Source organism: Gymnoscopelus braueri (genome assembly GCF_963280865.1).
Source record: "Gymnoscopelus braueri genome assembly, chromosome: 3".
In the NCBI taxonomy this organism is placed as follows: Eukaryota; Metazoa; Chordata; class Actinopteri; order Myctophiformes; family Myctophidae; genus Gymnoscopelus; species Gymnoscopelus braueri.
This window is the reverse complement of record NC_137612.1, coordinates 16,403,154-16,475,032: the sequence shown is the minus strand read 5'-3', so window position 1 is coordinate 16,475,032 and position 71,879 is coordinate 16,403,154. Positions and strand designations below refer to the sequence as shown.

Here is a 71,879-nt window from a genome sequence, read left to right as displayed (position 1 = left end):
GTTGATCAATGTGCATTGTCCCTGTTAAATAAATAAATAAAATAAATAAATATTTAAACAATATATTTAAACATATTTGTTCTATATACCATATTAAATATAAATGTATAAGGTCTCTTAAAATCATATGTTCTAGATCGATTAAACTTGTTTATAATTGTTCCAGGTTTATTCAACTTATTTGTTCTACATCTATTAATATTCTTTCTATATCTATGACCTATATTTGTGCAGATCAATTCAACTTCTATTTGTTGTAGATCTATTAAACCTATAATTGCTCTAAATGTATTCAACTTATATTTGTTGTAGATCTATTAAACCTATAATTGCTCTAAATGTATTCAATTTATATTTGTTGTACACCTATTAAACCTGTAATTGTTCTAGATTTTGTAACAGCAGAAGCTGTTAAGAATAGACATACTGTAAGTGATGTCTGTGATGATAGTAGTGATAGACTTTTAAGTAGAGACAAAGAAAGCCAGAGTAAAGTTAAAGGGAAAGAGGAGAAGAATAGAGGAGAGAGGATAAGGAGAAAGGCTGATTTGGTTTGGCATTATCACTGTACTGTCTTATTGATCAGAAAGGTCTTATTGATCAGCTTATAGATCAGCTAAGATGAAAAGTCAGTGGACAATGACAGACCCAGGACCTGTTCGTGCCAAAGTTGATAGTTTCCATTAAGCTGTCTTTTGACTGGCCTTAGAGAAACCAGCTGTGTGTGAGTGTGAGAGAGTGTGAGTGTGAGTGTGAGTGTGTGTGTGTGTGTGTGTGTGTGTGTGTGTGTGTGTGTGTGTGTGTGTGTGTGAGTGAGTGAGAGAGAAAGGGTATCATTTATTTTACGCAAAATTGGGAGATAAATGATAAATCATGTAGAAACAAATAGCACTGTTTTGTTCAGAAAGAAACCTCCAAGCGCTCTTCTTCTCCCATCCTCTAAACTAAACTCCCTCCCTCAGTCCATCCATCCATCTGTTGTCATCTGTCACTCAAACCCTGATGGATGGATAGCTCCAGAGAGGACGAGATAAACTGCAGAGTACACACACTTTAAACATCTTACATCAGAGAGAGAGAGATCGAGAGAGAGAGAGAGAGTGTTTGTGTGTGTGTGTCTTACATTAGTCTTGTCCTGTAGTATCTTCAGGCTGTGTTGACATTGTTGTAGTTCATGGTGAATGTTGTGTTTCTCCTGCTCTGTTTTCTCATAGCGTTGACGCAGGTCTGACAGCTGCACCTGTGTGTCCTCATACTGACACACAAACATGCACAAATGTGTGTTGGACTTTGTCATTTCACCGTATTATTTACCTTATTGTGTGTGTGTGTGTGTGTGTGTGTGTGTGTGTGTGTGTGTGTGTGTGTGTGTGTGTGTGTGTGTGTGTGTGTGTGTGTGTGTGTGTACCTCTCTCTGCAGGCTGTGTGTTCGTTGTGTAGCCTGGTCTAGTTGTGTCCTCAGGTTGGTGGCATCCTGCTGGTGTTTGTTCTCCAGAGAACCCAGTCTGTCCTGCAGAACCCCCTCCCTCTTCTCCAGAACCTCCAGGCTGCTGCTCAGAACCTGACTCTGTTCCCTGGTACTGGAACAACAACACAACAACACTGTTAAGAACGATAACACCACACCATTACAATTACAACAACAAAACAGAACAGGAACAGGTTTAGTACATGCGTTGTTTCTCTATAGAAGAGTGTATAGCAGCTAGTTAGGTATACCACCTAACAATCTTCTATACACACATTCTCTACTGTATATAAAATGTTGCTCCGCATCCTGTGAATGATCCAAGCACCACCAAAGAAGAGTACACCCAGAAATCACGTGATCACAACAAAAAAAAGATCACCTCCTTCCATGTGCATTCACAAAAAAAGTATATTTTTCTCGGATTTCTGTTGTTTTCTAAGTGTTTTTCAAAAAACAAGCCACATTCAAACGGCCCTAGCTCTGGAATGGAGGATCGCGGCCAGCCAATTCTTTTCCCCGACGCTACCCGACCCCCATGCGTGTAACGAGCCGATGTCCGTGAGTAAGGAGGTCACGGAGAATGTTCCATGATTTTTTTGATCTGTGTGTTAATGCAGCAATGTGTAGATAATTGTAAATGGAAAATGTCCATATTTTTCAGCAGTGTATCATTGGGTTATCTAGAGACATCTTCTTGGTCTTTCTGGGCACCCACAGCCTGCGTACTCGAAACAGAAAGGGAAGGAAGGTGATGAATGGAGGCTTTAAGACCAAACCCACAAATATAATCTCTGAGAAATAGTTGAAAAATTACACTTGACACACACACACACACACACACCCCTCCAACAACAATCCTTTCATCAGCTTCTCTCTCCGTCAGCTCTTCTGTCCACCCACTGCTCCCTCTCTTTCATTATTCAATTTGTGTCTGTCTCTCACCCTGTCAGCGGTTTACCTTCATCTGTCTGTCCAACTCTCTACCTCTCTTCTATCTCTCCCTCACCCCGTCAGCTCTTCACCTCTCTTCTATCTCTCCCTCACCCCGTCAGCTCTTCACCTCTCTGCCTCTCTCAGAGTGGTCTGTCCATATGGTATTCTTTATAGAGCAGAACAGCTGAGAGGGATGCAGTGTAGGAGTCTTAGTGTATAGTGTGGTGTTGTGGTCTAACTTCAATACAATACCTTGAAATACACTCATTTCATTATATATAACTGGCGACATCTGTCTGCTAACAACTGAAACGACGGACCGAAATCCAGGGTTACGTTTTAAATCCCTTTTCCACCTTTTTCAAAGGGAGAGAGAGTTCGTTGACGCTTGCCGCCGGCTGTGAGTGTGCGTACCTGTCTAGCTCCGTCTCCAGGGTTTGGAGTCTGTCCAGCAGAGTTCTCCTCTCAACTCTCAGACCTTCACAGTCATGCTGCAAACACGCACACTGCTTGTGTAGAGACTCACACTCCACTGCACACAGAGGAAAGAAATAAGGAGAGTTATTTTATTTTTTAAATTTAACATTTAGTTATAATTGTGATTAATATGATTATTTATTTTCAATATTATTTCAATAACGCACTCATACCTTCAAGGGAGACAGATAGAAAGATGGGTCTAAAATGTAATGTCAATTTCAATAAACTCTGAAGTGAGAGGGAGGTAACTGTTCATTTATATATCTGCTTGGGGGATTAGAATGTTCTCAGTTTGAAATAAATGACCAACAGATGTGCAACACTGTCCCACACATTTGTACTTCCTGTTGTTCTATAAATTGTGTCACTTTTTAGCCCTGCCAAGGAGGAGCCAAAGGCAAATTTCTACATGTGGACAAGAGAGTGGTCCAGTGATAATGTATTTCTCTAGTCAGAGACAGAAGTTAGCGCCTTCCTGGTTTTCTTGAAAAATGCCAATGGGATTTTTAGATTTGATTTTTTATTATTGCCCAAAATAAGCTCTGCAAATAAAAGTTCATGATACCGTACTTATATATTTTGTTCCACAAGATAATCTCCACCTATTTAGGATTTTGAGAATTAACCAATTAAGAGCTGAGGCCGATTCTCAAACCTGTCCGTGTCAAGGACCCATTTGGCCGCGGACCCCCCATCAAAAAATCTAAATTAAAGATTTTCAAACACTTTTCTTAAAAAAAAATCGGAAAGAGCAGATCTACAAGCTCGCAGTGCGGCACGAAGTGACGTGCTGTGAGGTTGTAGATCTGCTATCTTTGAGAACGACTGTTCTAAATCCTAAGAGTTTTCTGAAAAGACATATACAAAGTATAACTCTGCTGTCCGGCAGCAACTAGCTAACTCCAAAATCTTCATTTTTCAGGAAAGTGGAGTTAGGAGGTTTTGTTCATCATTGATAAAAACAGCTGAATGGACCTCCAAGCTCACAATGAGGTTGGAGGTCAAAAGGGGTCAAAACTCCACCCCTCTTTGCTGGACTTAGGTTTAGCAGAAAGTTTGAGGATCCAATGGAGTTAGCTGGTTTTGTCAGAAGCACTTTTTAAATACTTTTCATTGGTTCAATATTTTTTTAATCAACACACAGACGTAAAGGGTGTTCAATAGCACTGATATATGGAAAGAAAATGCAAAAGCGGAAAAATGGAGTTAGTTGGTTTCTGACAGACGGCAACGATATTATCTAAAATTACACAGATGCTTTCCCGGTTTTAATGGGTTAAATGCAATCACCAGAAGGGAAAATCTAAAATTATGCTATGAACAAACAACACAATGGTCATATATATATATATATATATATATATATATATATATATATATATATATATATATATATATATATATATATATATTTTGAATGTCACCACCATGTGTTCGGCATGATGGCGTGTAATGTCACGACAATGTCTGTGGTTTCATTTAGCCACTTAATTAGCAACTGCTTTTTAAGACCAATAAAAGCTTTCATATGCACGAGTAGGGTATTTACTTAACATTTTATGTTGTAAAAAGCCCATGTAAACCACAGAACTTAGTTCAGGCATTTAACCAAAAACCCAATAAAACAAACCCATCGACTTTGAGAGAGAGATCCAGGAAGTGCAAAAAGCCAATTTGTTTCTGGGTTTTGGGACTACAAACTCAGGCGCTATTGAGATTCACCATTCTACATGGTGAGTAAATATTGTGACCTTTACCTGTACTGTGCATTTCTATAATTATTATTAATATGAAATCTAATTTAATTAACACAAACACACACACTTTCTTACCCTGTAGCTGGCTGGCTTTTTGATGGTGTTGCGTGTGTTGTGTGAGTGTGTGTTGCAGTGCGTTGATCTCCTGTTCATATTTATCTGCCGTGCTGTGCCAGTGCTCCAGCTCAGAACGAACTGTTCCCAGGTCAGCATGCAAGGTGGCCATCTCCCTCTCTCTTTCTGTTGTGGCAGATTCCATGGCATGACGCAGAACAAGAACCTAGATTACGCACATTAACACAGTGTCATCATCAACATTAAAACAGTGACATCGTTATTAAATAATCCACTGTTTTTCCAATCTTATATCCCTGTCTTAATCTCTATAGCAGTGGTTCTCAAACCTTTTAATTTCAAGGGCCCCCATAACTCTGAGTATACCAATGGAACCAAATTTGGAAGCCCTTCAAGGACCCCTGAGGGTCCCTGGAACCCACTTTGAGAAAACACTGCTCTATAGTACACATCGCCAAAAATAGCCGTTGTACATGCTCATACGGCTTGTCGATCTTCTACTTATTTTTAGAAATTCTTTGCCTATAATGACATGACCAAAATAAAGACGCCTGGTTGAAAGTGGTTATGTCTATATGTACGTTTTGAAAATGAAAACATGAAACGTATTAAGAGCTTGTGACTAGACAATAACGGCAATGGATCCATTGGAACACATGTTATGTTTTCCACTTCCTGGAAAGTAACAGTTTTGGACATACAAGGTTTCTATTCATTACAATATATATATATATATATATATATATACAGTATATGTGTGGTGTGCGTATGGTCTATGTGTGTACCTCTTCCTGTGCAGAGTACAGCTCCTCTCTGGTGTAACTGATGGAGTTCTCTCTCTGCTCTCTGAGAGCCTCCATATCCGCCTGCAGCTTACCAAGCTGGGCTGGAATGAACAAACACAATCACATGAAAATACATCCTCTGTTCTTCACTTTGGAACACATTTGTTTTAGTTTTCTTCCTCTGTAAACTTGTTTATGTGAATATGTGTGTATGCAAACTCTAAAGCTATTGCCTTTAGCTGTGTGTGTGTGTGTGTGTGTATGTGTATGTGTATGTGTATGTGTATGTGTGTGTGTGTGTGTGTGTGTGTGTGTGTGTGTGTGTGTGTGTGCGTGCGCTCGCGTGTACTAACTCTGTAGATAGTTGATCTGTTTAGCTGACTCTTCAGTCTGGTGTCTGTTAGATCTTCTCTCTTCCTCCAGCAGAGCTACAAACAAACAGGTGCAACAATTGACTCATAATTAACATTTAATTCATACAGGAAGCTCACCAACACTCTCTCTCTTAACACATTGAGTGCCAATCGCGTAGATCTACGCAAACCTAAATAATTGCGCAGCGTGCCAGTCGCGTAGATCTAAGTCTTTTTTCTTTTCTTTTTCTCGCAGGTTCACATTTCATTGTAGGCCTCGTTCGCAGTGACACATTTCATTGTAGCACACCCGGATATGGAAATATCCGTATCCGGAGATTTTCGTTCCCACCCGCACTCGCTCTAAATCTTCCCCTAATCCTCCATTATCTCTGAGTTTTTTTTCTCCTCGCTGATCGCTGTTTAACATAAACCGCGACAACTTCAAAATGGACGATCGCCGATTGAAACGGTCTTCTCTGGGCCACTCACACAGCTACCCTGTGTGTCTACAAACAGTTTAACGCGCAATCTTAAGGTATTTAGCGAGGTCTGTGGCGACGTGAAAAAAACAAAAAAACAACAATAAATCGCTGGCACTGGTGAGTACGTGGAATGTGTTAATGAAAGTTTAGGCGAGTTATGAAAACGTTATTCAACTTTTTTCGAAAGGGAAACATTTCTTCACTCTTCAATATATAGACTGCATTTATATTTCATATTTGATTGATTCAAACCTATATGACCCTCACCTGGACTCAAATAAAAAAAAACTGTATACACTAAAAAAGCTTGTTCTCTTCCTTTGGCCCCCTCCCATAAATATTGAACAGAACCCTTATTAGTAGTAATCTTACCTTGTAGCTCCAGACATTTCTGCTTGCCGGTGTTGGCTAATTCCTGTGCTTCCAGTAGTTCTCTGTGGAGATGGTTGATGACCTGCTCCGTGTCTCCAAGCTCGAGACCGGCCCGACGTAACTCATCTATACAGCAACAGGAGGAGAGTAAACAAATCATCTACCGAGACTGAGGAAGGAATTATGGTGTGTGTGTGTGTGTGTGTGTTCAACACACTGCCGCACACTGTATGAATTAAGTGAATTTGTTGAACACACTGTGGCAGAATAGAGGAGCAGAAGAGGGCAGTAAAAAACAGAGTGAAGTACAAAATAAATGTGTACTATAAGGAGTTGCCATTGTTACCTTTGAGTAAAGAGACTCTGTTCTGAGGCTCGATGAGCTCCTGATCGTCCATGTTGCCATCTGGAACACATAAACACTTGACTACATTAGCTACAGTATGGCATCCAATTTTAGGCATGTCATTATAGGCAAAGATTTAAACTGCATCCTTTTACTGAAACATTTTTAAAGTATAAAACAGAGTTTAACTGGTTAACCTGTCACCTAATAAAGCAAAATTCAACAAAATGAATGCCATTATAATTATCACAACATACTGTAATAATAATAATAAAAATAGTAATAACTTAATATATATAAGCTTGTAACTGGTTTCATACCCGAGGTGTCGTCACTGCTGCGGTCTTTACTGGGACTCAGAGTGTCTGACATGTCTGACTCTTTAGACTCCATTAGATTCTCTATATAGATACACACACACACACACGTTAAAAAAAAGAAAAACAGGAATGTGCACAAGCATACACACAGGAGAGGGAGATACCATTATCAGTGAACGGAGGGGATTTTGGAATAGGACAATGGTATTGTCATCCGTTTATGGTCCCCTGAACACACAGAAACAAACACGCACACACAAAGGCTACCCTACAAAAGCAGACAGCAGCATCAGCTACTTTCTGTATGCATTAAAGTTCAAGTGTAATATCTCGGGTAGAGTTTTATATATTTAATATACATTTGAGTTGTCAGACTGTTAATGCTGGGTGGTTCTGTAAGGTAGGCTTGTTTTGAATGCCGTTAGCAAAGACCTCTATACTACCATGCCTTGAAAATGCCTTTCAACTTTGTAACAGCTCCCCATGTATGCATTGTGTGGTGTGTATGGAAGCACGTGGACTGTGTGTGTGTGTGTGTGTGCAAGCGCGCTTGTGTAATTTGAAGAGGGCATTGTTACTTTTAAAGCTGAAGCCAGATTAAAAGGTTCTTCCTTACAGACTCAACTTCTCTCTGGTTTCCAAACAGTCTTTAGCCTGATTGCGCAGCGAGTATTGTTTGAGCATAATACTTGATAATAATAGCCAACCTACAAGCTATTGGCACATAGCAACGCATTGTGAGCTTGCAGATTACACAATGCAGATTACCTAGAAGCTGTCAACATTGTTAACCACAACTTGACGTCACAGCGTTTTGGTAATGAGCCCTGGAGTATGGCTTCACTTGAGCACACACCATTGGACCAAAGAAGAAAATGCCACGGCAAGTGGCAATATTTTCATTAGAGCACCATCGTAAAGATGTAGCGACAACAATGCAAATGGATAAAGATACTTTAGTTTCAAACTAATTAGTTACATTGTTGGCTTTAGTGTTGACTAAACACCACGACTTACAATTAGCTGGTGCTAAAGGTATATACAACTTATTTCAGCAATGACGCATCATTATTGATTAGTCAAAAAAAGTTCGGAAGGGCTCGGACCTCGGGACAAATTACACGGGCCCATTAGGGTTCAGGTAAGTTCTTTTAGACCTGTGAAGAGCTCTCGTCTGGACACACAGTTTGTGCACAACTGGTATAGACACATAATGAAACGCATTATTTCATTATGAGTTTTGCATCAGTGATTGTTTATCTTTACATTTTTGTATGTGAATATAAATAAAAGTGGTAAAGTGTACCTCTGAGTCTGTCAGGACTGGCCAAACTGTTGTCTTCAGCTGTCTGGTTGTTCTGAAGGTGAGCATCAATAACTTCTACATACACACAAACACACAGATTATTTAATAATTATATACATACATGGGTCATCTCTCTTTTCAACACAGATTCCAAAATTACAATTCAGTCCATAAGCATGCACACAACCTAGCACACTCAATGTGCATGTATATACCCACACACACTACTGAGTTCACCTCAGATCAGCTCTTACCGTCAAAGTTGGTCAGTTTGTGGATTGAAGCTCCTACAGCTGCTTTTAGCTGTTTGACCGCTGGAAGGAGAGATTTCATGTTAATAAAGTATTATACAAAAATCAGCCATGACCTATGACCTTTAGAATGCACAGAAAGGTCATCCGACATTTGTCTGGCTGTAGATTAAACACAACCAGAAGAACAGTGCATGAATGATGATGAGTTATTTATTTTATCAAGCTTGACATTACATCCAAACAAGGAATAAAAGACAAGCTAATGAAAGAGATGACTAGAGAAATGTATGCCGAGTTACTATAAGTGTAAGAGAGGAGAAAAAACTAAACAAAGACCAAGTGAAAGACAAACAGAGGACACGACAGCCTCGTTGAGGTGGAGCCAGGATCCAGCCATCTGAACATTAAAAAATGTTTACACTTTAAAAAAAAGAATTAATGGCACCATATGGAATAGACAGAGTTTTGCGACGTTGCAGTTTTTTAATATTGTACTTTTAATTGTTACTTTTTTAGCTGCACCAACACATATGATAGAGAAACATAACAGAGACAAAAACAAGCAAGTCTCTGTGAAGAAAAGGGAAGCAGGGTTGAGTTCCGTTTCGGCTGAGACAGAACTCAGCCGAAAACCCACTCTAGTACCCGCCATTCTACTGGCAAATGTACAATCCCGGCCGGGACAATTATACAAAGTATCGATGCATATCTAATTCCACCACGAAACCAGGGACAACTGCATAATTGTGTTTTGACTGAGACATTGGGCAAGAAAGCTCACTCTGCCTGCCATTCTACAGGCAAATGTACAGTCCCGCGATAATTATGCGAAAGTATGGGCGCATATCTAATCTCATCAGGAAACCAGGGACAACTGCATAATTTGCATCATGCAAACATGGATGCCTGAGGGATCCCAGATTCATCAATCACAGAATGGAGGAACAGAAATGACCCGCCACCAAGAATAGAAATAAAGGTCCTTATTGTGTGTGTACTCACGTTGACAGTCTATAAGTTGTTGTATTCTAGTAGAGTCTCCATCACTGATTACATGACAGTTATCTAACAGAAACACAACTAGATATTACTGACGGACACATCCATTTGTCAACAGACAGACACATCTGTCAAGAGACAGACCACAACTTCACAAACACACACACACACACACACACACACACACACACACACACACACACACACACACACGCAAACACAGAACAATCAATGCCATCATGAACATCAAGCTCATGCTCACAACTGTATGGAAGGACAGGAGATGGGAACCTAATATAAAACATGCAGAAATTTGAATAGGCAGGCAGGCAGAAAGGCAGGCGGGCGGGCAGACATTACAGTCATAGCAGCAGTGAATGTTTGACAGTCCTCTTTGTGTCCTCCAGATTCAGTACAATTACGGAGTCAATGGTATTATTAATAATAAATACATAAATATGGAGCACGTTATTGATCAGATTTTAGCGGAAGTCCATCAACACTAGACAGACAAGCTGCCATCATCTTTACAGCTATTATTATTAGGACAAGTCTGACACAAAAAGAGAGGTAGACCGACATTCCAGTTGTTAAATTACTGTCATTATCATCATCATCATCATTATGAGATGACCACCAGCAGCCGAGTGATCTCATCTAATCTGATTGGATGATCAGAAAAAGGTCCCAGATAATAACCAAACAACCATTTTATCTCCAGATTATGATCAAACTACCATCATCAATCCAGATTAGGTCCCAATAACCATCATCAGTATTTCAGTCTCCTTTAAAAGGAGTAGTTCACCCAAAGATGTACTTATTTTCTATCAATTACACACCCCATGAAGCATTGAATTCATGGAGATTTTTTTGGCGCATTCCTAAGCCAATAATTTGATTACCGGTGGAAAGATGCTTATGTATCCGGTAGGAGACTCAAAGGAGTCTCTTTGAGTCTCCTACCGGAAATATGCTCGGTCATCAAATTATTGGCTCAGGAATGCATCAAAAGCTATAAATAAAATCTCCATGAATTCAAGGCTTCATGGGGTGTGTAATTGATAGAAAAGTCATTTTTTGGGTGAACTATTCCTTTAAAAGAAATTGAGGAATACTCCCACAAGATTTGTATATGTGATTGATTAGATATCATCTCATCCCAATTCCTAAGCAAACTACCATCATCACACCATTAGCAGAACACCACCTCAGGAGAAACAAGACCCTCGTCCCAGGTGATATCACTCTTAAAACTATCTACCATCATCATCATCATCATCATCATCTTCATCACCAGGCCCTTCATCTGTGTCTGAATCTTCTTCCTCTTCCTCCTGGTGTTTGATCTGGTTCTCTTTGTCCTCTACAGACTGCATTACTACACATGCACACACACAGACACAAACAGCTGGCTTGTGATGCTCTCATCCAGAGAGACTTACAGAAGGATCATAATTATGTTCACAAATCACATCCCTATTTTTTTCACATAATATTCCATTTGTTTATTAATTTAGTAATTAGACTGACTGATTTCTGCCCTTATTTAATAGAGTAGAGAGAGACAGACAGCGAAGTGAGAGGGATTAAAACCCACAAGACTCATGTGGTCAGCACCACACCAGTTGAGCCACTAGGGGGCTCTAACCTCTTCTTCTGAATACATTTGTTTCTAATCAATATACATGTAATGACGTAATCATCTACAACCACAAAAGAGAATACCAAGAGATAGACGTGCAACCACACAACCCAGGGCCAATTAAATTCAATTTCAAAACCAAGTCAGTGATATCAATCTGATTAATGATTGTTAGAGTAACATATTTACTTGATTACCGCCTCAACTGCAAAATACACCTCAGATATTCACTGCCTACAGTTAGACCTAACTATTATTGTTAGACCTAACTCTAACCAATCAATATAGAAAATTGTAAAAGATGATTATTGTTATTATTATTATTATTATCATTGACCTCAACACCAGAGGACATGTTAGGACTGTAGTTTAAATAAAGACACAAGAAAAGAAAAAGGACATAAGATGGAGAGACCAAGAACAATCACATTTTCAACAGAGCTGGAAGGACGGACGGTCAAAAAATATAATTAACCAACGTATTTTTTTTAAAGCGGGGAGAAAAACCCAACAACCTCAGAGCCAGCGATAGGAAGTAGGAAGTAGTCATGCAGGAAGTGGTCATGCGTAGTTAGTGTGTTAAGAGGAGGAAGTGTCACCCAGATAGATGGTTATGGTTGTGGTTATGGTTATGGCAGTAGGTCACGGTGTTAACTCACCCAGACTGTTGTTTTCTTTGATACTTTTCTCCTGAATTTGTTCCAACCGAACTGGAAACAATAGCAGTTTCATAAGAGAAGGCCAGTATCGTAAGGAGGTTCATATACACTGACCAAACATACTAGAAACAAATCTACCTGAGCAGGACATCTAAACAATGTCAGGTTAGCTGTGAGAGTGGCATCCGATTCCAAAGCGAGTTGAGCTCCGATGCCCTGTGAAAGGCTGAGATACGTGCAGGGAGCGCTTGTTTTGGTTCACTCAAGATCCTACCTGCTTATGTACAAATGCGTGATTGTTTTAATCCCTTGACAAGACAAGGGCAGGCGCAGCGACAACGAGGCCTTGAGGCGTGGCGAGCAGCCAGCGTCATACGAGTCTGCAAGCCGTGATGGACAGATTAAGTGAACCAAAAGGAGCACTCCATCTCAGCCAATCACAGTGGGGCGGGGTTTTGAGCTCAACTTGCTTGGGAATCACTCACATGCATCAGCGCGATTCAACGTGATTCAACTGATTTACAATTATTTCACCTGGTTGTATGTTTCCCTTTGTGTTTTAATGTTTTAGTCCAAGTGTTATTAAGCCCTGCTTTATGACACAATGTCCTCCCAGGATTTAAACATGTTACCTTTTAGTAGTTTGTGAGGAAGGTGCACAAATATGCAAACATAATCACCTGTCTCTGTGTGCATTTGTGTATCTTTCAAGTGTGTGTCAGTGTGTGTGTGTGTGTGTGTGTGTGTGTGTGTGTATGTGTGTGTGTGTGTGTGTGTGTGTGTGTGTGTGCATATGTGTTACCCTGTAAAGCGGTCAGTCTCTCATTAGTGAAGTCGTTATCAGCCTGCAGGGCTTCGATACGCGCCTGCAGAGCTTGTTCCTTGTCCTCCATCTCTCCTATCCTCAGTTCCAACTCCTTCTTCTCCCTCTCTCCACTCTGAGTCAACTCCTCCTGACAGCCCTCTGACACCTGAAGACAGACAGAAGGGCAGAGGGAGACAAACGGAGAGACAAAGTCAGAAAAATGACTTATACTGGTCCCTAGGACACTACAGTCAACATCCTCTAAGGATTTCATTGCTGTTGATCTGAAATACAAACCGTAATACTGACACACACACACACAGGCTTGTAGGTTTGAACTATACGTGGAGCATCAGGTTACAGTAAAAAAGTTTCCACATAGTTTCTGTGTACTGTACCTTGAGTTTGTCGGTGAGTTCTTTGATCTGGTTGATGGCAGCGTTGTATTTATTGGCCAGTTCTCTGAGCTCTTCCTGAGAACGCTCCGACATCTCTTTCAGATGAGTACATTCATCCTCTGTATTACTGAGAGACCGCTGCGGACAGAAAGAGAGGGAGAAGACAGAGATGCAGAGATAGAGAGCGACAGGAGAAGTTAGATATCTTTGGATGTGGGCACTCTTCCCCATTTGTGGATACTGCATATTGTTTTATGTAATGAAATGTTCTGTAATGTCAAAATGTTCATGTCCTCCTCAAAATAGAATGATATGATTTAAGTTTAGAAAGTGTCTAAGTTGTTAATGTAATAATAATACTATAGTATACGTAGAGGTAGTGGTAGTAGTAGTATGTAAATGGTACTAGCAGTACAACAGTATATAGTATAGTAGTACCTCTACTTCAGAGAGTTTCCGAACCACCTCTATCTTCTCCTGTAGAACTCTTCTCAGTGACTCCTTTGCAGTTGTTTCATAGTTATGTTTGTCTTCCTGTAGAGCCAGCAACTCCTTACGAATACCCTCCTCTGTCTGGGACTGAGAGAGGAGGAAAACTTTAACAATCTTTATACATTACATGTGTCTTGGTCTCTGTGCCCTGGACACATCTTAAGATTTTACCAATCGTAAGCAACACTGAAAACATTCTCACACACACACACACACACACACACACACACACACACAGGGTTTGTGTTTATTGTGATATTGCGGATATTGAGAGTGAGTTCCATTTTGTTTTTTATTGCCCTTTGTATCATGACCTGCGTCAAAAATTATTTAAGAGGTGTAGAAACCCGGATTTAATTTGGTTGGATGACGCACAGAGACTTATATGGATTTTTGAGCACAGGATATTTGCACTTGCGGAGTATCTGGAAGGGGCCTGGGACAGACGGGCAAAAAGAACATACCTGTGAAGTGTAATTTATTTTATTTTATTTTTGTTTTGTTTTGGGTGTTTGCCAAACGTTTTCCTTTGTGCAGTGTTCTATGAAGAGAACTTGATATTGTTTATTTATGTTTTGGTGTCTAATAATCCCGTAAGGGATGGGTCTTTTTGACAAGACACGAAAATAAAAATTCATTCATTCACTCACTCACACACTCACACACACACACACACACACACACACACACACACACACACACACACACACACACACGCTGTCTTTAACACATTGATTGCCTGAGTTATTTCAGATTTTTTGCAGTTTATTGCCAGAGATTTTTCATTGAAAAAAAAAAAGCACTCAGGAGCTGAGATAAAAAAAATTAAAGTTTTAAGTTAACAAGGAAGTGGATAGGAGTCTAGATCTTCGACTAATCATATCTCCTTGGTCTTTGGGTCAAATTAAAAAATTTTTTTTTTGAAATTTCTTTTTTTTCCTTAAAAACGAGTTAACTCGATCTAGGCAATCAAGTGATGGATTTTAAAAACGAGTAAAAACGAGTTAACTCGTTCTAGGCAGTCAATGTGTTAAGGAGCACAAATGTAACATTGGAGAATACAGTGGAGAGTGCACTTGGCAGAATAATTTGAACAGTTATATAATATACAGTACTATGTATTATACACTCCTCCGTTGAAGCACTTCGAAGTACACACATTCTCACCTTCTAAACCTTTTGGCGATATCCCTGTGAGTTTTATAGGTGATAACAGTTCATGCATGAAATATCAGTCTGTTGATATTGCAGTGCTTACTTAGGAGTGTTGCTATAAGAAGTTTCAAATGCTTAAATTTAAAACTCAGCTTTTTCTTTTCTTTTGTGATATCTCTGTCTGCGCTATCTGGTGTTTTTCAATTCAGCTGCACAAAATGTTCTCCCTGTTTCACAAGCTATTTAGAATTTCATCAGTTTGAGCTGCCCTGGAATGAGCTTAATAGAATCACAGTTGTAGCTGTGCCAGAGCCAGATAGAATTCAACTGAAGTTGAAGGTGAAATTGAAGTTCCTAGTGCGTTCACACCGTCGAGGAAAGCTTGGAGTACAAGAATTTGGGACTGTCTGCAGTGTTGCTACCAGCTGTATTGTGTGCATGAGACAATAAACCACTTGAACTCGAGTTAACATAAAATGTTCAGTATATTAGTCAATGAAAGATGTATTGTTCCTGGCTGCCAGGCTGCCAACAGTCACTGCATAGCCTCTAAATAGAGAAGACTGAAAAATGCGTAGGATCTCTTTGGGTAATGTTTCTCATCCTCTCCTAAGTCTGCATGTTCGGTGCCGGAGTATACAGTACATTTCACACCACAATGCATTAAAAAACAGTGACTACTCAATGTTGTTGCGTCAAAACAAATTTAGAAAAAAAGGGATCCATACCAATGGACCTTGCTGCAAGTATGTAATCAGTAAATAACATCGCAATTATTTGATCTTACGTAATTGTTACAAGCTTGTTACAAGTAGGTGGTGCTATGATGACTGTAACTTACTCAATATTGCCATACACTGCAGATGTCGTTAGGACAGGCCTATTATCAAACATGTGAAGTTTGGGGCAGATTTGACAATGTTATGCAGCCCAGTTGCAAACCACTTCCTGTTTGGTGGCAAAACATGGAAACTTCACCATGGCCATGCCGTTTCATGAAAACTCACAAGTTTGATCATTTCCCATTGTTACGGCTTTTATACTGTATATGCTGAGCAAGTTTCATGCGCATCCGTTTAACCTCCTCGGAGGAGTTTGTTTGGTGCGACGTAGGTGTGAGGGCCACGTAGCTTCCCGAACTCTAGATGGGAGGGCTGTGTAGCAGCCGGGACCTCTAGTAATTACAATAGGGCCTGTTATCAGTTGGTGCTAGGGCCCTGAAAATGTTACAAAGTGATTTACATAAAACTAAAGAAATACAAATATTAAGGGAATACAAAATATATATACTGTATATATAATTTCTAATGTTAAAATTCGATAAATAAAATTTGAAACTGATGATTAAAAAAAAGTTTAAAAAAAAGTTTTTATAATAAGACATTGAATTAGCAAGCCTGAGCTCCTCAGCCAGATTGCTCCAGAGTCGAGGGGCCATTACAGCAATTAACTCAGGAACAACCAGCAGGTTCTTGCCCGAGGATCACAGGCTGCACAGAGGCTTGTAACTGCAAGGGGTTAATAGCTCACAATTGTAATTAGGGGCCAGGCCATGAAGTGCCATAAAGTAATCAGTAAAATCTTAAAATCAGTCCTAAAGCAGACAGGAAACCTGTATAGGGAAGTGAAGATAGGAGTAAGCATGTAAGCAGTTGACTGTGCATCTCACCTTAGAGTAAGCCTGTAGTTGACTACCCATCACCTCCAGCCTGGATAGCAGACGGTCCTCATCGATCAGAGCCTGACAGACACAGACAGAGGGGTCAGAGTTCATCTGGAGAGGTGTAGTGTATAATAGTATGATACTATATACTACCTATGTGCTTTACATGCACTAGCTTAGCATGTAGGATTTAGTAAATAATACTATAGTAGTATGTAAGTACTAACTCTTAGCTCTACTGTGGCTAATCTACTAAAGAGCATATACATGGGTGGTTGCAAATGTAATAGTATAGTAGTGTGCAATACCTGCCAGCTGCTTTCTGAAGCCTCCTGTGTTGTAGCTAAGAGGCGCTGTAGAGTCGCTAACTTCTGCTCCAACATCTGCTCTCTGTGTAAGGCTTCCTAGAGAGAGAAAAACAATGTACAGGTGCAAAAGATCAGAAACGTTTTAGACACACATTGGGCCTCATTCACAAAGCTGTTTGTAAATTATCTACTATATTTTAGTGTAGTTTTGTGACTAAGTAAAGACTGACGTGCAATGAAAAGGCGTATAAAGCCTTTATTTGTGCAGATCACAGGTGTATCAGATGATGAATCCCACCTGTTCGTAAATTAAATGAGCATTTACGTACGCCCCATTTGCATTGTTCCAAGTCCCATTTAACACCATAAAAGGAAATATACAATGTGAGACCTCCATAGCACAAGTTCAACTGCGTCGCTCGTCAAAAAGAACAGATCTGCCAGCTTCCAACGCTTCGCAACGCCTTGACAGCTTGTAGATCTGTTAATTTGGCAAGAGAGTCCCTCACGCGATGGATCCACTGAACGTGAACCTTTATTCTGTATGTATGAAATTCAGTACGAATATGGTTTTAAAATAATGCAGGCCATGAACAGATATTCTATACACATTTTATATGCAAACAAACATGCACTGCCCCAACATTCTAAGCATATGGGATCATTGTAAGCACTGAGAACTAGAGAGTAGGCACTAGACAGTGTGAACAGTCACCCCACTGCCAGTGTTTGTTAGCCTGGTAAACCCTCCCTCCGGAAATCTCATTTCTATTTGATTCCAGGAGTGAGTCTGGCCTGATAGCCCATTCTGCAATATTGGCTGTGGGCTGGAGTTGGGCGGGAGTAATAACGTTGACTGACAACCCCTTCAGCCAATGATAATTTTTCCCCTTCAGCCAATCAGCAGTTCACCAGTCTAATGTGACGCAACAGGACTTTTGAAACGGCGATGCCCAAAATGGGTTGCCTTATTCGGATACATGGGTGTCACTACCCGCCCCTACCGGTTCTCTAAATTTTTATTTTTAAATAGGCTTTGTCATGATTAATTGACCACATATATGAAGTTAAACAACTAAATTCTATCCAAACGATTTATTATAAGTAAATTCCGTGCCTCAAAATAGAAGTTAGAGAGCTTTTTGAAGTCAAAAAATAGCGGAGAATATAGCGCACAAGAAAAAGATGGCTGCCGTTCGTGTTTTGGGCTCACTCGAACTCGCCACCTGATTGGCCAACGTAAGCTGTCAATCACAGAACAATGAGCGACGACGCTGATAGGCTCGGCCGTTTGGCATACAATTGGCATACACAGCCAATATTGCAGAAAGGCGGTTCATGCCAGACTCACTCCTGGAATCAAATAGAAATGAGATTTCCGGAGGGAGGGTTTAGCAGGCTAAGTGTTTGTCTCTGTAGGTTAGACAGCAGTAGTAAATATAGTGCAGTTGCAGTGAATGACCAGTAGGTGTCAGTGTGTTACCTGTAGGTACTGGGAGAGCTGGAATAGTTCCTGAGAATACATACTGGGAGTATTGGCAGCAACCTGGAAGGCACGCGCGCACACACACACACACACGGGCAGATGGTCAGCGCTCGCACACTGAATACTGGCGCTAAATACACATTCATAAACCCACATTCATAAACACAACACTAATGATGTGTGAGTATGTGTGTGTGTGTGTGTGTGTGTGTGTGTGTGTGTGTGCGTGTGCGTGTGCAATGCATGTGCATGTGACAGTGGAGGTACAGTCAGTGTTCTTTAGAACAGTTAACTACATTAGAGAACTGGTTCAAATCTAATCACACATCTACACCCTCTTTCTCTCTCTCTCTCCTGGTCTACATTCCTCATAGTAGATCTAGCTGAGACACAGACACATGACTGATCTGAGACTGGCTCTCATTTCATCTGAGAAAAATCTCACCAGTCAGACAGTCATTAAACAATTCAGACCAACAGACAGACAATTAGTAATCCAGTCAGACAGTCAGTAAACCATGCAGTCAGACACAGACATGTAGTCAGTCAGTCAGATAAAAAAGTCAGCAAACCACCAGTCAGTTAATGAATCAGTAAGTGTGTGTGTGCGCATGTGTATGAATGTAGCAATTACATACATACACACACACTGTACCGTCTTACCTTGTCTACAGGTAGTGGTAAAGGAGCCTGGATTACACTGTGAGAGAGAGAGACAGACAGAGAGAGAGAGAGAGGCTCGGTTACCATGGGAACAGCTGCAGCGACAACAATGATGACAACATTTTTACAGTCAGCACACAACAAATCAAAGTGGAGTCAGATTGGCTTAATATAAAGTACATACTGTATATACTACAAGCAGTTATCAGCTTTCCCAGCAACACCGGGATTATTGCACGGACAGCATGCTTCTTAGCGACGCATCGATCAGCGTGTTCAGGTTTCGGCACCCAGCATTGGCCAGGTTATATTGCATGATGGGTGAAACAGCCCTCCCCACCCACTACTCTCCCTCTCTGATCGAGCTCTGGACTGAAGTCACACACAACCTCCCCAACGCTCTCCCTCCCCCTCTACCTATCTCTCAATGATCGAGCTCTGGTCTCACACACACACACACACACACGGAGATGACACAAGGAATGACAATGGAATGGCAATGACACAAGGCAATGACACAAGGAATCAATGCCTAAACATTGTGATTTGCGCTGACAAGCTGACAGACACTGTTGACTAACAGCGATTTGTGCTGACGTTGGGCTCGGGCATGTCAATACTATAAGTTACATAAACTAGAGTGCCATAATTAAACAGCTACAGGGTGCATTTAAAACTGAAAACAAGTGGAGCTTCTGGCATAAGGGACGTGCTAGCGGAAAGGCCTTGGGATCACAAAATCAGTAGTGTTAATCCCGCAATCTGCCCATTACATCACAAGATATCTCGTGGGTAAAACTGACATTTTGGCCTGTGGGTGGGGTTAAACAAAAGCTCAAATTAATATTTTGGTCATTAAATGATTTTACATTTACAAGTTCAGATCTGATTAAACAACAACTAAACCTCGTCTTTGGAGTTTGATCCCAGTAAATAAACCCATAAAAGCATGGTGCTAAATTGCTTAATTGTGTCATTAAAAAATTATATAGAGACATGTTGAATATTTATGATCTTTTGGAAGTAAAGGGTTAATGCAATGTTTTGCTGCTGCTGACATTGGAATTAAGAAACTTTCCTCTGTTAATCTGTAACTAGAAAGAGAGAGAGAGAGAACCATCAAACTGCCATGAGTAGAAGAGCAGGGAGAACAGAGGTAGGGGAGAAGAGACGAGAGAAGAAGCAAATGAAGAGTAAAGTAGAAAGAAGAACTTGGATATAAAGAGAGGCAAGTACTTGATATGTATTTCTACAGTATATGAAGCACATCAACCTTCCCTGAAGATGATAAGTTGCATAGAAATAAAAACGAATGGATACTGTCATACTGCACAGAGAGAATACATCAATACATAATGTTATCGTTTTGTAAATCTAAAACAACACAGATCAGCATATACATGGACATGCACGATTGCCATGCGTAAACACACAAATAAAATATGAGCACACACCCGTCCCACACCCAAACACAGAAGGTCATTTAGCTGACACCGTCTGTTAACAAAACTTACATTTTACCTGTCAGCTGCCACTGTAGTGTCTTTATCACAGGTTTGAGTCCAGACCTTCTCTACATGACTCAACTCTCTAGAACAAACACCCTTTTATTTGGTTCCTTCTTTTCCTCCTCTCTCTCGTTCAGGGTACAACAGCTGATTTCTCTCTCCTTCACTTCCGCAGACTCTCTTAAACCCCACCCCTCCTCCTGGCGTACTTAATGATAAGGAACAAGCCCCTCCTTCCTCAACTCTCTGCCGTGGAAGACATAAATGTTTGTTGGATTAGTAGCCTGGCGTGGAGCGATTGGGTGGAATTTGTTTTTACATCGTAACTGCCTTTAGCAGGCCAAAAGGTAAAATGCCCCTCCCACCTGGGGCTAACAGGGTTTGGAAACACATAACTGCATGACCGTGTGACTCTGCAATGGTTAAACTAGTTTGTGTGTGTGTGTGTGTGTGTGTGTGTGTGTGTGTGTGTGTGTGTGTGTGTGTGTGTGTGTGTGTGTGTGTGTGTGTGTGTCAGGTGATAACAGATATGGAGAATACCAGCCTGTTGTAAACAGACACACACACACTCTCTATTAAAACTGAAACCACGTGTGTGCCTGTGTGCTCACGCACATATGGCCACAACCGCAGATGAGCGCACACACACAGCGGAAGAGGAGTTCTATGCCGTCACCATGTTTCTAAAGTTAGGTACCAGTCTCAGGAAAGTCTACATCAGGGGTTCCCAAACTTTTCAATGCCAAGGACCCCCAAACAGACATAGCCTCTCGCTGTGGCCATACGTTTGTCTGATTCAAGTAGTAATTACCAAAAAATAACCCCAAATCATAACTATCAATATCAATAATTTTATTGCGAAACACAGCCTTATTCTGTGAAAATACATTGTTTTGAAATGAAAGTCCCATGGATTTAACTTCCTGAAGTGCGTAAGGTTCTTTATTTTCCCCCGTGTTTACTTTTGCACCATAGGCAGCAATCACAAAGCGGTTGTAGTTTTGTAATGTGGCGGCTGCTTCCAAGAATGTGCTTTGCACCAACAAAATTAAAGTAATAGTAATAAATTAACTGTTTAACCGTTAGTAATAACCGGTTACCAATTTCTTAATTGGTACCGGTTAAACAACTAACCATTAACATCCCTAATTTGTATGGATGAAAACCCAGAATGAAGACAGCATGGCAGCAGATGGTGCAGAAACACAAGTCAATGGACACACACACACACACACACACACACACACACACTAGAGTAGCTGACCATAAACATACAGTATTACAGATGGAAACCACCAGTACAGTAACGACTCCATACTGGGTCAACTGATGGTCTGATATTGCCCATTAAACTGTCCACAGACCGCAATGCCTATGTGTTTCCCTCTTACACAAACACCTATTATCACCCATACACAAGCACATTACAGGCGCTTTCCCGCAGTCAAACAACAGCCTGGGTGACCTCACCATCCAAGTAGACTGACAAGGATGTCACAATTGGACAAAAATGGTTGAATATCCTTTTATTATTTTTTACACATTCTCCAACAATTCAAACCTATCGAATTCCGAACCCAACTATTGACTATATACAATTTTGCATGCCGTAAAACTTTATTGTGGGGTCGATTATAATTTTCACATTCAACATTCATTTATTTTTAATATTCAACTGGAATATTCTCCGTCAGCCCTGGGTTTAAACACACACACTCTCCCACACACCTATTATCACTTTCCTCAAGTCTAATCACAGACAGGGTGACTTCGACATCAAGTAGAGAGACACTAATCACATCGCTATACAAGCAATGCGTGTGTTTACGAGCGTGGGTGCTTGCAATCATGCTGCCAGCATGCAGAGCTATACTTTAGTAGTCTGATGAATGATCCCCCCACGGGATCAATAAATGTCTATATATATGTCTACTAAGCTACACTTTAGCAATCATAAAACTGAACTTAACATCTGTTAACAGCGAGCCACTGAGAATGTTGTATTCTCAGTACTAAACCATAAGTATTCTCAGTACTAAACAATAAGAATCTATATCACTACTAAACTCAACAGCAATGAAAATTCTAAAAAAGATTAACAAACCAAATCATGCTGCCTCCCCAATCAGAGACAGCATTAGAGGATATTGGGCACTTTTAGGTAATCAAACGTCTCTTGCACACTTGGATAAAATCTTAGTGACAGGTGCATTGGTGCATATATACACAATTAAAAGACGCACGCTTGCTCAAAGAAAAAAGTTTCATCTTAATGCACCTGTTAATGCAGGTTTCAGTCAAGGACCTTCTTCAGAATGGATAATTTTGGAACACTTAAGATGATGGTACCGACAGCGTAAGATGATATCTAACTGACCAATTGATGCACCTTTGTCTGTATATCTTGAATAAAACCTATCAATCATAGACCGTGAATAATTACCCCATGGTCATTTTTCACATCACCCCAAAAAGAGCTGCCAGACAGCTAACTCATTCAGAACATAGGACCCACAATGGTCCTTTTTGTTTTATCCTTTTAGCATTATTGTATAACTGTACTTTTTGCAAACTGTTGACACACGAACACATGACACCAATTAAACCGTGTCCTTTGGGACATATTTTAAAACTCCATGTTGCTTACAATTTAACAGCACCTAAATATGAAATGTAAATGATGTGTCAGAACTTAAGACACAGATGTCTCCCCAATCAAGACAGGAGTCTTGACTTGTTAGTCACAAACGTACTTACCAAGATGGTGCCTGAGGGAATTGAATGGTTTCTTTTGAGAGTTCTCACCAATTCAACAGTCTCAGGTAGCACTAGCCAATAGCAATGATTCATCTTTTTAGCATAAGACAATGGGAATAATAATTAACTAATTAGAATTGGCCCATATGAGATCACAGTACTTACTCAGCTCGTCTGCGTGCCTCCATTCCATCTGGTAGAAAGAGTTTGATAGTCGACACGATACAGCCATGAGTCACTGGATGGAATAAAACATTATTATGATTATCATTATTATTATTGTCATTAGTGTCAGCAATCTAAAGCTGTGTGTATTACCATTATTACTATTTGGTCTCAGTTTATCGCCTCTTGTTAGCATGTTTGCGTGTGCTAGTGTGTTGTGTATCAGCATGAGATAGCATGTGTTAATATATGTCATGTGTCTGACCTTTGCGTGTGTTCTCCGTGACATCAACTCCAAACTGGATGATGTCGCCAGAGAGAACCTCGCACGGCGGGCTCTCCTCCGATCCGCGACTCAAGCGCTGGCTGTTTATAAACGTTCCATTACTGCTCTTTGTGTCCTGCAGGTAGAACTACAGAATAGACACACAACACAGACAGAACACATCAGAATGTCCCAGAACAATCAGCATAGAACATAGCTGAACGCAGTCCTGATAGAATAAGGTATGACCATTTCAAATCAAAGACTCACAACAGGATGAAACCATTTCAGAAGTATAATTGCAGCGGTGTAAACTAGATCGCCACAGAACATCACTAAGTGGTCAGAGATTCTCCATGCTGAATCAAAACAACTACATTTGTGCTCGTTGCTTTGACACGTTTACATTTAGTCTCGTTGTGAATCTCAGATCTGAACACAGCACGTTTTACAATAAACACATTTTGATTCTTTTGTAAGGAGTCTCATCTCAATATCATAAAACAATTTAATACAATACAATCTCTCCCCTCATTTCTCTCAAATCATTCTATGCCCTCCTGTCAGCTCTCTCATAATCTCTCCCTTCATCCCATCTCTCCTCACCTCATCTCTGCCCTCATCACATCCCTCTGCCATCTCTCTCATCTCATCCCTCACCTCCCCTGATCTTTCTTATATCATCTCTCTCCTCATCTCATCTTTCTCTTTCCTCTCATTCAGATTTGATTTAATCCACAGTGACAACCCACAAAGCAAAGCTGATTGGCTGAATGAATGATGAAACACACACACACACACACACACACACACACACACAAGCATATACTGTACGGTCACCCAGATCCACGCACACAGAGTGAAGACCGGGAACGCATCTGTGTCATCTTTTTTTTTTGTCGTCAAGATTTCTTTAGGCTATTTTAAAATAGCAGATATACAAGCTCATAGCGCGGCACCGAGTGCCGTGCTATGAGCTTGTAGATCTGCTATTTTTTGAAAAATCCTGAAAATGAGTGCAAATCTTTGAATATATATATATTTTAAAGCGAACATTTTTAACATTTTTAACTTTACAACTTCTGGGGGTCCCTGGAACAAAATATTTTTAGATGGTGGTCCAGGGCCAAATACGAAAAAAAAAAAAGAACTGTTAGGATTTAGAAGACATTTGTAGAATCCCACAGAAGCAAAGATTTTAGTGACAAATGTTGGCTTTAAAAAACAAAATATATATATATATATATATATATATATATATATATATATATATTCAAAGATTTACACACATTTTAACGTTTTTTTGATTTTTGAATAGCCAAAGAAATCTAAAATGACACAGATGCGTTCCCGGTCTTGAAGGGTTAAAACACATAAACACACATGGACGGTTCACTCCTGTCCCCATGGTAACTCAGAGGCAGGGACCTAACTATAGAGCCTTTCACATAGCAACGTGCAGTCGCGCACGCAATTGAACGTGTGCACACATGTGCACACGTTCATGTGTGACTGTATATTATGAACACGCACAAACACCAGATGCACACACATACAAAGTGCTCAAGGAAAACGGACACAAAAACATCGCAAACATTTCAAATACATGGCTATGCCTATGGCTTCCAGACACACTATAGCGCTATGTATGTAACTAAGCATGCGTGCACGGCATGTGTGTGCGTGTGTATATCTCTCGAAGACTCAGGGAACAACTGAATTAACCCATTGAAAACGTATGTTGCTATAGGGCGCGTTCGAAAATTACGCACCGGAGCACACTCGCCTATTAGTTTGTATTGGCCAGTGCGCTCAGTGCTGTATTTTCGAACGCACCCATAATATCAGTGGTTCTCACACTTTTTCATGTCAAGAACCCCCAAAATGATATGTATTTGGCCGCGGACACCCATCTCAAAATCATGCAGGGACGCCCAGAAGATTTGAGTTAAAAAAATAAAATATTTATATTCATAGATTTGCACAACTTTTCAAGATTTTCCAAAAATAGCAGATCTGTGCCGCGCTATGAGCTTGTATATCTTCTATTTTTGAATAGCCAAAGAAATCTAAAATGACAGATGCGTTCCCGGATTGACTGGGTTAACATTTCAAATCTCCTGTGATGCATTGGGGTAACAGTAACATGTGGCTGTCAGTGTCAATCAAGTCCACCAACTTAAACATAGACTAGGGGTTGACAATGAACAGCATTTTCTAATGGATGTCATTGTCTGGCCCCAGTGACTTACTAAATGTATTGGCCCTAAAATAATTTGTTCTTTTGGCAGTGGGCTTCAGTGATGGTTATAAGTGGGACTATTATAAAAATCCATACATTTCTAACTACAGGGTGATGTTGAGGTGATTTAGGCTCTGGGCCAACTGTCGTCCAAGGTTTTCAGAAGGTGGCATACCGGTTTCCCGTTGCAGTTGATTTCACCACGTTTTTCCAGTTCAAATGTGCTTCTGAGCCAATCAGAACGAAGTATGGGAAAATGAACTGGAACAGTGAATGGGTATACGTCACAGTCTGAATTGTACCACGTACAAAATCAGGCTTAATATAGTACGTACTATTGTATGTGTCATACTCATAGTATGGCTGTGATGGAATTTTATACTATTCAAAGCCGGAGGGGACGGCAGGTAAGGGCTGGAAAATATATTATATATATATATATATGTATATATATATATATATATATATATCTCTATGAGTTAGTCGTTTAGCTACAGGAAAGTAAAAGTAAACAGCGATCGAACGAGAGAATCGCTACAAAGGGGAGAATAATAGCAGTGATTGTGTGTGTTTAAGTCACAGCAATGTAATACAGTCCGTCTGGAGACTACGGGACAGAGTGAACGACGAACAACAACCGTACGTCAGTCTGTGTTCATAGCGATCATCCACGCAGTCTCACAGATCCCCACAACATCTGCTAAGCTTTCTAACAAGAGAGATGTTCTAAAGATCAGCGAATCTACACAAACACCCTACGCACATGAGCGGCGCGAAGACGCTCATAGTTCTCGCCACTGCTGGTAAAAAAAAAAACATATCAAAATTTAAATAAATCTGCACCGTGGATACCATCGCAGGCCCACGATAATATCACAACATTTTCTGCATCGTGATATTGCCAATATAGTTACATCATAAATACAAGCACATACAGTATATTACGCACTCACAGATACTGAGGAATCTGCATGTGTAGAGGAAATGTCAGTCCCCCCTTTTTGGTGTGTGTGTGCACATGGTATTTTGTGTGTGAGTGTGTGTGTAAATGACAGAGATTCTTTCTTCATTTCCTCAGCCAGTATAAACCTTACAAACTGTCTAATAACCTTGCAACGGTCTGTCTTTCTTTCTTTCTTTCTTTCTCTTCCTCTCTCTCCAATTCAATTCAGCATACTTTATTGGTGGGACAAATACAAAGGTGACATTTATAATGAAAAAGTATTGAAAAGTAAATGTGATCATAAAATAAAAAAACACATACGATGATAAAACAGGGTAGGAATAATGGTTTGACACAGAGGGCAGCAGTTTGTTTATGTTTAATGATGAAACTAAGACAACAGCAAACCGGAAGCAGCGGTAATCACCCTCACACAAAATGTTCAATGAAGGCACAGTGAAGCTTTACTCACTGTCAGGCACATTGTGGGGAAAGCTTCGGCGTGTTTGGGTAAAGCTATTCCCACAGTGTGGGTAAAGCTTCCAAAAACGTATTGCCATTGATAATTCCCTCAACAGTGCCCCCAGCAGCCAGAACAGGTCATTTATCATTGCAGCTGAAAAAGGCTTAGATGTGGATGATGGAGGAAATGTTGCATGGAAATAATGAGCTTATTAAATATATCATTTTGGAGAGATATTTAATAAATTGTCTATCCACAAAACAAACCCTTGCCCTTTCCGCATAAACCAAAGTTCTACTTCTACTAACTTGCTATGCATCTTGCAATAGGGAAAGGGCAACAGTGATAATTGGGGCCGTCACTGCCAACAATTTCTAATTTCAAGTCATGAATCACAATTTTATTGGCCTTTCAATGCCTCCGATGATTCATTAATTTCCCCGTCCATATGTGAATTGAAAGAGATACTACAACAGCAACACACAAGTTGTGGGATGCAAACTACATTACCCATGGTCTATAATGTATTGGTTCCATTTAACCCGTTTTCTATCTATTTCTCTTTTCTCTCACTCTACCTCTGTCCTCTCTTCTCATGGAATACTACAAAACGATGGAGCGCGAACGAAAATAAAAAACTGCTTTTACCCACTGCTTTACACCTGAAAAACTGATGTGACAAATAAAACTGATTCTGAAGCTTTTTTATTATTATTATTCGAAGGTTTAATATCATAAGTGAGAGGCCAATGTTGACTTGTAGCCTTCTATGCAAATGTATCAAATATGATTATGAGAATTGTTCATCAACTGTGGAAATACCAGTAGGTTGTTTTTTAATCTATTTGCTGGCAACGAACAAACAACTTTTTGGCTTACCAGCTGAAGTGGCAAGTAGATAAAAAAATCAAAATATACCAGCCAGGCAGGTTTTACAGGCCAAAAATTATGAATAGCTTTTTAGTACATATTTAGTACGTATTATTGGTGTTAATTTTACTATAATTTTCAATGACGTCATAAACAACATAAGGAATATCTATCCGTTTGTGAGGCATAATATCCAAATGAGAAAAATGGAAAACAAATAAAGAAACAAAACCACATATGTGAATTTGCAATGGGTTCCAATTAGGGTTGTGCTGATGATTGTCAGGTACAAACATGTTTATTTTTTATTTTTCTGTTGGGTCAGCTCAGAGTAATTCCCTTCTCTGATAGTTCTTTTAGCATAGTTTAACCTTTTCTTGTTTGATGTGTAGAACTATAGCATCCACAACCTGCTGAGGTACTACATATGTTGTACTACAAACTACACACACAACCTTGAATCACCTATAGCACCATGACCCACAGTGCAGCAGCCCTACATTACGTTGATTATTACCAACAAAGCCCGGTGCAAGGTTCCATTTGTAAACAAACAATGTTAATCACAGTCATATAGTCAGTTAGTCATATTGCTTATTACTAATGCAATACATTTATTGATTTATCGGCATCTAAGTAAACATGACGTTGTCAGCAACGGTTGCTTTGGCAGACTATTTTTAACTTGCCAGCATGTCTCATGATGACATTTACTGGTTTAGTCAGTCCACGAACCGGTTTAAGCTTTTGTTTTGTTTACCATAGGGTATTCAATTTATGCAGAAAATAAGAACATCTTGTTGAGCAAAAGGTGTGAACATCATAAACCTTTGTTTGCTACAGAGCGTATTTGCTTAATATATAAAATTTTAAAAAAAAGGTGAAAAAGTCAATCGTAAAGGTGAAGTGGGAACTTCCGGGTTGGCCAGGCCAACAAAAGGACGTCATCTAGCCCATTCCTAGGAGTGATTCTGATGCTTGATAAATATGGACCCTGAACTAAGACACACCTTAATCAAACACTGTCTGCGTCACCAACACATTCCACGAACCACAGCACACGCGCACACACACACTAAATTACACCCCCATCAAAAGCAAACTAAATCCCATTCACAGACTAAATCGCTTGCACTTTGAATAACACACACCCCAAATCACTAGCACACTAAATCACATAGGCTGCACTGTGGAATTATCGACACAGTCCTAGACATAACTAGAACACATTATGCTCACAACACTGGTGTTCTCGCTCTGCTACACCTGCAGCCGGACTCACTAGGTACAGGCACATGTGTGTATGCAGTACAGGTGTTCCTGCCTGGGTATACTTAGTAACACACACACACTTGCATATATCTACACTGTATATTAGGGTTACACTTACAAAATGATGTCTAAAATGCTCATCTTGATTATTTTCAATCACAATTATTTGGTGGTGATGATTTTGGGTGGCAAGATGTTTCTTAAATGTTCTTAATGTCTGTTGCTTATTGTGCTTAACAGTGTCATACGTTTGTTTTAATGGTATGTAATGGTCCCTTTGATTTTATTGTGCCTCCGTTAGCCTGATGGTTGGGGATCGGTGCATCTGCTGCCAAATAAGGTGTTTAAGGCTAACTGTACAATTCATTGTGAAACATAAAATCATGATTTTCCATTATTTTCAATTAATTGTGCAGCCTTACTGTATATACAGACTATATGTGTGTTTTTATACATACATACATTCATTCACACACACACACACACACACACACACACACACACACACACACACACACACACACACACACACACACAGACTTGTTACTGTAGTTACGTAGTTCACAAATTAATGTAATTGAATAAACATTCAGGTGTCAGTCAATTGAATAAACATTCAGGTGTCAGTCAGTCAGTCAAATCAATATATCTGATTGTGATTATATCTCCCACAATCAGATAAGGCTGTTGTTGTGATGATGATTTGGGCTACAGGACGGTGACGACATTCATAGACAACAACACTTAAAACAGTGTGTGTAGACACATTCACAAAAGTCACATACACATGCAAACAAAGACAAGGACAGAGACCTAGATCAGACTGCAGTCACCATACAGCATAATACACACACACATGCATTGCATGCACAGGGAAGCATACAGGCTTAGACCTGCAGCTACAGTAGCATATACCTCAGCAAAACACACACACACAGAGATATGCACAGTGTGTGCGTGCGCGTGTGTGCGTGCGTGCGTGCGTGTTACACAAGTGTGTCTTACCTAACACTGGTTTGAGACATTCTGTTACAACTACTTCCTTCACAATGTTTAAACCTGCAAAATGCTAACTGGTTGACTGATTAACTTACTGTCTGACAGACAGACAGACTGGTTGATTGCCTTGCTACTGTTCAGGACGACCTGGAGAGAGGAATGAGATGAGAGAGATACAGCTGGGCAAGACCACACACACACACACACACACACACACACACACAGTTCAGAAGCCCCCGAGATAGATTAACCACCACCTGTGATTCAGCTACTTAAATGATCTATCTTCTAGTGTTGGTCACAAGGTGCTGTCCAGTACAACCACAGTCTTCTACTGTTGGTCAATGGGAGCTGTCCAGTACAACCACAGTCTTCTACTGTCGGTCAATGAGAGCACTCCAGTACAAACAGTCTTCTATTGTTGGTTAATGGGAGCGATCAAGTATAAACACAGTCTTCTACTGTTGGTCAATGGGAACTGTCCAAGCCAGTACAAAACAGTCTTCTACTGGTGGTTACTGGAAGCTATACCCAGTACCACCACAAGTCTTCTATTGTTGGTTACTGGGAGCTGTCAAGTACAACCATAGTCTTCCGCCAGTAGAAGGAAATTATGTGTTTTGAGAGAGAGTGAGTGGGTGTGTTTGTTCACCTGTATTGGACAGGAGAGGGTGATACTTTATTACATGACCAAGAAACCTCACACCCCCCCACAGACCCTCAGACCCCCCCCCCACCACACACACACACACACACACACACACACACACACACACACACACACACACACACACACACACACCAATTACCCAATGCAGATACAAAACCAAACACACATTAAACCAAAAATACTGTACTTGCATGACACGCATACAGAAGGTATTTCAGAGAGAAAAGAGAGAGAGAGAGAGTGAGTGAGTGCATGCGTGCATGCATGCGTAAGAAGAAGGCAATCCCTCTGGTCCCTCCTGTTTGACCTGTTCCACACATGCACGCCACTCACACACACCAAGATGCACTCAGAGAAACAGGTCACTGAGATTTCAACCATCTGTCTGTACATGCAGGTACATGTGTCTTTGGGAATGGACAGGGGTGTGATAATGATATTAATGAACATCTCTGTAGGAGCTGCTTTAGATGTTAGAGAAGGGGTTAAAGAGAAGATGTACTACACCTACAGTATCTCACACACACACACACACACACACACACACACACACACGGCTCAACAGTGAATGTCTGCCAGTCTGTCTATTTGTTAGAGTCCCTTCTATTTATGTCCCAACTTTGCCTGTGTGTTCGTGTCCTATCTGTCTGTGCATCCTGACACTCATCTCCCATTTAGGAAGGTATTTCCAAGTGAAACTTGTTAAAAGAGGTTTGAGTCTCACTCTCAGGTCAGTCACACTGCATCACTTACAACCCCTGCAACACTGACAAAAACAAAACATCCCAAAAACTCCCAGTGTGTATATATATATATATATATATATATATTCTACATTTCTCACCTTGCCAGTCTTGTGGTCGAACCAGACGAGGGCGTGGTTCCGTGACAAGACCTTGCAGTCGAAGGTGGCGTTGTTCTGTGCCGGTCGGCACCGGGCCACAGAGCGGCCGATCTTGACCGGTTCATCCAGGTAGACATGTCTTTCCTGGAATGGGTGTGAGTTGGGCCGACACGCGAAAACGGCCAGGGCAGAAGGCATGGATGATGGCTTCAGAGTCGCGCTGCTCCAACCAGAGACGAAAGGCAGGCTTTCAGGATCCAGAGTGGCGGGTTTGGGTTATAATAATCCAACCAAAAAAAAAATCTACAAAACTCCACAGTAACCGACCTGTATGTGTCGGCTAGATCTGGAATATTTTATTCCAAGTGCATTTATCTAGGCACTAGCTACTGTACATCTTAGTTTTCCAACTGTGCAGAGCCTGCATTAATTTGCAGTGCTTATCAACTTGGACTCAACAATACCTATCAAAACACAATCTAACAGGTATAACGAACACATAAAGACATTCTGCTGACTGGCTGCCTATCCGAGCTACATAACGACATGTTATATGACAGCCTGGCTATGTACAGATCAAGGTGCCATGTGTCAAGACAGCCATGACTGAGGAGAAGGGCGCTGACAGCCTCCCACGTCCATCAAAACCAGTCCAATGTTGGGAACTCCAAGTCAACTCAAGTCAAGTCATTCGGGTCCGTCAGTGCAATACAGCCCTCTTAGCCCATGAGGATAGCCAACTAGGACGAATAGATCTGCCTCAATCACATTGATAAGATTATGTAGAACAATATATTTTTTAGGGATTATCAACCCAGGTCACCAAAGGAGGCAGCAGGAGCAGTCTGTCAAACTATAACTGGATTGTCCTGGTCTTTCAGTGAGCTAATAGTAGCCACACAGCCTCAATATTTATAACCCACTCGCCGCTGGCTAATCTGTCCCCTGTTAATCTACTTGTCATCTCACAACATAATACAGTGTCAGTGACCTTGTTGGCTTTGATAAAAAGGCAAACCTCAGCCTGCTATCCACCACTCCCTTCACAAAACACACCTACAACAACCTGGATAACGTTAGCTAGCAAGCTAGGCTCGTTAAACCCACTAAATCACCCACCGAGAAGCCTGAGCCGCTGAAGACTGTCGGTGTCAGCTCTTCACGGTTAAACATCTACCAGGAGGCTCGCTATGAAACACCCAACCTGGCCTGGGCTGAATGTGTGGGGATTAACGGACCTTCTTCTAGCAAAGCTAGCTGGCTAACTGTGACGTCGGCTAGGCTAATGCTAGGCTAATGAGTGCTGACAAAACTTGTCAACCTGCAGATAGACCCTCACAGATTATCTTCTTTCTTGACCATTCTCGTCCATTCGGTTCAAAAACAATGCAGGTTAAATGTAATCCATCTCTCCTGAAACCCTACGCGGGAAAAAATGAGAAAAAGAGACAACATTAAGTTAGTATGTAGCTGTGTGAGCTAAAAAAAAGGACCGGCGGCTAACTGACAGAAACAGTCGCGGAAAATGAGTTGAGTTTCTCGGCTTGCGGCTTCAACACGCAGCCGCCTGCCTGCCTGGTCCAACAAATTATGTCACGATTAAAAGCCTCATTTGACGTCGCGTTGTTGGTGGTGTTTTTTCTAAGTCTCGGTTGTAAAAATACGTGTTATACCCGGGTTAGTTTTGGAGTTGTACTCAAGTTGTCGCCTTTCCACTGTGGTGGTGCTGCTGCTGCTGTTGCTGGAAGGAATTTGGAAGAAGTTATCCTCCTCCGCAAGTCTGGTCCGCCATACTGGAACACACACAGACGGCCAGCTGTTACACGCCCACTGTTGACCTATCGAATTCTGTAACTCGCGACTTGAGCCGCGCTGTTTTGCAATTTCGGCCAATTCAAATTCCAATCACGTTCAAAATGTCAAAGTAAACTTAAGCACAATGCGAACGAAACAATGAGTGTACAATAGCATATAATGAAGGGAAAGTGTGAACAGGGATTTGAGCATTCAGAGAAGGGAATAAAGAAAAGAAAAGCAACATTATAAACGAAATAAGTTATGAAATAGAACATGTAAATTGAAATTAATAAAGGCTTAGGATAAGGCTCCTATACAAAAAATGTAATATCTATCAAAATCTATATATTTAACGTCAGAAAATCATTCCTACATTTGCTACACATTAGCAGTTGTCAGCTGGCAAGGAAAAATGTAGTGCAATGTGATGCGATGTGAGGGTGTGTGCGGAGTCTGCGGACTGCAGAGATTGTGGACTAGCCAACACCAATTCCGGGCTCCTGGATCGCTGCCCTCCACATGTAAAAGTTTGAGAACCACTGGTCTAGAGACTCTAGACTCATATGGTAATCAGTGAATGAATAAGGACTTTACTGTTTTGTGACGTCACACTGACCGTAACCTTTTACCAGCTACTTCTAATCAGTTCACCTTGACCTTTGACCTTTCACCACCTTTCACCCTTGAGTCCAAGTGGACATTTGTGCCAAAAGTCCTCATATATTCCCTCAAGGCGTTTCCCCAGATATCTTGTTCACAACAATGGGATGTCACAGTGACCTTTAACCTTTCACCATCACCTACTTCTTATCACCTACATCCTTGAGTCCAAGTAGACGTTGTGCCAAATGCCCTAAAGTTCCTTAAAGGTGTTTGGAAGTACCAGTGAAGTGGAAGAAGTACTGACATTTTTCACTTAAGTAAAAAATATCAATACCACAATGTAGAAATACTTACTGTTACAAGTAAAAGTCCGGTGTAAAGAATTTAGTTGAGTAAGAGTACAAAAGTATTGGCAATTGGCATCAAAATGTACTTAAAGTATACCAAAAGAAAAGTAAAAGTGCTCAATATGCAGTATGTCCCATTTTAAAAAATTTAGAAAAAAAAGTTTAGAAAATATTTTCAAATAGCCAAAGTATACGGTTGTCGGTTGAAGTGGTTAATGTATGTTTTGTAATAATAATCAGAATCTTCAAAGTAACTAGTAGCCTAACTAAACTTTTCAAATAGCCTAATTCTGGTTGAGTAAAAAGTACAATATTTGTCTCTGAGATGTAATGGAGTAGAAGTAATAGTACTGAAATTTGGAAATACTCCAGTAAAAAAATACCTCAAAATTGTACTTAAGTACAGTACCTGGGTACATGTACTTAGTTACTTTACACCACTGGGAAGTAGTACATAAGTACAGATGGACGGACGGCGGACGGATGGACAATCCGATGCCTCCTGCCACAGCTGTTGCTGGTGGTGGCATGAAAAGTTAATGCTGTAGATCAGGGGTCTTCAACAGGGGGTCCGGGATCCCTAGGGGGTCCTCAGAGTTACTACAGGGGAAAATAGGTGATCTGCAAGCATGAGCTTGTAGATCAGCTTTTTTGGTGTAGAGGGGAAAAGGAGCAAACCAAGTACAGAACCAAAGGTCTAGTTTACTAAGTATTGGGGGATTAATTTACACAACACTGTTGATACTAGTGCTGTCAAAGAAGTCTATGAAGCTATCTATGAAATCTATGAAAAAGTTTAATCTGCAACACAATGTTATACAATATGTAGTGGGGGTCCCTGCTTCATCTCTCTCTCAGCTAAGGGGACCTTGGCCTGAAAAACATTAAAGACTGCTGTAGATGAATGCTCTGAAAAATAGAATAGAAAAACCTGACCTAACCTGGAGACTATTCATTTTACCGCAAGTAACCCCCTCCCCCACAGTGACCTGACTGTAACCTCAATTTCAAACACCAGGCAAGTGTTCTCAGATAAGCTGGCATTATCTCACATATAGTGCAACATTAAAACAGTGACCTCTTGGGTCATGGAATTCAATAGGTTGCCAATTTCGGCGTAACACTATAGCACTGCCTCTGCGTTCAGCTGCCTCTTCACCCTCACCACATGCCATAATAATAGCAGCCAACCGGAATTTTTCAAATAATGATAATTATTAATAATAAATAATAGTGTAATCCAGAATACGATCTCCGCTATTCAGTTAATTATTGCACACGAAGATTATTTCAGGTGTTTCACTGTGAAATGTGCACTGGCCTTTTCTCCTGACAGCTTTTATAAAGTTTGCCTTGTACAAATAAATCAATGCCCAGTGAGTGGTGGGGGGTAACCCTTTATCATAATGGGCAAATGAATACACGTAATTAAGGCTTAATGATTAACTCATACATTAATTGCTGTTAATTAATGATGAAGTCACTATGACTTAATCAAGGTTAAGTTAATCATTAGTTAAGGGCCAAACATGGTGAGTTTATAGATCTGCTTTTTTTTGGTGGCTTCTATGCCCAGGTGAGTAGGAGTAACAAGGAGAGTCTGTCTCTGGTGGTAGTTGTTCCAAAACTTCCATGTGGTGCATTCATTGTTGTGTTCAGGCTGACGGGGGTCTCCCAAGTTGAACTGGCTCACTGGATAGGCCCGATGGTGTGTGTGTGTGTGTGTGTGTGTGTGTGTGTGTGTGTGTGTGTGTGTGTGTGTGTGTGTGTGTGTGTGTGTGTGTGTGTGTGTTATACTATAAATATATATGTGAAAGGAGAATATATGTGTGTGAGAATAAATATGTTTGTGAAAGGAGAATGTATGTACAGTATGTGAGTGCCAGAAGGAAATATGTCTAGGGACCGTACAAGACAGTTCAGTCTGGCACTCTCACATGCACATTCTCCTTTCACATTCAAACATTTTCATTCTCACACACACATTCTCTACTTACATGCATATGTTCTGCTTTTTACATAAAGTATATGTTTTCACTCTCACACATACATTCTCCTTTCACATACATAATATATATTTCCACTCTCACATATACATTCTCCTCTCTCATATACGTACATTTTAATTCTCACACTACTAATGTAGTATGTAGTTGAACTACATTTTGCCGTAGCATGCTGTTAGTTCAACTACATTCATATGTGTGTGGCGCGTCAAGTAGTTCAACTACTTTTTTAGTAATTGTTTCGTAGTTTAACTACTGGAGCTACAAACTACAATTTTGGGCAATAACATGACATGAAATAACATGAAAATAGGCAATCTAGAGGCTCACAATGTGTGACAATGCCATGTGTTGTGAGCTTGTAGATCAGCCATTTCTTTTAACAGTGAAAATCTTTGAACATTTTCAGATATGTCATGCACACCAGGTTGAAAGTGGTCAACACCAAACCCAAGCAATGCAAAACATCTTGCAATGTTAATAAGTTTTGTAAATTTAAATAAACTATACCTTCAACCACTACAGTAACACAAGTGATGCCATGTTCATGTACAATTCACCAGTCAGTGAACTAGAAAGGAGAACTAAAGTCCACTGGCTTCATTGTCTGTGTATGAAGTAAAACATACAAAATATTTAGTCATAGTCATAAATAAAGTCACAATGGATGTAAACTAACCACTGCGGTCCTATAACTATACTATTATTGATTAAATAATTTATTGTGGTTATTTTAGTCTCTTTTATAAATAAGAACCGGAGATGAGTCAATAATAGTTGAATAATTTATGATGTCTGTGCTGTGCAGCCTTGTTTATTCACTGTGTCCTTGGAAATTGATTGATTGATTGAATACTTTATTAACAGTTTGCAAAAAAAGCACAGTGGTACAGATTTATACAAAAGGATGCTAAAAGGATTACCCAAAAAAGCCTATGGGCCCTATTTTCGCTGGTGCCTTACCCATTATCCCTAAACTTCATTTTTTACTATTTTTTAAAATATTTTAAAATAGTTCAAATAGCCAATCTACAAGCTCACAACGTGTCCATGTAGATCGGCTAGTTGAACTATTTGAAAATGTTTTTAGAAATAGTATAATGGCAAAGAGGTTTAGGGATAATGCAAGGCATGGGTAAGGCACAGGCGAAAATATGGCCCTATGGCTTATTTCCTTTGAGGTCCTGTGTATTCAAAATGACAATGATTGCAGTCATAAAAGTATGGTTTCCTTACGCAGAAAAGATAGTTTAGTTTTCTGATAACTACATCACTGCATAACTTCACACAAGCTTTGGTCACAATGTCATTTGTGATGCTATATATGCAATTCAATGATATTGCCACAATTTCTTTGAAACTAATTTGGTGGTGGATGTACGGATTTGGTATAGTTATAAGGCAATAGTCTGGAAACATACATTATTTTTCTATAGACCCGCTTTCTTTTCTTATATCCATACTTATCCAGGCCTGGACCAGACCAGGCCCCTGTCAAAAGTCCAAGCCTACCCCCGTACATATTTTTCTTCTTGATTACTACTCGTTTATAGGGTGTTCTTGTATAGAATTGTATATTATTGTTTGTCATTAAATGTTTCGATGAATTGAATACACAGGACCCCAATGGAAACAAGCCATAGTGCTTTCTTGGGTTTTAATCCTTTTAGCATCCTTTTGTATAAAACTGTACTTTCTGTGCTTTTTTTTTTACAAACTGTTACTAATAAAGTATTAAATCAATCAATCAATCAATCAATCAATGTGAGGATTTGGTATAGATATAAGGCAATATTTTTCTATGGACCCACTTTTTTTTTTCTTTTCATACGTACACACACACACACACACACGCGCGCGCGCACACCACGCACACGCACGTACATACGCAACGAGAAGAATCCTGCCGTTTCTGCGTCATTACGCCATCACGCCGAGACCACGTACCATCACTGCGTAAGTACGTTCTGGGCCAGTGTTGCCATGTCCGCTTATTATAAGCGTCTTTGGGCTTCTTTTGATGTAAAATAGCTTGTAAATAATATTGGTAGTTGCGGGTTGCGTTTTTTTGTGGCTTGTGAAGTGTAAGTTGATGATTTGGGCTTGTTTCCCAATGTTGTTTAAACCAGTGGTTCTCAAACATTTTCCAGCCAAGGATCCCCCAAAATTAATATGTATTTGTCTGTGGACGACCACCATCTGAAAATATTTACATACAAGATTTGTGTTGTTAAAATGTTTTAAAAATATTCCACATTTGTCACTTGATGTACAAGCTCACAACTGTTGTGAGCTTGTACATCTGCTATTTTCAACTAGCCAACGTACGGCTCGCTTCTTTTGGGCTTGTTTTCAAAGACCTGGTTGCTTGTTTGTCTCACAAGATCTGGCAACACTGACTTTCTACTGTACGCCGTGCTAGCAGCAGCTAAACCTGCTAACCTCGACTGGCGTCAATAACAATCCACCTACATTGTTCTTCAAAACACGGACGTCGAACCACCAACACAACGCCGCTTACATTTAGACAGAGAACGGCTAAAAAAATAAGTTCTAGAAAAAGGCTGGTGTAGTCGTGGCCGCCATGGCTCTGCAGGGCCCAGAGGAACTTGTTGAACAAGTGGAGGAGCCGGAGGAGGACCTCCTCACGGACCAGGAGGAGGACGGCGGGGGGAGCAGCAGCATCTCCCCGGCCGAGGAGATCACGTTACCGGGTGGCCCTGGAGGAGACGAGGAGCCCGAGGAGCCCGTGTTCCTGCCCTGGGACCGCTTCTCTGCCTGGGTGCACTGCATCTGTGTGGTGGGCTTCGACCTGGAGCTGGGCCAGGCTGTGGAGGTACAAGTTCCAGCCACATACATGCTATACTCAATGATAACATAGCCCCTACGGAACCTCTCCCTCCGCTAAGTAGCTCCGAGATGAGGTCCCTCTTTAATTCCTGCCGGCTGCGGTTGACATTTTCGCACATTTTCCAGTTTTACATGTTTCTTAGGGACCAGTCGAAATTTACATAAGGGGGGGCATGGAGGAAATGTATGTGCCCTGATCTAAAATGCCATGACCCTCCCTTTGACAAAAAAAAAAAATCAATGACCCTCCCCAAGTGATTACAAAAAAAAGAGTAACCCTCCCCGCCTAGAAGTGTCACGATATATTGTGTCACGATATAGCCTATCGTGGTATTAAAATGTGATGATAGGTATTGTCATGATGTCATACTGTATCGTAATATTTTTTTAATTGTTTTTTTAAAACAAAAAAAACACTTCTTTTTTTTTTGCCGGTGAAAGTTAGGAGTTTTTACTGTATGATATGAAATGTAAAGCTTATCATAATCATAGTAATTATTAATCATGTCCTCCATCATATTCAAGGTATTTTGGAGAGAAATGAAACAGACTCCAGTCAGTCACTTTCAGTTTAAAGCACTGCAGAGGGGAGGTGTTGTGTGTCAGCTGATGCTCGTTGACGCTCGTTAATGTGACATGCATCTGCACTCTCAAATAGGCCTACATCTAATCTAAGATTGTATTATACTGTATCTGGTATTATAGATGTTTTTTAGCTGTTGGAAATAACTAGGCTGCACTTGGTTGGTAAAGTCCAGATGACAAAAATATGAGGTTTGTGGAATTTATAGTTATGCAGTCTTATATTATATTATATTTGTTATGTTAGTGTCTATCTGTCCTCTGAAACAATGGGTTTATAGTTAGTGAGAACTTCACTTCTCCATTAAGCTTGCACAAATGTATTTATTTGTGTACAAAGCACTTTGTAATTGTTTCTAACTTGCTTTATAACGTTATTTATAAGATGATGGCCAATGTTGATGATACATGAGAAAAGAACATTAATGATATATCATATCGATATCATGCCCAACATCATGTATCGTATTGTGAAATTATTGACACCCCTAACCCTCCCCATCAAATACAACATGACATTTAAAACTGATATGTCCAATGTTTTGCTTTCCACATTGATTAGAACATTGCTGTAGTGTAGTCAGTCTTGCTAAATGCACAGTGTATCTGTAGTAGTGGTAGCAGAATGGATAGTGTTCTCATCTTACATGTGGGAAACCCATTGAATCCTGGTCAGATTTAAGAAAGTTGAATATTTGGTAACCAGTAGTTTAAAACTTTTGTCACTCTGCCCTTTTCATTATCAACTACAGTGACTACAACTACACTGTTGCCTACATAAAACAAATTAGGCTATCAATTATGGCCTGATGCTTCTGGTTTTACTTGTGGAGCTATAGGCATCTATACACAACTGTCCATATAGATCCACATTAATCACATGCACAGAATTACTTCAAATGATTATGAATATCCAGTTATAGTAGGCCTATTTATAATGCATCTCTCCAATAACGCCTGTTGAAGTTTTGCTTAATTGTTCAACCACCATCGTTAAGACGCTGAATAGATTTGACTGGGTCGTTCACACTCGCTGTGCGTTGATGGCTTGTTAACGACCGTCATTGATTCTAAATAGACAAGGTGTTACTTGATTTGAATTCTTTGTATCCTTTGAAATGGAGAGGGATCATTGACCACTGTTCTGCTGTACTAAAAAACGGACTATTTTATCAATTCAAAATTGCATGACCCTCCCTTGGATTCAAAGTAAAATTAGCTGACCCTCCCTTGGACCAAAATTAGAAAGGCATGACCCTCCCCTATTTTCCTCCATGCCCCCCCTTATGTAAATTTCGACTGGTCCCTTACCCCTTTCTGCACATCGTATCCAAAAAGCAAAGCAATTGCGCCACTCTCTCAGATGTTTTAAGTTCTAGCGGAACATAACAGCTTCCAACGTGTTGAAGAAAGTATTTAATTTGCCTCGGTTTTCATCCGGTTACATGTTTTAAGACATTGCGCAAGAGTTGCGCCCGTTGAGATAACATTACTGATTACCCTACTGGTCAAATGTTGAATTGCATCTTCTAATGCAAAATATTATGGAACCGGATGAAAACCGAGGCAAATTAAATACTTTCTTCAACTCGTTGGAAGCTGTTATGTTCCGCTAGAACTTAAAACATCTGAGAGAGTGGCGCAATTGCTTTGCTTTTTGGATACGATGTGCAGAAAGGGGTAAGAAACATGTAAAACTGGAAAATGTGCGAAAATGTCAACCGCAGCCGGCAGGAATTAAAGAGGGACCTCATCTCGGAGCTACTTAGCGGAGGGAGAGGTTCCGTAGGGGCTAATGATAACAGTGCTTTTAAATGAGTGCTTAAATATTGTGCGATTTGCACATGACAATAAAGCTAATTAAACGTGAACTTTACATTTTTGGGAGAGGGAGGAAGACCTTTAAGGCATACACACCGTAGGTGTTGATGGAGGCTAATCTAATCCTTACTGAATGTTACAGTACTGAATAACAATGGTGGAAGAAGTACTCGCATTTTTACTCGAGTAAAAGTATCAATACCTCAATGTAGAAATACTCCGTTGCAAGTAAGAGTCTGGTATTCAAAATGTACTTAAGTAAAAGTATATAATAGTATTGGCATTAAAATATACTTAAAGTAAAAGGACTCATTATGCAGAATGTCCCATTTCTAGTTTTCAAAAAGTACAGTTCAATACAAGGTCTGCTAAACCCAAGAAAGCCTATGGCTTCTTTCCATTGGGGTCCTTTGTACTCATTTAACCGAACAGGCTCACAGCCTCACATGCGACGCGTTGTGAGCTTGTAGATCGGCTATTTTCAAATAAATGGTTAATGTATGTTTAGTAATAAAAATACAAATATGAAAAGTAACTTAAGTTTTGATGATTGTAGTGAAGTAAAAGTACAATATTTTCCTCAGATCTAGTGGAGTAGAAGTAAAAGTATTAAAAATAGTAAAATACCTTACTTTACACCACTGCTGAATAACTAGTAGACTGAGTTTCTTTTAGATACTCGAGTAGAACAATAGATGTGCTACTCACAGCTGCTGCTTGTGTGCTGCAGTTTTTATTCATCCACAGCTGCTGCCTAGCAGCTACAAACTTGTGACCACCACCAACTAAGTGAACGTAATAGGCTAAATAGTTAAAATTTAAAATCTGTTTTGGTTTTAATCGAGGTGTTATTCGCAACATCAATCCTACAGGTCCAAGTAAAACTGATAGAATTCTAAACTGATATCTGTGTCACCACCAATGGTTGAACAGGAGTTGTATGGGGGCCATTACTTTTCTTTGTCTTGTGTTTTGGATGGTCTGGGGTCATTTAAAGTCCAACGGTCTGATGTCATTACAGAAACTAGCTGTAGTTACTCTTGTAGGCTTGCAGAGTTCCAGTGATAAACATACTGTTGTGTTTCTATAGGTTATCTATCCACATCATTCGAAACTGTCAGAGAAAGAGGTGAGTTGACCCACTGGAAGTCATACTGGAACAACGCTACTTTGGTGGCTTATTTATCTGTGTGCAAATGTTTGTTTTGTTTGTTTTATTTTCGATATGGCTTCCCACTATACCTTCAACGCTACAAATAAATATATGCACTCATGATGTTGTAATACAATTCGGATAATAGTGCTCAGCAAGCTAGGTTATGTTTTACTGTCACATTGTATCCAGATGTGTCGTGTGTTTGTTATTAAGAACGTTGTAACAACTTGTAATCTTTTTTTCCAGAAAACGAGTATCTGCTATCTATCCTTTCCTGACTCTAATTCAGGTGAGTTCCTTTACTTCTACGTGTTACTACTACTGTAGTACTACTGCTACTACACAATTGAAGCTCTTTTATTTCTTTACTAATTCCAATGGAACTCCTGACTGTTAATTGTATGTATTGATAGTAGGAGAAAAACAGTAGGAAAGCTGAGAGGGGGACATTGTAGGAGAGACAGACGGTACAAAAGCCAAGAGGGATACATTGTAGGAGAGACAGACATTTACAGTAGGACAGCTGAGAGGGAGACATCATAGGACCGCACTCTCCACCGCACCGGCGGCGGTTAGTGTTGGAAAGCGTCTGTTGCCGAAAATCTGCTGTTGAAGGGGCGATGGATGAACTGTTTTGCGACGGGTCACAAGTTGTAGGGAAGCATCGAAAGCCCACCGGGCATGCTTTCGACCGTCGGATTATAGCAGCGGGCTTGTTGTTGAAAAAGACATCAAGCCATAGGCTATTTTTAGCACCATAGTCTGTTGGTGTCGGCTCTCATTTTTTCCACACCTTCCAACCGACTGATCTCCCGACCTCATTCGACTGCCAGTCTGTAGTAAACTGTAGTAGTCTGTTTGGTGGAGAGCTACCTTTAGGAGAGTCAGACACTATGAAAGCTGGGAGGGAGACCATGTAGGATACTCAGACAGTACGAAGGCTGAGTCGGAGACATCGTAGGAGAGACACTGTAGGGAGACAGTGTAGGAGATAGTTGAGAGGGAGCCAGTGTAGGAGAGACGGATATTAGGAAAGTTGAGAGGAGAGACATCATGATTATCATAATGTGCAATGCTGATTATTTATCTTGACATTTAGTTTTATATGAATATTCCTATTTATGTTTTTATGTTTGAATTTGGACCAATAGAGTGGCACTACTAGTTTTGTTGTATGCTGAGCTTGCAATGATAATAAAGGCTTCTGAGACAGAATTAAGGATACAGACAGAAAAACTTTGAGTGAGACTTTGTAGGAGAGACGGGCAGTTGAAAAGCTGAGAGGGGGACATTGTAGGACACATACAGGAGAGAAGACTCTTGGGGGATCTGATCCCAGACTTAGACTAGCACACTTGATTTGGTTCAAAGGTTGGGTGGGTGTGTATGTTGACAGCACTAGTTTATTGTGTAGGTGTAACTAGATTGTAGATGTTTTCTCTTCGTTTTAAAATAAGTCAGACGCACTGTAGACGGTGTTTATCCCTCCTTCCTGAAAAGATACACACACACACACACACACACACACACACACACACACACACACACACACACACACACACACACGCACACACATCCTAGAGCTGTCAATGAATGTTAAAAATGGTCCCATCACTCACAACACCCAGTGACCAAAGTGAAGCCATTCAAGTGACTAGAAAGATAAAATATACTTTGGTCTGAGACCCCCCTGAACACACCTTAAGAGTGCATAATATGTATGTTTGTGTTACACAAACTCTCTCTTTCTCTCTATTAGCTGATATGTCACACCCTGTCTGTTTACATCAGTGATACAAGTCAGTTTAGACTGACCTGTGTGTGAGAGAATGAGAATATACCTTGAGGTGTTTCGTTATTTTCTTATCTTGCTTTCGCTTTCTTCTTGCACACACACACACACACCTCACTGATACAAAATTCTAACGCACTCATACGTACAGATACACACTCACATACTGTACAACCTCTCATAAATATGCACACGATTGCAGACGTGTACTGTTACTGTATCACTTTCATCACAACCACAACAGAAGTGTGTGTGTGTGTGTGTGTGTGTGTGTGAGAGTATAAAGACAGAGAATTTGTGTGTGTTGTGGAAATGTCCAGGTCAGTCACATTGAGGTGACGGCTGATTGATGACTCAGCCTCTGTTGCCTGTTTCCTCTGCTTCCTCTTCCTGTTTGGACATAGCATTTTGTTGAAGGGAACCCTTGATCCAGCCCTCTTGACCTTGTTTACACACACGCGCACACAAATAGTTGTTGAATACTACTATCTATCAATATGTTACTATTAAAGGTTTTTGTGTCTTGAGTCTGAGAACAGTTCATACAGGAACATAAATTACAACTTTTAAATAGTGACAGATTATATGTAGGATTACTCGCTGTATTTAAATGACTGATGAAGACATTTGTCAGGTTAATGTGTCCATATGAACAGAAACGTTATGATATGTTGGAAATTAGTATGCGTTTTAAAACTCTCATTACTCCGTTGTTCAATGTTTTTAATGTGTCCATGTTTCCGTGGTGATGGTGTGTTGTTCCAGGTTGCCTGGGAGACACACAGTTCTGCTTCCGTTTCCGCCAGGGTTCCAACAGGAAGTCGTCCCTGGGCTGCTTCCTAGAAACGACCGACAGAGACGCACCCGTCTGTCTGAAGGTCAGCACACACACACACACACACACACACACACACACACACACACACACGCACACGCCTTCAGACATAAAACACCAAATTCCTTCAGCCTGAGGTAACGTTTCCCAACACTCACACAAACAATGCGCACATGGAAACAAAATGCAACACACATACACCACACACACATAAATGGTGCATTTACATAGCGCCTTTATCCAAAACGCTTTTTTAATGTGCATTACATTCAACCATTCACACACCCATTCACACCGACGGCAGAAGAAACCATTGAAGGCACCAACCTGCACATGGGGAAAAGTTCGGGGTTCAGTGTCTTGCTCAAGGACACTTCGACACTAACTCAGGGCGAGCCGGGGATCGAACGGGGAACCGTCCGTTTTCCCCAAGCGGCCGCTTGGCCATACAGACTAGCACCCTGCATGGCCAAAGACTCCATTTTACTATTTTTAGCACTCAAAATTATTATTTATTCTCTCTATGGCCATTCCGGCGCTCCATGTGCTAAAAGAACGCTAACTGGCTGACTTAGAAAAAATTATAAAAGAAATCTGTTGAACTGTGTATGGTGGTCATCATTCTGCGTTTATTGTGTCGTAAAGAAAAATAATCACATCCATTGTTTGTAGTGGTAACTAATCAATACTCTTCCAAAATGCGTCTTTTCCACATCATTGGTAACTTGCAGGAGTTAACTTCTCCCTGATGCGCTGCATGGTCAACTGTGAAATGTAAATGCACGCATACGTGCGGACAGTATATATTATATTTCTAGGTAACTGACAGGTGAATACACAGTGGTTGATGAGTTACATTACAAATGTAAAAGGTTTTGAGAAATGAATGATTTCTGACAAACTAGTGGTTCACAAAAAAGTGAAAGTATATTACCAGTGAACACAACATGCTTGGTATATGTACACAGTGAAAGTAGAGAACATAAATGAGCCCAATGAGTCCAACTCAAGCCCATTTTATTAAAAATAAAAAGTTCAGCGTGTCATTGTATTAATGACCTTTTAATACAGACAACCAGGTACTATTAGAAAGACTGTAAAGTGTGTGTTTGTAATATAATGTTGATATATTTTGTGTAAAGAAAGAAAAAATAAATAAACATATTGTTGAAAAAATAAATAAAGACTGTAAAGTCAGTTATGAAACATAAAATGCATGCTGTGATGATGATGAAGTGTGTGTGTGTATGTGTTCCAGAGAGACCAGGGCCATTACTATGGGTATGTGTATTTTCGTCAAGTGAAAGACAAGACTCTGAAAAGAGGATACTTTCAAAAGGTTGGTATGATGAAATATTGTTATACTTGTAATTTACAAACTTTGCCTTAAACGTTAAATATTATTATGAATAATAATACTCTGTTGAACACAATTCACACAATTGAAACAATTAACTACAGTGGTTCCATCTCTCCTCTCTCTCTCTCTCTCTCTCTCTTAGTCTCTGGTGTTGATAAGTCGGTTGCCCTATGTGACGTTCTTCCACTGTCTGTTGAAGATCATGGCTCCAGAATACTTTGAGAAGCTCGAACCCTGTCTAGAGGCTGGTAAGTGTGTGTGTGTGTGTGTGTGTGTGTAGAAGCCAGTCCGTCCGTCTCTCTCATCTCTTCCTGCCTTTGTTCTACCTGTATTTCTGTCTCTTTTCCTGTCTGTCTCTCTAATACATGTATTTGAAATGTATTGGTATTTGGTTGTTTATCTTGGTGTGTTTTTTGATTGACAGCCTGTAACGACATTGACCGTTGGCCAACGCCCCATCCTGGTCATGTCCTAACCCTTCCCATAATGGGCATAGTTATCAAGGTAAGACTCACACTCAAGCTCTCTCTCATGCACTCTCACTCTTGATACTAAGATAAACAGCTGGACAGCAAAGAGGGTTACTGTGCGCGCGTAGTAGTAGATGTTTGTTCACTAATCCGTTGGTTACTGATGGTTGATGTCATGTGTTGGGTTTTGTATTTGCAGATTCGAACCCCAACCTGTTACGACAAACCAGGAACATCACAACTAGTCCAGTCTTCACAGGTGATTACAACACACACACACACACACACACACACACACACACACACACACACACACACACACACACACACACACACACACACACACACACACACACACACACACACACACACACACACACACACACACACACACGCATAAATAAATATTCAAACACACACACCAGTTATTGTAAAAGTTATTCAATGACCTCTCTTCTTACAGACTGATAGCTTGGTCTCTATCGTCCTTCCTACCATCCATGAGGTTGACCTGTTCAGGTGAGAACTGTTTATTTAATACAAATCTCCAATATGATGTTTTTTATTCATGCTGGCCAGGCTGGACCCTGATCTTTCTCACAAGAGGTGTTGGTTCACACGACACAAGAGAAGGTTTTTAATGCATCCTGCATTGACATTCTCAGTCACCTGGGGAAGAGTTGCTCTTCTTTTTTTCCTTACAATAAACGCACGAGCATCACAGTCATCTAAAGTGCACTTTCGACCACAGTTTCCATCCCTATTTACAGATGACTTTCCCATACATCAAAATGCAGAAGTTACTTTAGTCACTGTTCTTTTTGAAACTATAGCAAGTCTTTGTGAATGAAGCTCCTGCTGCCATCCATGCCCCAATAGTGAACACTTTTAGTTACTTACTCTGGCCATCTTGTTTTTCCCCCCCTAGTAGTATTGGTAGCTATAGGTTGCTAATAGTAGTGTCAGTTTACAATGTAAGCATTTAGCAGATGCTCTTATCCAGTAACAGTGGAAGTAGCAGTTGTATAGCACTATTAGTATTATAATTAATACCATGAGTAATGGAAGTAGCACTAACGGTAGTATAGCACTACTATTATTATTAGTAGTAGTAGTAGAAATACAGTTGGCGTGCAGTAGTATTAGTAATAATAGTAATGGTATCTGTTGTGTTGTTAAACACAGCTCAATGGATCCATTATAACTTTAGTTTGCTACCCTCTGCAGTCTGACTGTGGTACTGCAGTGCTTCTGTTTACAGCCTGTTGTGGCTGCCATGACAACCGAATCTCTCTTTGGATTCTAGCACAGTAAAACAACACCAGATATATATATACATTTGTGGATAATTAAGTAAATATTGTCTCCGTTCTTAAATTCCATTCTATTCTGTTGTGTTTTGTCAGTACTGGACATTTCATTTTCATAAAGGTTACTGACTGAGACATACTGAGACGTGCTGTCATGTTCTGTGTGTGTCCAGATGTTTCTGTCCAGTCTTCTTCCATATCCAGATGTTGTGGGAGCTCGTGTTGCTAGGGGAGGCACTTGTCGTCATGGCGCCATCACCGGCAGAGTCCTCAGATACTGTGCTGGCATTGGTCAGGTGAGCAGGAGGGGGTGTGGTCAGAACCAGACACACAGAGTTAATCCAGGTTGCACCAGAGACATGGTGTGCTCAGAGCCACTTGAGGAAAGGTGCAAACCTTCATCAGATATAAGCAATTGTGAACAAGCAACACAATTCAGGTACAGAGATAAAGACAGTTAGTCTAGGTTGTACCTGATACTCACAGACAGAGTTAGTCCAGGTTGTGCCAGAGACATATAGACAGAGTTAGTCCAGGTTGTACCAGAGACATGTAGACAGAGTTAGTCCAGGTTGTACCTGATACATATAGACAGAGTTAGTCCAGGTTGTACCTGATACATATAGACAGAGTTAGTCCAGGTTGTACCTGATACATATACGGTAGACAGAGTTAGTCAGTTTCTTCTGACACATCAGTGCATCCACGGCAACGCTCCTTCCTACCTCAAGGAATTAGTCCCCCTACAAACCTCAACCCGCAACACCCGCTCTTCAAACACATACCTCCTCAAAACCCACAAGGCAAAGCTTCGTACCATGGGCGACCGGGCTTTCTGCTCGGCCGCCCCCGAACTGTGGAACGCCCTCCCTGTCCACCTGAGAGCTCCACAGTCAGTTGATTGTTTTAAGAGAGGACTAAAGACCTACCTTTTTAGCAAAGCATTTTTATAGCTGGTTTTCTGCCCCCATGTTTTTAATGTTTTTAATTCTTGTTTTCTTCTAGTTTCCTAGTTATTGTTTTATTTTACTGGTGTGATGTTTCTGTTTTTATGCAATTGCCTTCTGTAGCACTTTGAGATTTCCTGTAAATGAAAAGTGCGTTACAAATAAAATCTATTATTATTATTATTATTATTAGTCCAGGTTGCACCAGAGACATATAGACAGTTAGTCCAGGTTGTATATGATACATATAGACAGACTTAGTCCAGGTTGTACCAGAGACAAATAGACAGAGTTAGTCCAGGTTGGTCCAGAGACATATAGACAGTTAGTCCAGGTTAGTCCAGAGACATTCAGTATATAGACAGACAGTCCAGGTCGGACCAGAGACATACAGTATAGCCTAGCTTCATTGAGTGACTGTTTGTAATTCTATTCACCAAGACAATAATGAAAGCAATACATTATATGTAGTAATACTGTGTGTGTGTGTGTGTGTGTGTGTGTGTGTAGCTGCATCTCTCCCCTGAGGTACTGTAGTGATTTCAGACCGTACTTCACCATCCATGATAGTGAGTTTAAAGAATATACAACCAGAACACAGGCACCGTAAGTAACACACACCTTACAACCAGATTATAAATGTCTATTCCACTGGAAATCATGTATTTTATTGAACAATAAATATATGTGTATATTGTTTTAACTTTCTTCTCTTGCTCATTCTCTCCCTCTCTTATTCTCTCCCTTTCTCTCTTATTCTCTCCTTTTCTCTTTCTGTCTGTCAGTCCATCTGTTATTCTAGGAGTGACCAATCCGTTCTTTGCTAAAACCCTCCAGCATTGGCCACACATCATACGCATTGGAGACATGACGCACTCGGGTAAATACTTATTATCAGTACTAGTACAGTAGTTTTATTATTTGTAGTAGTACAGTAGTAATTATTAAATATTAGCAGCAGTAGTAATAATAGTAGTAATACAATAGTAATATTAGTAATATTGTAATTAGTTAATAGTTGGATTTTTAACTATTTTCTGTCTTCCATCTGTCTGTCTGTCTGTCACTGTCTGTGTCCCTAACTGTCTATCTGTATCTACCTGTCTGTCTGTTAGGAGAGATGACCAAGCAGACGAAAGTAAAGAAACTTAAAAACTTGAAGACTCTCGACTCCAAACCAGGTATCACTCTACTGCTGGTTTTCTGTCTGTCTCTCTTTCCTTCCTGTTTGCTCTAATGTGTCTTTTGGCCAGTACCAAATACTGACCCCACAGTTTTGTGTGTGTGTGTGTGTGTGTGTGTGTGTGTGTGTGTGTTACTCTAGGTGTGTACACAGCGTACAAGCCCTTCGTGAACAAGGATGAGGATATTATCAAACAGCTTCAGAAGGTACAATCTAACTCTAACACTCACACACATACAGTCTTCCTTCTGTTGTTAGCATTAGCCATGCTATAACTGGATGGATATTGGACATGGGGCCCTATTTTGGCCGGTGCCTTACCCATTATCGCTAAACTTCTTTGCCATTTTTTACTAATAATAATAAAATAAAATAATTTTCAAATAGTTCAAATAGCCAATCTACAAGCTCACGTGTCGATGTAGTTTGGCTAGTTGAACTACTTGAAAATGTTTTTAAAAATAGTAAAAAATGGCAAAGAAGTTTAGGGATAATGGGTAAGGCTCATAGAAAGGAATGCCAGCACTTACTTAAGTCCATTTAGGCTCTTTTTTTATTAAGTCATAGCTCCCCAGCATACAGCGTCAAAACCGGACGTTTCGGCCCAGAGGCCTTCTTCAGCGTATAATGACATCACACTGTTTTTGTGTCACTTATAAAGGGACCTTGGTGCACCGCACAGAGCGGTCCGGGTAACACCAAAATAAGACAGTCATTTTTTAACAGTCATTTTTTAACACAAAGGGTCACCATAAAACAGAAAATAAGTATAAAGAAAAAAAGAAGAAAGAAAAAAGAATTATTACCTAGAACACAATTTTTTAGCAGTAAAGCGGCAGTTTTACAATCTTAGTCTGTGCGAGTCCCTCAGTACTCCTTCATAAAGACATAATGGGTAAGGCACCGCAGAAAATTGGGCCCAAGGTACCGTAACCGGCTTACTCGTCTTTTTTGGTTTTCCATTGGGCAAACGTATTACTTAGTACCTGGTAAATGTTTTGATATCACCTCTGTTGAGGTGGTTATATTTGATACATTATTGATCATTGTAATAGTTTTTTCATTGTATTTATTAATGAGTATTGATGTTCTCTTTCTCAGGGTATGCAGCAGAAGAGGCCCTCAGCAGCCCAGAATGCAATTCTCAGACGTTACTTCCTGGAACTGACTCAGAGCTTCATCATCCCACTGGTAACAGCCATTGAAAAATCTCACTCAGAATTTCCAGAACCCCACTTCCCCAGACCTGAAAAATAAACTGACTTCCGATTCGGGGTGTAATGTTGCTGAAATTGGTATTGGGTCATACCATGCTACAATACTCATACTACTCTGCATCATTGAAGCACACAGAAGCCAAAAACTGATACCCCTTTCACACAAATGTACCTACTTTTTTATGTTCTTTGTGTCCAAAATGTTGATTTTGAACTGATTCATTCATCAGCAATGATCGAATGGGATAATTTTAGGATAAGTCTACAGGGTTCAGTTGAGAAGCACCTGATTGCAATATGATTTAAATCCTTCTAAGAACTAACAGAATACAAACATTTTTGTAACTTGGGAATGTGGTCAATTTAATATAGTGGCCCACAGTCAATTAAGTATAGGGTTTTAAGTGGTTAAAATGAATACAAGTCCCCCAGGTTGGACAGAGTCAAAGATAACATAGTGCCATAATGCCATCTTGTGGTGGGGAAAAAGCCACTGACCGTTCAACCTCAGCCAAATGAGCCAATAGCTACAGAGAGTGGTCGGTCTGAATGGACCAGAGTTGTATCAGTCAAACATTCGGGACCACCGGGATTTTAAATAAATGCATGGTGACACTTCAGGTTTCAATTGGGGCTACCAGGTTTGTAACAAATGAGTACTACAACATATCGATATATCTACTTTACCAGTCAGCGCTAGCTCGCTATGTTAACCACTGGGATGATACTATAAACAAAGACGTCTTATCAATATTTATTGTTCTTGCCGCTTTGCTCTCTGCTTGCTCAGACCATAGCAGTAAATGGTCGTATTGTAGCTTTTGTAGCTGCAGTTGAAGCCAGCTCAACTTGGATTGTATATTTTGTACCCGCTACGAACGTCGGGCATCGCTTTGTTTGTATGCTTCATGTCGCTGGTTTCCGTAGCAAATGAATGGTAGCCTGTACCTTTGCAGCTGGGTGGGATGGGTTAAAGGGATTGTAGGCAACATTAAAGTGGTATTTCACTTTCAAAAAAACTTTTTGTAATTTTATCGTCTACTCAGGCTTTTGTGAACCCCCCAGACCGTGTTTAAGTTGCTTCATTCAGTATTTAGATATTTAATATTCATTTTATCAGACCCCTTCCTATACAAACCCATTATAACTTCAAACTCTATTTTTAACATGTTAGATTCATCAAAAACACCCGTCCTTGGTTCTGGTGACTCACCCTGACATCCTAATACGCGAGGGGGCCGTGTTTTTTCGATTACATTTTTCATTTATTTTATTTTATTTTTTTATTGTATTATTATTTTTTTTCCCAAAAAATATATTAAAAAGAAATGAAAAAAGTAATCGAAAAAACACGGCCCCCTCGCGTATTAGGATGTCAGGGTGAGTCACCAGAACCAAGGACGGGTGTTTTTGATGAATCTAACATGTTAAAAATGGAGTTTGAAGTTATAATGGGTTTGTATAGGAAGGGGGTCTGTCTGATAAAATGAATATCAAATATCTAAATACTGAATGAAGCAACTTAAAAACGATCTGGGGGGTTCACAAAAGCCTGAGTAGATGATAAAATGACCCAAAGTTTTTTTGAAAGTGAAATAACCCTTTAAGCCTAAATTTTAAGAATATTTATATATATATATTTTGCATTTTTTCCCCTCTATCAGCCACTATATAATGATGCTGGGGTGTTTTCCTGCATTGAAACACAGTCCTCTTTCTGAAATCCGTATTTTCCCTACAATTTATGTTTTTACATCCGGGTATCCGGGACGTAAATGCATGGACGCGCATGTGCGCGGAGGTGCGGTCTTTGACAATAGTTTTTTTTATTTTTTTTATCTCTGAACTCGCCTACAATCCCTTTAAATCTAAAGGACAAATTCAGGATTCATGTAAATGTACTTGGCAATACAGATGAGACAGCCGACCTCTTTACACTTCCCTGATCTTTCCCTGTAAATGTTTTTCCCCAATTGTCGTGCCTGATTTGCCTCTTTGTCTCCACTGAATTGCCACCCTGGTGTTAAATGACACCATTTCACACCTGGCAAATGCCCCCCTTCTCCCATGACAAGGCTTGTCAAGGCTTTCCACTGAATTGAAGTACCTGTGTGTGTGTGTGTGTGTGTGTGTGTGTGTGTGTGTAGGAGCGGTATGTAGCCAGTCTGATGCCCCTCCAGAAGAGTATCTGTCCATGGAAGAGTCCTCCTCAAATCAGAGCCTTCAGACAGGAAGACTTCATGAAAACTCTGGAGAAAGCTGGACCGCAACTCACATCTAGACTGAAGGGAGACTGGATAGGACTGTACAGGTACAGAGAGACACACACACACACACACACACGCACACACACATAATGGGGAAAGTATGTACAGTTGGAAGGGGTACAGCATTGTGTTAAACAGAGCTATGTCACATTCCAACGTTATATACATGTTGGCACGGGTATAAAGCTTTTTGAAACAAATAGCAGCAATCTTTCAGGATTTTATAGTCACTTTTGACAATAATAAACAAACGCATTTAAACCTTGAAATACACACAATACACATATGTATATATTTTACTGCTTTTAATTATGTTCACATAGCAGCACACGTCGTATATAAAATAACAGAGGACACAAGTGGCAGAGCCTTCTCCTGATTGCAAATGGTACCTTCTGTGTCTGGATCCAGCGATAGCTGTCTGTCCGAAGGAATGCTACCACCAATCTGTCCAATCCAATCATCACCACACACACTAGATATGATTGTATGTACACATCATACTAAAAAGATAAACAGAAACGGTGCTATTATTGAAGAACAAAATGATTGTGGTCTAATGTTTTCTCTGTGTGTGTGTGTGTGTGTGTGTGTGTGTGTGTGTGTGTGTGTGTGTGTGTGTGTGTGTGTGTGTGTGTGTGTGTGTGTGCGCAGGCAGTTCCTGAAGTCTCCTAACTTTGATGGCTGGTTCAGAAACAGACGGAGAGAAATGACTCAAAAATTAGAGGCTTTACACCTGGAGGCCCTCTGTGAAGAGGTGAGTAGAGAGAGATGACAGGATGACAGAGGGATGGAAGAGGAATGAGAGGGTGGTGAAGGGATGAGTGGAAGAGAGACAGATGAGGAAGAGATGAGACAAAGTGACATGGATGATATGAAGAGAGAGGGGAGAAGGAGAAAAGGGGAATAAAGCGAGAAACCGATGGAGAGGGAGGGAGGGGAGGAAGAGAGTGAGTGGGAGAAGATGGATAGCGAGGGAGGGATGAGAGGAAGAGAAGGTGAAATGAGAGTGTTGCAGGAGGAATGGAGGGGAAGAGAGGGATGAGAAGAAGATGGCTCTGGTCCAGAGCATTGGCAAGTTCAATCTAATGCTCTACCAGGAAATGTGTATATCCCATATACTGCAAAATGTGATGTCTAAAACTGTTGTGAAAATAAAGAATATAATTTCGCTACTCACAGAAAGAAAGGCAGTTTTATGATGCTGAAAGCCTGTTCTCTGTGGTGGGAAGCCTCTCAGAACCCCACCTTTTGTGTAAAACACATTTTGGCCAGAAAATATGTCCACCAGACAGAGATTCTTTTTTTTACCAAGTGCGACACCTACAGACCAGATCTGTAGGTGTCACACTTGAGTCCTAAGAAGACGGGATGGAGAAAAGTAGAGATTAATGTAGTACAACAGAATGGATGAGTGGCATCACTTCATGTACAGAGTTATAATATATTGTATGCTTGTGTGTGTGTGTGCAGGACTTAGAACAGAGGGTACAGAGACATACAGAAGTGGAGACTGTGGACTTGGTGCTGAAACTCAAAGACAAACTGGTCAGTATGAACCTCTGTCTGTGCATTATACTCAATAGAAACACAACGGGAACCCAATGGAAATGCAATTGAACACAATAGAATCAAACGTAGAAAGACAATTGGCTGTATGTTCATATGAGTGTTATTGTGTCTCCAGAGCCAGGCAGAGCGAGAACAGCTCCCGGTGCAACCAGGGACAGTGGCGAAGCTGCAGGCTCACATCGAGACCGTCATCCAGGCTTTACCTGAGGACCTGCAGGGCATCCTGCACAAACCACCCACACCATGACCCCGAACCCTAGACCCCTTGTAGACCAGCATTCCTTTCATGGTTCATGGGTCTGAATTGACTGTGGTCCCCATTATGAGATTAAATGTATCTCAGCAGGCCTTGTTCCTTTGGCGACCCAATTTGGCTCCACATTTGGTGATACGTCTCCACACTGGATCCAAGGATAACCCAGCGTCCGGCTCTCTTCTCCAGTGTGATGTAGACTCATGCAGAATGCTTCTGTCATGTGGATGGAGCCTATCGTCCGGTATTTCAGCTTAACATTAATAACTTTACCCCAGGGCTACTGACAGTGGGACAGAATTGTTATCTGTCTTTGTCAATAATAAGCAGGTGACACAGATATGTTATATCTGAAGATCAGTCAATAATTTGAAACCTGATTGATACCATTTTAATCAAGGTGCAAACGGTTTCAAGGGATTATGGACTGTTTAATCACCGTTGTATTTTGTCTTTACTGAGACAGACGGTATTTGAGCTGAGAGGGAACCGTAAGAGACATACAGTAAAAAAGGTGAGAGAGACTGTGTAGGGAGGGAAGACTGGGATCTTACCCTAGACCAGCAGGGGTCCATGTGTCGACCGCAGAATTTTAGTTGTTTTTGTTTTTAGCCACACAAGTAGACCCCTTGGCTCTGACCATGACCTTTTAACTCTTTTTAAATTAATTTATTTTTTTACTTTGAACTTGACAATAGGGCAGCTCCAGTCCAGCCTAACTCGACCTGGTTTTAATTATTAGGTTTGGCTTTCTTCAAGAAGTGCATTTCACCACACCTGCACACACTACAACTACGACGACAACCACCACCAACATTATTTCGGCTATCTCACACACATGCAACATAAACCTTTTGTTGAATGTCTGGACCAAGAAGTGCTTCATTTTATTAATATACAATAAGTATTGCTTAATGGACTTATTGAACTCAAACACCGTAAAGCACCAGCTCCTCTACCTACCTTTTCAATTAACTTTCATGTATTTTACCCTGTGAGAAGTTTGTGGCTATTCTTTGGCTGATATCCTGCAGCTGTTCTCAGGAGCCAAACAGATCCTGGCATGTAGGTCAGGTGATCTTACTGTATCCTATCACAACTGGCAATAACGGATACGTAAAATGTTGGAAATTATGTCCTGAAATGTTCAGTTAACTTGTGATTTACTTATTTTATTGTCACAAGACTTACTGCTGATCTATTCTGACAGTAATGTTCAACTATTAATTGACTGCAGTGGTGATATACTCTACTAATGCAGGATCAATGCACAATGAGGGACCTCTACCATGTAACATGGTCACCACTGTATACAGTACACAGTAAAATCCTCAGTGTTAATTTATCCTTTTGTAACTCAGAGAGGGTACAAATGTAACCAAATGATACGCTGTCTGTACTGTTCTCTATATAACTCCACTTACACAAGATTACTGGTACTTTTTGAACTCTGAGGGAGACGGGAAAAAATTAGCTAACGTACAAAATGTTAGGATTCTTATATAGAATTTTCTTTTAACAATATTGATAGCTGTTGTTTTTTAATCCATCTTTAAGTGACCAACGTATTTGACCACAGAAAACATCTTCAAAATCTCAATCTACTTAATAGTTGATCATTTATTTTACTGCAGTCTATAAACACTGATCTACCCTGAGTTAATGGATTCTGTTAGAAAACCGTCTTGGGCTTTGTCAGAATTATATTTTGGTCTAGGGCATTTTATTTAAGATTTGGCTATTCCAATATAAGGTCAAATAAGTTCCCATAATTTAAGGCATTTTATCATGACACAGTGGTTATACAAACAGGATTCAGAATAAAATAGAACAGGACCTTTGAATGAAAACTGTCTGCTAGATTATGTATCATCTTGATTCAATTGAGTGCCCTCCCATTGCAAACTCAGTCCATAGGTTAAATCAAACTTGTACTTTCCTTACAAAAAGTATTTTATTTATTGTTCTATTTAATACACTGTCATATTTTGGCAACATGCCGTCTTCAGGGTAGACTAACTTACAGCTAGTTAGATGTTTAGAATCAAACTGTGTAAACCACATTTACCCTGTCCACCCTATTTTGGGAATGTAAAAAAAAAAAAAAAAAACATCTACTGTGAGCCTGTAGGTTGGCTACTTAGGGGGAAAAGAATATTGGGTTTGCTTAGGATAAATACCTGCATATACTTGGTCATCCATGTCACAGGAATGGCGACCACCGCTGCAGGTAGCACAGTGTTGGTTGATCCTCCACAGAAAGCAATGCATTATATAATGGGCTAGCTTCATAACATGGCGGTGCCTTAAGTCTGATTTATACTTCGTTGTGCTTCGTGTCACATACCGAAAATTGTAGATGTACTATTTTTTCTGAGCGACACAGAGTATAAATTAAGCATTACAGAGAACACTACAGCAAAATGGCAACATAACCAAAGACTGCAAAGACTTTTCCTCTTCATGCATAGTCTGTGGAGCAAGCATGTTTGTCAAAATATGGATTGAGGACATGAAATGGGTTACAAGCTTAAAGGGGGGTACATGTGGTCTCCTGGAAAACCTCATAGAATCTTTAACAATGACCATACCATTGTTCGCCTTTGTGTGATGACTGTTGCCTTGAGACAAGATAGCACAGCAGTATAGCCGGTGTCAAATGACAATAATTATGAACTTCACAGAGTTGAGTGAAATAAAAAAAAGAAAATGAGAAATGTGAACGAACATTACCTCACAAAGACGCACACAGACCAAATTCCCAAACTAGTTTGGACTCCTACAAGTCAGTAATATTACTAAGTACTGACAGCAATAAGTTAATAGTTAAATACAAAAAAGTACATGTCGAAGTGACAATTACATGTAAATTAAATGAAAGATTATTTATAGCAAAGGTTTCTGGTGTTTTCACCGTTGGTTTAATTTACTTCAGAGACAACATTTTCCGATCATTTTATGGTTGAAACCATCACATTTCAGATATTTTTCTGATGTCTCATAATTAATTTGGAAACATTTTGGGGAAATTTCTACTGGTTGTAAAACCTGTGACATTTTCTGGTTGTTGAGCAACCATCTTAAGTTTTATATTTGTAAAAATCCTCCTTATTGTAACAGGTTTGAATTTTATATGGAGGGCTATTCTCTTATTCCACTCTACTAACAATGATTTTGTACATAATATTGTGAAATGAAATTGTGGCCCAGATACAATGATGTACTATAATTATTTTACTATGTCAATGGGTGTCGAATTAAACAAGATATGGAAATGATGTCTAGATTTTACTTCTATTCTTTGAACTATACAGAGACAACAGTGACATCGTGGAGGGATAACACTGTATACTGCTACTACTATAATTACTATAACTTAGATACCTATTATTACAGCTACTACTGCTATACTATGATCGACAAACAGATTTGGAGAGAGGTGATTGAAGGATTTGACAAAGTAGCATAATTGTCTAGTAGGATGGTTAAATAAGTGGAACATTTTTTTAAATCTTTCCCAAGATAGGAATGCCAGGGTTAATGAAGACAAACATGACACTATCCACTAACATAACAACGTCCATTGCATTGATTATTGTATGGACTTCCTCCTTTGTGGAGCAAAGGCAGATTGTTTTATTGCATTTGAACACACTTTGTTTTCCTGCAGGGATCATAGTTTACCTCACGTAATTTATTTGACACCCTATAGTAGGGGGTGTACTTTGTTCTGTGCTCATATTGAGCACAGAACAAAGAATATAACTAAATATACTGTCGCTCTCTCTTATCCCTTTTGTTCTTATATGGTATACACACGTACATAGTATCTATATGCTACATTTTTAATTAATGATAATGATACACAGAGTACAATCACTGTATCACTCAAAATGTATCCTTTTATCCTTAGCAAAGTTGCCCAAATGCCAAATTTAATTAGAAAAGGGTTTGAAGCCCAAAATCAGCGATTTACAATTTGGTCTTCAATTTGATTGATATGTATATATGACACACTATTAGCAACATTTCATATGACACTGATCACACAAACATTCGATATGACACTGGTTATACAAAATAAACCCATTTCTTCCAAATTACATATACGGTATGCTATATATACTGTATTCTGTATACTATACATTACAAGAACTATTGTTATAGTTTTCTTATCAACCATTCAATCATCTTCATCATTGTGCTATTCCGGAATTACAGAGACCTTCCCTGGTAATATCTTCAGTGGGGAAGCATGAGCAGTGTACATGTATGGAAACAGTTTGTCAGTGAAAGTGTGTGTGAAGGTGTGTATGCGTGTGTTAGTATCAGAATCACAGAATGACAGCTGTCCTCTGCTCCAGTCCAGCTGGACTCTGATCCTCCGGGGTCTCTGCCTCACTGAGAGATCAGTGGTTGGTTCGAGTAAGGACTCTGCTGTGTATAAGCCATTATATAACTCTATTCTCCAGTATGGACCCCCTCCGTTTCCCTTCCTCGGGTAAGACTTTGCTAACACGCCCAGTTCCCACTCAGTATTGTTTCCAACCTCAATGTCCCACCTGTGAATCCCTGAGTTGAACCCCTCAGAACCCAAGACATTTCCGTAGTGGTCAAATCTCTCTGGATTGTCAGGAAGCTCCTGTTTCTCTCCGCGTCTACAAGTGGTCAGATCATCAGACAGGATGTATACTGGATGGGCAGTGTTGGGGTCCAGAATCACAGGAGTGTAGGAGACAATGTCTTTCATCTTGTCCCAGACGCTGAAGGTCAGATTGCCCAGGTGTTTGGCCACGTCTATCAGTGCCCCTGAGACCTGCTGTGGGTCCTGTGGAGTGAGCTGGACTCTTCTCACTGTGGCCTTGTAGTTGTGCAGGAATGCGATGTGTTCAGCTCTCAGCTCCTCGTCCAGGGCTTTGATTGTATGTGAAAGGGTTCCTATATTTTTGTTCAGTTTATCAATCTTATCCTTTATCATCTGACTCTTCTGCTTCTCTTCCATCCTCAGTGCATTGACCCTGGTCTCCTCTTTCTCTTGAAGAAAGTGATGAATCTTCTGAAACAGTTTATTAATCTGTTGCTCTGTGTGCTGTGCCTGGACCTTAATGTGTTGTCCTGTTTGTTCCCAGTTAGTTTTAACTGTATTAAAGACCACCAGTTTCTCCCGTAAGAGCTTCAGTGATTTCTGAACATCCTCCTTGTGATCCAGTGCAGCTTCATCGATGGGTCTGAATCTGTGGTTGGTGTGGTTTTTAGAAACTCGACACACGACACAGACCGGCTGTTGATCGTCCACACAGAAGAGTTTGAGCTTCTCTGCGTGCAGATTGCAAATATCCTCAGACCCTGTTGAAGCTCTCTCACTTTCTAAAGCTCTCGGACTTCTCTCCTGTAAGAAGGTCTCACACAGGTTCTTCAGAGCCAGGTTTATGGACGGTTCAATTGATGATATTTTCCTACAAACAGGACATTCCTTTATTTTCTTCTCTCTCCACCATTCCTGCAGACAGGCCTTACAGAAGCTGTGGCTACATGTCAGGACAACAGGCTGTTTAAAGACATCACAACACACAGGACAGGAAAACTCCTCTTCTGAAAAAGACACCAAGGAAGCCATTTTGAGCGATGCTATACGTACGACTTGTCAACACAGTAATACAGCCAGTCGGTCCTGGTAACAGCCTTTTCCTTTAGAAAGTTACCTGAAGTTCATGTTCTCTTTGAATCCTGTTTCTTGTAAATGTCTCATTCAGCTGACGGAGTCGACAGCAGAAGATTAAGTTCCCTAGTTCCCTTTTGGTCTGGAGGTGAATCTCTTGCTTTGTGTCTGTGTGTTCACTGTGTTATCAGTGAGGTATAAGATTAACCTCTCTGTTTCCTGTTTCTCTCAGATGAATCACCAGGTATGGGGCGGAGCTTTGTTCTCTGAATCTCTTTATGGCAATCGGCTGATTAGATTACGGTAGTTATTTTTTAATTCATATCTTTCCCTTGCTCTTTCTGCCTTTTTCTCATTCCCTACTAGTGTTTCTCGGTCTCCTACTTTCTCTCTGTCACTCTATTTCTCAGTTCTTCTCTCTCTGTTTTCCTGTGTGTGTGTGTGTGTGTGTGTGTGTGTGTGTGTGTGTGTGTGTGTGTGTGTGTGTGTGTGTGTGTGTGTGTGTGTGTGTGTGTGTGTGTGTGTGTGTGTGCACGCTCGTTCACTTTGGCCAGATATAGTAAGTTAACAGTCTGAAAGACCATCACAGTTTATTTTATTTTCACATTAAAAAAAAAAGTCTAAATGATGTTACAATACAAAAACATGAAGTGGATGAGTATGTTACTAATCAGGTGACACAATCAAAATAAGAGGTCCTTATTTTTGAACACTTATTATTGTAACACAAATCTGTCCATTCAAAAACCCCTGTACTTCTCTGATACTGTACATGACATCTAAGATGTTCACCATAACCCAGGAAGTGTGAGCGTGTGTCTGTGTGTGTGTCTGTCTGTGTGTGTCTGTCTGTGTCTGTCTGTCTGTCTGTCTGTCTGTCTGTCTGTCTGTCTGTCTGTCTGTCTGTCTGTCTGTCTGTCTGTCTGTCACCAAAAGTGTGAGAGTTGACAGCCCTGATTTAATAGATCTGAAACTGACATTTAACAGTCCACTCCCTTTAGAGACAACTGACTGCATTTCATAAAGACAAACATGGCATTGTCCACTAAAAGGACAACGCCCATTGCATTGATTATTGTATGGACCTTGTCCTTTGTAGCACAAAGACAGACTGTTTTATTGCATTGGGTTTCGCTGCAGGGGTCATAGTCTACCTCACACCTTGTGGTTTAACACACCAGTCATTTATTTATGAATTCTGGATGGTCAGTGTTGGGGCCCAGAATCACAGGAGTGTTGGAGACATGTCCTTCATCTTGTACCAGACACAAAAAGGTAATTTGGCCACATCTATCACAGTGCTGCTGAGGCCAGCTGTGGTTATAGCAGTGCACATTGGACTCTTTTTACTGTGAACTTGTAGTCGTGCAGTAATGACATGTGATCAGCTCTCAGTTCCCCCTTTATGGCACTGATTGTGTGTGAAAGGGTTGGTGTCTCTTTTCACAGCCCCTCAATCTTCTTCTTCATAATCTGACTCTTCTGCTCTTCTTCCTCCATCTGTGCATCCATCCTGGCCTCCTCTTCCTTTTGTAGAAATTGAGGAATCTTCTCTATTCTTCTTGTATTTTGCTGTTTTGGTCACAGTTTCTCTTAATTGTATAAAAGACCTCCACTCCCTGTAAGAGTTTCTGTGATTTCTGAACATGATCCAGTCCAGTTTTCTTCAAGGGTCTGAATCTGTGTTTGGTGTGTATTTTATGTCGATACACAACACAGACTGGCTGTTGATACACACAGATGAGTTTGAGTTTATTAGCATGCAAATTGCAGAGAACCTCAGACCCTGTTGAAGTTCTCTGAATTCCTGAAACTCTCTAACATCCCTGCTGTATGAAGATCTCACACACGTTCGTCAGAGTCAAGTTTACGTTGGGAATCATTGAGAACAATTTCTTACAAACTGGACATTCCTTTATTTTCTTCTCTCTCCACTATTCCTGCAGCCGTGGATCACAATATACAGGATGTTGAACAATGTCACAATACACTGGACAGGAAAGATCCACTTCTGAAAAGGTCAAATAAGAAGCTATTTTGTCTCTGACTGAAGCTACACAGTTTGCTCAACACAGGGAAACAGCTAGCCGGTCCTTACTCCTTCTCTAGAATGATTGTTCCCTGAAGTTTACTTTCACTTGAATCCTGGTTCTTGTAAACGTGTCATTCAGCTGACAGAGTCAACAGCAGCAGAGTCCCATCTGCATATATTCCCGCAGTATTCCCAGTATTCCCTCCTGTAGCTATAAGGACAGTTTTGACTTCCTCAGTAGAAATTGTTTGGTCTGAAGGTGAATTACCGTCTGCTTCTCATTCAATCAGCTCATTCAATTTGTTCATTTTCTTTCAAATGAACATATCTGACTTTAAAACAGAAAACCCCTTTTAAATGTGAATATGTTTTATTGTAGACATCAGAGCAGTGAGATAATTGATTTACAGTAACAGACAGGATCTGAAATTTGACCCCATAAATTATGCTCATCAACGGAACACATCAAGGAATGAATGTTGTTATTCATTGTCAGAAACTAAAACACTTTGACCGCTTATATATATTTTTTTATCCCGCGATTTTGTAACCCTTATTTTTCACCCAGTGCCAATTTTCTAAGTGATCCTGGGCGCTACACTCCCCTCACCAGCCTAGGGAGGCCAGGGCCGAGCTCATGCCTCCTTCAATGCATGAGAGCCAACTGACCTTCTTGTCACCTGACAGGGGGGAGTTTCCCTGGTTGGACGTAGCGTGTGGAAGGAACACGTTATTCCAACCAGTTCCCTTCCCCTCCCTCAGGCGCCCCGGCTGTCATGGTGGAGGCGATATAGCGACCAGGATTACTACATGTTTTTGTGAGGGTATTAACTACCCTGAGAGACACGGGGAGAACATGCAAACTCCACACAGACTAGACCAACCCCACCTAGGGTATGGGCGCTGATGACACGGAGGAGAAGACACGCCCCCAGCGCCCACAGCGTCCCCGGCAGGAATCGAACCCAGGATCTTCTAGCTGTGAGGCGACAGCGCTACCGACTGCGCCACCGTGCCCCTCACCGTGCCCTGCTTATATTTTAAATGTAATCATCATTTTTTAAATCTAATCTATATGTAAATTTATGATTTTTATTTGACATTGTTACATTTCATAGAACAAAGACAAGAGAGGACAATTCTCTTTTCCTGTCTTTCCGTCCTTGCTTTCTGAAAACCTTTTTCCTTCTCTTCTCAATCAGTCGTGCAGACTCTCTGGCATGTCCCCTGATTGGTTGATCTGTCCGCTGGCTGATTGATCCCTGTATCTCATAAGCCTCCTCCAATAGTGAGTTCCCTCTGAGAGAGTAGCTGATCTCGAACCAGTTGAGGACAGAACCACGGTATTCCCTGGACACACAGACACAGACACACACAAACACACACCAGACACGCACACACACACACACACACACACACACACACACACACACACACACACACACACACACACACACACACACACACACACACACACACACACACACACACACACACACACACACACAATGTGGCATTTGACTTGAGCTTTATGAGGTGCTGTGTGTAGGCTATGAACGCACGCACGAACGCACGCACACACAGACACAAACAGACACACACACGCACGCACGCACGCACGCACGCACGCACGCACGCACGCACGCACGCACGCACGCACGCACGCACGCACGCGCACGCACGCACGCACACGCACGCACACACACACACACACACACAGGGACATACCCATATTCAGCATAGGTCATGTAGAGGAAGACATCATGGTTGGACAGACTGGAACTCCACACCTGGACATCAGTCAGCTGACCATCAATGTTACTGATGTCAATTACAGGAGGACCTGTCCACTCATACTAAACACACACACACACACACACACACACACACACACACACACACACACACACACACACACACACACACACACACACACACACACACACACACACACACACACACACAGAAGAGGAGGGAGAAAGGCTCATTTGAATGTTGTAATGTAACAAGAGTAATTCTGTCTCTTTCTCTTGTCCTCTCCTCTGCTCACCTGCGTTGGCAGTCTCCTCCTGATGCTCATGGTCCCTCCTCTAAACACCTGGGCCACACCCTTCCTGCTATCCACAGTGACACACACGCTGGTCCAGAGGCCATCACTGACGGATGGCCAGAGCTGCCTATAGGACTTGAAGGCCAGTTTACTGTTGTAGCCGAGAGTCAGCGTGAACCGACGAAACATATCTTCTGACAGGACCATACGAGAGCCGCTTTCAGGACTGAGGGTGAAGATGCTCTGGTCCTGGTACTGGTAGTAGTTTTCAGCCATGTAACGCACGCACACAGACACGCCTACACACACATCAGAAGAATCACAGAGTCAGTAGGAGAGTTTAGTGTAGTTTAGTTGAATTTGGTTTAGCTTAACGTAATTTAGTTTAGTTTAGTCTTTTGTCAGCATAATATGAAATAATAACATATTAATATTCTTCCAGAGTGATGAATGTTGTGTTCTACAATGCAGCCTAATATATTCAATTGCATTCTGTGTGTTTAACGTGACATAATATGAACAACTAGCGGAGTGTCTTGGAGTCAACACTGGTTCCTGGCACCTGCCAGAAAGAATCCCAGTACAGCCACATGTATACCAGTACAGCCACAGGTATACCAGTACAGTCACAGGTATACCAGTACAGTCACAAGTATACCAGTACAGTCACAAGTATACCAGTACAGCCACAGGTATACTAGTACAGCCACAGGTATACCAGTACAGTCACAGTATACCAGTACAGCCACAGGTATACCAGTACAGTCACAAGTATACCAGTACAGCCACAGGTATACCAGTACAGCCACATGAATCCCCATACAGACACATGCACCATTAGATTATATTTGTGTGATCTACTGGTCCATTAGATTACATCAGTGTGATCTACTGGTCCATTAGATTACATTAGTGTGATCTACTGGTCCATTAGATTACATTAGCGTGATCTACTGGTCCATTAGATTACATTAGCGTGATCTACTGGTCCATTAGATTACATTAGTGTGATCTACTGGTCCATTAGATTATATTAGTGTGATCTACTGGTCCATTAGATTACATTAGTGTGATCTACTGGTCCATTAGATTACATTAGTGTGATCTACTGGTCCATTAGATTACATTAGATCAGTAAATCAGTAAGAGCTTCCGCTAAATGACTGAAGCTGGAATAGCAGGAAATTAAACAGGCTGTTCTAATTCACAAGAAGAACAGAACATATCAGACCAAACTCACCTCCTCTAGGAGACACTGTGGTTGGTACTGGTTTTGGTGGGGGTGATGTGGTTCCTGGTGCGGTTGTCTTCCATGGGGGTGATGTGGTTCCTGGTGTGGTTGTTTCCCATGGGGGAGATGTGGTTGTTTTCCATGGGGGTGATGTGGTTCCTGGTGCGGTTGTTTCCCATGGGGGAGATGTAGAGGGTAGAGGGAGACTCCTCCTCCTCCTCGTGACAGAGTAAACATCTGGCCTCGCAAGTCTGTACCTGGATAGACTGGACAGGATAGATTGAAGAAAAGGATAAGGTTTAATGCTTCCAGCCTTGACTTTGAATGTGTGTGTGTGTGTGTGTGTGTGTGTGTGTGTGTGTGTGTGTGTGTGTGTGTGTGTGTGTGTGTGTGTGTGTGTGTGTGTGTGTGTGTGTGTGTGTGTGTGTGTGTGTGTGTGTGTGTGTGTGTGTGTGTGTGTGTGTGTGTGTGTGTGTGTGTGTGTCTGTCTATACCTACCAGGACCAGATCTAGTCATAGACTCCACCATCAGAATCATATTGAGAATGTAGAAGACAGCTGGTCTGTTCGGCCTCATGGTCCTTAGTGCTGTCCAGCAGAGCTCGTCAGGAAACTCTATCTGTATCTATATGTATTTATGTGTCTGCTTCTCTGTCCGTCTGTGTGCAGGCTGCTCCTTGTCTGTCGTCTTTCGAAACAAGCTTCACTTGTTTATCTTCACTCTCTTCCGTGTCCAGATATCACAGGCACTGATATGGAAAGCTATAAAGTAGGTTTCGTTTCTGTTCACAGCAGTGGTATCTGGAGTTGTTGTCTTCCATGGCCAGTAGGAGGTGGTATAAGGAGTCCATGAGGGAGAGGGGGATGATGGATTTAAGGAGGGAGGGTAGAGGGAGACTCCTCCTCCATACCGTGACAGAGTAAACATCTGGCCTCGCAAGTTTGTACCTGGATAGACTGGACAGGATAGATTGAAGAAAAGGATTGAATAAGGTTTAACTCTTCCAGCCTTAACTTTGAACGTGTGTGTGTGTGTGTGTGTGTGTGTGTGTGTGTGTGTGTGTGTGTGTGTGTGTGTGTGTGTGTGTGTGTGTGTGTGTGTGTGTGTGTGTGTGTGTGTGTGTGTGTGTGTGTGTGTGTGTGTGTGTGTGTGTGTGTGTGTGTGTGTCTCTACCAGATGTAGGTATAGATGACTCCACCATCAGAATCATATTGAGAATGTAGAAGACAGCTGGTCTGTTCGGCCTCATGGTCCTTAGTGCTGTCCAGCAGAGCTCGTCAGGAAACCATCTGTATCTATATGTATTTATGTGTCTACTTCTCTGTCCGTCTGTGTGCAGGCTGCTCCTTGTCTGTCGTCTTTCCAAACAAGCTGCACGTGTGTTTATCTTCACTCTTTTCCGTGTCTAGAAATCACAGGAACTGATATGGAAAGCTATACAGTAGGTTTCGTTTCTGTTCACAGCAGTGGTATCACTTCCAGTTAACACTCCACACTCTGTCAGGTGAATCGGGCTTATTTCTTTCCTTGCTTCTCGTTCAATCAGCTTAATTGAATTTGTTCATTTTCATTCAATTTTACATATCTGACTTTAAAACAGAAAACCCCTTTTAAATTTGAATATGATTTATTGTAGACATCAGAGCAGTGAGATAATTGATTTACAGTAACAGACAGGATCTGAAATTTGACCTCATAAATTATGCTCATCAACGGAACACATCAAGGCATGAATGTTGTTATTCATTGTCAGAAACTAAAACACTTTGACCACTTAATTATATTTTAAATGTAAGCATAATTTTTAAAATCTAATCTAAATGTAAATGGATGATTTCTATTTGACATTGTAACATTTCATAGAACAAAGACAAGAGAGGACCTTTTCAGGTCTTTACTCTATTTCCATCCCTCACTTCTGCCCTTTTCCCTCATTCTACTAACGTCCCTCTCTTCCTCCCTGCATCAGGCTGTTTCTCAATCTCCCTCTCTTTCTCTGAAGTCTAAAGCCATTCTCTTTTCCTGTCTTTCCGTCCTTGCTTTCTGAAAACCTTTTTCCTTCTCTTCTCAATCAGTCCTGCAGACTCTCTGGCATGTCCTCTGATTGGTTGGTCTGTCCGCTGGCTGATTGGTACCTGTATCTCATAAGCCTCCTCCAATAGTGAGTTCCCTCTGAGAGAGTAGCTGATCTCGAACCAGGTGAGGACAGAACCACGGTAATCCCTGAACACACACACACACACACACACACACACACACACACACACACACACACACACACACACACACACACACACACACACACACACACACACACACACACACACACACACACACACACACACACACAATGAGGCATTTGATTTGAGCTTCATGAGGTGCATGCGTGTAGGCTACTGAATGAACACGCACGCACGCACGCACGCACGCACGCACGCACGCACGCACGCACGCACGCACGCACGCACGCACGCACGCACGCACACACACACACACACACACACACACACACAGGGACATACCCATAGTTAGCATAGGTCAGGGACATACCCATAGTTAGCATAGGTCATGTAGAGGAAGACATCATCGTTGGACAGACTGGAACTCCACACCTGAACATCAGTCAGCTGACCATCAATGTTACTGATGTCAATTACAGGAGCACCTGTCCACTCATACTAAACACACACACCCACACACGCACGCACGCACGCACGCACGCACGCACGCACGCACGCACGCACGCACGCACGCACGCACGCACGCACGCACGCACGCACGCACGCACGCACGCACGCACGCACGCACGCACGCACGCACGCACGCACACACACACACACACACACACACACACACACACACACACACACACACACACACACACACACAGAAGAGGAGGGAGAAAGGCTCATTTGAATGCTGTAATCTAACAAGAGTAATTCTGTCTCTTTCTCTTGTCCTGAGTCCTGATGTGGTTCCTGGAGTTGTTGTCTTCCATGGGGGTGATGTGGTTCCTGGTGCGGTTGTTTCCCATGGGGGAGATGTGGTTGTCTTCCATGGGGGGGTGATGTGGTTCCTGGAGCTGTTGTCTTCCATGGCCAGTAGGAGGTGGTATAAGGAGTCCATGAGGGAGAGTGGGATGATGGATTTAAGGAGGGAGGGTAGAGGGAGACTCCTCCTCCATACCGTGACAGAGTAAACATCTGGCCTCGCAAGTTTGTACCTGGATAGACTGGACAGGATAGATTGAAGAAAAGGATTGAATAAGGTTTAACTCTTCCAGCCTTAACTTTGAACGTGTGTGTGTGTGTGTGTGTGTGTGTGTGTGTGTGTGTGTGTGTGTGTGTGTGTGTGTGTGTGTGTGTGTGTGTGTGTGTGTGTGTGTGTGTGTGTGTGTGTGTGTGTGTGTGTGTGTGTGTGTGTGTGTGTGTGTGCGCGTGCGTGCGTGCGTGCGTGCGTGCGTGCGTGCGTGCGTGCGTGCGTGCGTGCGCGCGTGTAGGTGTAGGTGTAGATGTGTGTGCGTGTGTGCGTCTAGTCGTCTATACCTACCAGGTCCAGATGTAGTCATAGATTCCACCATCAGAATCATATTGAGAATGTAGAAGACAGCTGGTCTGTTCGGCCTCATGGTCCTTAGTGCTGTCCAGCAGAGCTCGTCAGGAAACTCTATCTGTATCTATATGTATTTATATGTATTTATGTGTCTACTTCTCTGTCCGTCAGTGTGCAGGCTGCTCCTTGTCTGTCGTCTTTCAAAACAAGCTTCACTTGTTTATCTTCACTCTCTTCCGTGTTCAGAAATCACAGGAACTGATATCCAAAACTACATATATAGAGTATAGGTTTCGTTTCTGTTCTGTTCACAGCAGTGGTATCACTTCCAGTTAACACTCCACCCCGCCCCCCAGATCATCAAATATAATACTTATTTCATGATGGATTTATTTATGTTCTGTGGTCTTTTAAACAGTGTTCTTTCCTAAAGTATTATCTAAATCAGTGATTCCCCAGTGTGCCATGGGCCATGAGGATATTGCAAGTGGACCCCCAAATAATTGGCAAAACACTAAGAGTTTAATAATAATATAACTTTATTTTAACCGATAACCCTAACCGATAAATAGGAACTTAAAGTATGCAACGTTAGTTCCAAGCCAGAACACAATCGATTGAAAGATTGAAACAAACATGCTCTGAAACATGTTCATGCATTGTTTATGGCAAGGAACGACTACGCCTTCCCCGCTGTTGCTATGCGCTGAGACAAAGCAGCAGCCAACCAGAAGTGTGCTTTGGTCTGAAATAGGCCTGGACTAGGCTTACACATGAG

The 71,879-nt window shown here is 40.9% G+C and overlaps 4 protein-coding genes across 10 annotated transcripts in view; 1 reads left to right on the top strand and 3 right to left on the bottom strand.

Annotated features, from left to right (window-relative positions):
- slmapa (sarcolemma associated protein a) overlaps positions 1–34,016 on the bottom strand; it is a 41,593-nt gene extending 7,577 nt beyond the window's left edge. For 2 of the 7 annotated variants that reach the window (XM_080423744.1, XM_080423742.1), the window contains exons 1-25: positions 33,882–34,016; positions 32,209–33,629; positions 23,906–24,053; positions 23,641–23,713; positions 19,211–19,247; positions 18,545–18,607; positions 17,062–17,157; positions 16,760–16,831; positions 13,882–14,022; positions 13,444–13,581; positions 13,043–13,211; positions 12,241–12,291; positions 11,201–11,317; positions 9,940–10,002; positions 8,938–8,997; positions 8,684–8,758; positions 7,378–7,458; positions 7,058–7,117; positions 6,712–6,837; positions 5,855–5,929; positions 5,502–5,602; positions 4,717–4,921; positions 2,819–2,936; positions 1,409–1,580; positions 1,124–1,255 (exon numbers count right to left, since the gene is read on the bottom strand). In XM_080423744.1, the coding sequence (XP_080279870.1) occupies positions 1,124–1,255; positions 1,409–1,580; positions 2,819–2,936; positions 4,717–4,921; positions 5,502–5,602; positions 5,855–5,929; positions 6,712–6,837; positions 7,058–7,117; positions 7,378–7,458; positions 8,684–8,758; positions 8,938–8,997; positions 9,940–10,002; positions 11,201–11,317; positions 12,241–12,291; positions 13,043–13,211; positions 13,444–13,581; positions 13,882–14,022; positions 16,760–16,831; positions 17,062–17,157; positions 18,545–18,607; positions 19,211–19,247; positions 23,641–23,713; positions 23,906–24,053; positions 32,209–32,406 (2,571 nt within the window). In that variant the 5' untranslated portion in view covers positions 32,407–33,629; positions 33,882–34,016. Of the gene's footprint in view, positions 1–1,123; positions 1,256–1,408; positions 1,581–2,818; positions 2,937–4,716; positions 4,922–5,501; positions 5,603–5,854; positions 5,930–6,711; positions 6,838–7,057; positions 7,118–7,377; positions 7,459–8,683; positions 8,759–8,937; positions 8,998–9,939; positions 10,004–11,200; positions 11,318–12,240; positions 12,292–13,042; positions 13,212–13,443; positions 13,582–13,881; positions 14,023–16,759; positions 16,832–17,061; positions 17,158–18,544; positions 18,608–19,210; positions 19,248–20,724; positions 20,861–23,640; positions 23,714–23,905; positions 24,054–32,208; positions 33,630–33,881 lie in introns of those variants that run through there. The other 5 variants (XM_080423743.1, XM_080423745.1, XM_080423746.1 and 2 more) reach the window with 5 other exon arrangements.
- Positions 34,017–39,346: 5,330 nt separating this feature from the next.
- dennd6a (DENN/MADD domain containing 6A) lies at positions 39,347–57,234 on the top strand. The gene is made up of 19 exons (XM_080424330.1): positions 39,347–39,797; positions 43,305–43,343; positions 43,617–43,659; positions 45,928–46,040; positions 47,256–47,336; positions 47,500–47,605; positions 47,782–47,861; positions 48,027–48,086; positions 48,291–48,346; positions 49,311–49,433; positions 50,595–50,690; positions 50,870–50,964; positions 51,200–51,265; positions 51,409–51,473; positions 52,369–52,458; positions 54,632–54,795; positions 55,406–55,508; positions 56,225–56,299; positions 56,439–57,234. Exons 1-19 carry the CDS (start codon positions 39,546–39,548, stop codon positions 56,568–56,570), a joined length of 1,839 nt encoding a protein of 612 aa, XP_080280456.1. The 5' UTR covers positions 39,347–39,545; the 3' UTR covers positions 56,571–57,234.
- A 3,518-nt stretch (positions 57,235–60,752) lies between these two features.
- On the bottom strand, positions 60,753–62,402 carry LOC308082221 (E3 ubiquitin-protein ligase TRIM39-like). Its single transcript, XM_080423899.1, has one exon. The coding sequence runs from the start codon at positions 62,191–62,193 to the stop codon at positions 60,781–60,783; it is 1,413 nt and encodes a 470-aa protein (XP_080280025.1). The 5' UTR covers positions 62,194–62,402; the 3' UTR covers positions 60,753–60,780.
- A 2,214-nt stretch (positions 62,403–64,616) lies between these two features.
- LOC308082328 (uncharacterized protein) lies at positions 64,617–70,229 on the bottom strand. The gene is made up of 8 exons (XM_080424046.1): positions 70,100–70,229; positions 68,723–69,772; positions 68,047–68,505; positions 67,558–67,814; positions 66,318–66,616; positions 65,996–66,123; positions 65,291–65,617; positions 64,617–64,774 (listed from the first exon to the last, which is right to left on the bottom strand). The coding sequence occupies exons 5-7, from the start codon at positions 66,591–66,593 to the stop codon at positions 65,380–65,382; spliced, it is 642 nt and encodes a 213-aa protein (XP_080280172.1). The 5' UTR covers positions 66,594–66,616; positions 67,558–67,814; positions 68,047–68,505; positions 68,723–69,772; positions 70,100–70,229; the 3' UTR covers positions 64,617–64,774; positions 65,291–65,379.
- Between the last annotated feature and the right edge of the window lie 1,650 nt (positions 70,230–71,879).

Coding starts and splice junctions, on each gene's coding strand:
- dennd6a (XM_080424330.1), top strand. CDS start 39,546: ATGGCTCTGCAGGGCCCAGAGGAACTTGTTGAACAAGTGGAGGAGCCG. Junction 50,691..50,869: donor ACAACCAGAACACAGGCACC/GTAAGTAACACA, acceptor TCTGTCTGTCAG/TCCATCTGTTATTCTAGGAG. Junction 54,796..55,405: donor GACTGGATAGGACTGTACAG/GTACAGAGAGAC, acceptor GTGTGTGCGCAG/GCAGTTCCTGAAGTCTCCTA.
- LOC308082221 (XM_080423899.1), bottom strand. CDS start 62,193: ATGGCTTCCTTGGTGTCTTTTTCAGAAGAGGAGTTTTCCTGTCCTGTG.
- LOC308082328 (XM_080424046.1), bottom strand. CDS start 66,593: ATGGCTGAAAACTACTACCAGTACCAGGACCAGAGCATCTTCACCCTC. Junction 66,124..66,317: donor GGAGGAGACTGCCAACGCAG/GTGAGCAGAGGA, acceptor GTGTGTGTTTAG/TATGAGTGGACAGGTCCTCC. Junction 65,618..65,995: donor ATGACCTATGCTGAATATGG/GTATGTCCCTGT, acceptor CTGTGTGTCCAG/GGAATACCGTGGTTCTGTCC.